General features: G+C 40.8%; 1 protein-coding gene and 1 long non-coding RNA gene across 2 annotated transcripts; one reads left to right on the forward strand and one right to left on the reverse strand.

The window, feature by feature from the left end:
* Nucleotides 1–17,497: 17,497 nt before the first annotated feature.
* Lgsn (lengsin, lens protein with glutamine synthetase domain) lies at nucleotides 17,498–42,125 on the reverse strand. Its single transcript, XM_075979138.1, has 5 exons — nucleotides 42,096–42,125; nucleotides 31,657–31,789; nucleotides 30,793–30,954; nucleotides 24,553–24,719; nucleotides 17,498–18,691 (listed from the first exon to the last, which is right to left on the reverse strand). Exons 1-5 carry the CDS (start codon nucleotides 42,123–42,125, stop codon nucleotides 17,498–17,500), a joined length of 1,686 nt encoding a protein of 561 aa, XP_075835253.1.
* Nucleotides 42,126–64,915: 22,790 nt separating this feature from the next.
* On the forward strand, nucleotides 64,916–65,668 carry LOC142853709 (uncharacterized). Its single transcript, XR_012911241.1, has 2 exons — nucleotides 64,916–65,301; nucleotides 65,443–65,668. It is a non-coding gene; the product is annotated as an uncharacterized LOC142853709 (long non-coding RNA).
* The last annotated feature ends 6,421 nt before the right edge of the window (nucleotides 65,669–72,089 follow it).

Below are 72,089 nucleotides of genomic sequence, written 5' to 3' on the forward strand. Positions count from 1 at the left end.
GGAGGGGGACTGGAGAGATGGCTCAGTAGTTAAGAGCACTGGCTGTTCTTGCAACGGACTTGGGTTTGTTTCCCAGCATCCACATGGCAGCTTATAACTGTCTCTCACTCCAGTTCTAGAGGATTTCCTTCTGACTTCAGCGAGCACCAGGCACATATGTGGTGCACAGACATGGTGTGGGGGGTCCTTCTGTCTATGTGTTGCTTTTATTGGTTAATGAATAAAGAAACTGTCTTGGCCTGTTGGTAGGGCAGAACTTAGGTAGGCAGGGAAGATGGAACTGAATGCTGGGAGAAGGAGGGCGGAGTCAAAGATGCCATGGAGCCACCAGAGTCAGACATGCTGAAATTTTGTCAGTAAGCCACTGCCACATGGCGATACACAGATTAATGGAGATGGGTTAAATTAAGATGTAACAGTTGGCCAATAAGAAGCTAGAGCCAATGGGCCAAGCAGTGTTTTAATGTTTCTGTGTGATTATTTTGGTTTTGGGTAACCAGAACAAAAAAAGTCGCCCCCTGAAACGCAGATATCACATGAATACTAAACAGCCCCCAGCTCTGGTTGTTTATATTTGGGAAGAAAGAATCTTGCATTTTTTATTAGCTTTTAATGACTAAGCCATCTCTCCAGCCCAGAAAGAGAGAATCATAACTGAGAAAATATACCTCCATTGAGATTAGCTTGTAGATCAGAATGTAGGACAATTGCTTGATTCATGATTGATATGGGAGGGCCCCAACCACTGTGTGTGGCCCTATCCATGGGCAGATGATACTGAAGTGTATAAGAAATCAGGCTGTGTGAGCTATGAGGAACACATAGTCAGCAGCAATGCTCCACGGCCTCTGCTTTAGTTCCTGCCTCCAGGTTCTTGCCTCAATCTCTTACTCCAGCTTCTTTCAGTGATGGAGTGGAATCTGAAAGTTGTAAGCTGAGATAAACCTTTTCCTACCCAAGTTGCTGTTGGTCAGGGTGTTCTGTCACAGAAATGCAATCTATAACTAAGAAACTGCTCCCCGATTATGGGCTATTGCTGAGGCAGACCTAACCACAGTGTTGGGGGCAGGCGGGGCAGGCATGTTTGAAACTTAGGGTGGGAAAAGCCAATGAGTGCTCAGAAATCAATAAACTAGTCGGTGGAAGCTTGGAAGATGAGGAAGCTGCCAGAAATGTAGACGGTGCAGGCCTATCTTGTGAGGGTCATTGGAATATAAAGACCAGAGCCAGGTGTGGTGGCTCACATCTTTAATCCCAGCACCCAGGAAGCAGAGACGTGGTGAGTCTCTGACTTTGAGGCCAGGCCTGGTTTACAGTCTGGTTTTCTTGAACAGTCAGACCTATCTCAAAGAAGAAAAAAGTCCACAACAAAAAAAAATTACAAGTTGTTAGAGTGATATTTTAACTTAAGAACTGTGGTTGTTGTCAGCTGGGACTGAAGAATCTATTGTGGTTAAGAAAAATTCAGCACTGTTTGTCATAGCCAGAACAGGAAAACAACCTAAATGCTCCTCGACTAAAGAATGGATAAGGAAATGTGGTACATTTACACAATGGAGTATTACACAGAAGAAAAAATAATGACATCTTGAATTTTGCAGGCAAATGGATGGAGCTAGAAAGCATCGTTTTGAGTGAGGTAACCCAGACCCAGAAAGACAATTATCATATGTACTCACTCATAAGTGGTTTTTGAACATAAAGCAAAGAAAACCAGCCAACAAATCACAATCCCAGAGAACCTAGACAACAATGAGGACCCTAAGAGAAACATACATAGATCTAATCTACATAGGAAGTATAAAAAAAACAAGATCTCCCAAGTAAATTGGGAGCATGAGGACCTTAGGAGAGGGTTGAAGGGGAGAGGAGAGGCAGGGAGGGGAGCAGAGAAAAATGTAGAGCTCAATAAAAATCAATAAAATTTGAAAAGAAAAGAAAAGAAAAAGTCAGCATAGTTGAGGTAAAAGCTTACAGGAAGTATTTCCTCAGGTCTGGCACACAGAAGCTGTGGTCCAGATAGGGCTAACACTGTATGTACATTATGCTGACAGCCAATATTGGTAATGTGTAAGAGGTTTCCAGGTGGTTCTGGTTTTGAAAGCATGACAGAGTCATAGAGAATAACGGAGGCTTGGAGCCACGTGAGGCCATTGGTTACAACCTCAGTTGCAATAGAAACCCCAAGACTAAGGGAGTAGTGGGGAGAAATTGAGGCTTTGCACCGCGTGGAAAAGCCAAAGTCCCTGAAGTTATTAGTGAAGCTGCAGCCCAGTTGCAAAAGAGACTTCAGAATTCTGGAGATGCCAGTGCTACGCCATGAACACTAAGCACTGCAGCAACTGTGGAGTGGAGCCAGCCTGATGTGCAGTGTGTGTTGTGAACGGCAGGCCTAGAGGTGGAGCTGCTCCAACACCCTGGAGATTGTGAGTACCGCAAGTCTTAGTCTGTGGGACTTTGGCTTTGGTTTGTTCTGATTGTAACTGAACCCCCATGCTTCCTTTTTGAAATAAGTATGTAATTTATATTTTATTTCACAGGAGCCCACAGGTAAGAGTCTTTGGAGTTTTGGAGAGACTTTGAACATTTAGAGACTTTGGATGTTTTAAACAAACTGAACTCTTTTATTTATTTATTTATACTTAAAAATTTCCACCTCCTCCCATTTCCCTCCCCCTTCCCCCATCCCCCTCTCCCTATCCCCTCCCCCCTCCCTCTTCAGTCCAAAGAGCAGTCAGGGCTCCCTGCCCTGTGGGAAGTCCAAGGACCTCCCCCCTCCATCCAGGTCTAGGAAAGTGAGCATCCAAACAGACTAGGCTCCCATAAAGACAGTACATGCAGTAGAATCAAAACCCAGTGCCATTGTCCTTGGCTTCTCAGTCAGCCCTCCTTGTCCAACATGTTCAGAGAGTCCGGTTTGATCATATGCCCCATCAGTCCCAGTCCAGCTTGCTTTGGTGAGCTCCCATTAGATCAGCCCCACCGTCTCAGTGGGTGGGCGCACCCCTCGCAGTCCTGACTTCCTTGCTCATGTTCTCCCTCCTTCTGCTCCTCATTTGGACCTTGGGAGCTCAGTCCAGTGCTCCAATGTGGGTCTCTGTCTCTAGCTTCATCCATCGCCAGATGAAGGTTCTATGGTGATATGCAAGATATACATCAGTATGGCTCTCTCCTATTGAGCTCTACATTTTTTTCTACTCCTCTCCCTGCCTCTCCCCTCCCCTTCAACCCTCTCCCAAGGTCCCCATGAACAGACTGGACTTTTAAAGGGTTTGAATGTGTAAAGTCTCTGGGACTTTTAAAAGCTGGAGGGCCCTTGGAAACCAGTGGTGTCAGATGCCCCTAACCCTAGAGTCAGATGTGGGTCCAAGAGCCGTGCGCACTTTACTGCTGAGCTCTGAGAGTTTCTATTTCTCGCTTACGTAAATGCCATCTACGTAAAAACTCTGAGACAGAGATTTGGAGTTTATGTAATCTTTATTAAAAGTCTTGCTTAATGACTTACTCCTTCCTAAAGCAGTTACCTCGTCTGTAATCTCGGCTGTAGAAGCAGCTGCTCTATGTTTCCGGTTTTAAAGACTGCATGGGCAAGACAGCAAGTCTCCACTTCCAACACTTTGTTTTTTAATTCCTGTATGTCTTTCAGAACAAAATGGATGAAAAGAAAGCAAGGAAGAATTATTAGGAGCCCTAGGCTCCAAATAGCTTTGCCTGTTTTTGTTTGTGTGAAAGAGAGAGACTAGACATACCACAGAAGAAAAATCTCCAGTGTTATTGAAGATTGGAAGTAAAAGTACATGAGCTGGATATGGCCTGTTTACATCGAACTGCGCTGTTACTCCGCTTCCCAAAGGGCATTGTCGGTAGACTGAGGATGATTCGGGATCCTGAGAGAAGAGGGAAAGCCAGCCGCTAGCACTGACAGCAGAAAACATCCGGGTCAGGCAATCTGAGCTAATAAGGTGGTAACAGAATGAAGGGTCCCGTGTTGTCTGTCAGCACGGGCTGGCATCTTTTTTTTTTCTTTCCTGGAACAGGTTTGAATACACTTTCTATCTAAAATCTACCCTCAGTCTTAATTTTTTTTTCCTCTGAATGTGTTTGAATCTGGGCCAAGGTGCTCTCAAATCCTCTCAAGGGTTGAGCTGTTGACCCACGTTTCTGTCACCAGAACATAAAATAGGAAGGCAGCAGTCTGGTGACCAGAGAGCAGAGAAAAATTGAAAATTATCTCCAGCTTATGTCTAAGTCAATTTAAGTCTGAAGGCGGGCTCAAACTGAAGCAGGACAAGCTCACAGTTTTATGAGCCAATTCAAAGTGAGTTTTAAAACAAATTTAGAACCTAAAAGGCAATTTAATTCAAAATTCCTCTAGGCAGAAAACCAATGGGACTGTAAAACAGCAAAATGCAAATAACAGAGCGGAATCGGGGGCAAAAATACTTTTCAAGCTCCAATGACAAGACAAAAATTCTGTTTAAATAGCAGGTAGTGGGAAACCGCTGTTCTGTTGTGTAACATAAATATGGGTGTGTGTATACATATATATTTAATTTTTTAAGCAATGAACTAGGAATTAGCGGATTCTGAGAGAGTTGTAGGTCTGCCAATAACTCATCCCTAGGTAAGACAGTTTATTTCTGTGGAGATATATATATATATATCCTTTAAAAAAAACGTGGTAAGTTGGTCTTTTGGTCACAAAGCAATTGGTTCTATATCTACGCACAGCCTCCAACTCCAGCCTGAAGTGAAAGACCTAAGCATTTCATTATCTCATAAGTAAATTGCTTTAAAATCAAACTTCTTCCTTATAATTTCCTGTTGCTATAACAGATGACAATCAGCCTGAGCTTGCCCTGGAGACCATATTTCACTGGATGTCATGCATTACCGGGTATCAAGCATCACTGGATGTCCTATAGTACTGGGTGGCAGTAATATAGCATGGGAAGGCGACATGTTTCAAAGGGTTGAAAAATGTTTCAAGGTTGGTAAAATATTCCCAATTTGTCTCTTCCTGAAGCCACATTCCTAATACTGTTCTAATTATAGTTTGTGAAACTAAGCAACTATCTCTGGCAAGGAAAAATAATTTTTCTAAGTGATAAATGGGAACATTTGCTAAGTAACGAGCACTCCACATCTGCCCTCCTGCAATGCCCTTATTCTCCCTAACCCATTTCCCACCACCTTGCCTTCTAACTATAGGAGCTCCTCTCTTACCCCTCAGGTTTTTATGCGTTTGTGATTCCTAGGATTTCTTGCCTTCCCAGTGTTGGGAGCAGTGAGACCCCAGATCCTAAATTTCTTGTAAACAACTTGTTTTCCCCTGATCGGAGTGCCAACAGCTGCTCTGAGCACGAGAACCTTCAGGAGTTCCTGATGGCAGGAGAGTGGTTTCTGGTGGGTTTGGCTGGGGCGTGGCTATCTCTATACACCTAAACACCTGCCCCTGAACACAATAAAGGGGGCATTCTTGGGGGCTTTTGGTACCCGTGTTGGAAGGTCTGTGTGTCGGTCTGTCTCTGCGTCTGTATTCTCAACCTCCAGCCCCTTGCCCGAAGCTTGCCTACTGAGTAATAGCGCACCGAGCGCAGACACGGGGGCACAGTGTGCGGCACCCAGTAATTTTTACACCTTTCCTCTAATTGATGCTAATATTTGACTTTCCAGTGACCATTTCAATTATTCGTGAAATGAATTTTGGTAGTGGAACTCAGTCTTATCCGAAATGATATACTTCCAGGTATATTGTCTAACTTCATGACAACTGCCCAGTTTAAAAGAGAATCAAGACTGCTGATTTACCATACAATTCATGGAAGCTAAAAGGTGAATCCCATAGTGAGTCTTCATTGATCTAGAGTAAAACTCAGAGGAGCTTACCGTGTAATTGTGCTGCAAACGCTATTGATTTACTGCATGATCTATAGAGGCTCCTGTGTGGCTCAACTGTGAGACTCTAACTCGCAAGCAACAGCATGAAATAAACCGAGTTACCTGATCTGAAACTCGGGCTTAATATGCATCCCAGTGGATATTATTGTGGACCCAAACTTAAAGTTTTATTAATTCATTGTGATTTTCTTGAGAAACCCTTCCGTAGCATTAGGAAACTGAGCAACTTTATGTGCCCATAGATAAGGGCAAGCTGGTACTAAGAAATCCTGAGAAAGGACCCTTAGACGATCATGTACCAGCTTCTGGTGTGTGTGTTACAGATTTTCCCCTCATCAAAAAAAAAAAAACACTAAAAGACTAATGTTATGAAGGTAAGTATGCTAAATTGGAGGGGAAATAATGCCATGACCATCTGTAGTGTTTATTCATCTTAAAGTAAGATGAATTTTATAAGTACCTTGAGAATGCTTTTGAGGAGTTTGATTTTCCCACATCTTGTTTTCTATTTCAAAAAGTCTAGGCATCACTATTTGATCTAAAAGCCTACATGTGGTAGTAAAAATAAATTCCTATTCTAGAGGTGTTTCATATTCGGTAGGAAATACATATCAACTTTGGCAGGATTTTCAAATCTGAAATTGTGTGGACAAAGCCTTAACATTATAAAATGTCTGAGGTTTCTGGTTCTAAATAACATTATTAACTTCATGTTTTCATTCTAAATTTAATTATAGATACACTTCTTCAGGAGATGTTTTTATTTAAAAGGTTATCATAGTCTATTACGATTAGAAGAAGGTGACTTTACCAGAAATCTAATAAAATAAGTTTTTTAGAAAATGTCTGTCAAACATAATTTTTCTATATGCCACATTTTTGTTCTCTGTATAAATTATTCAACTATGTCTTTTTTTTTAACCTTGCATATTTCTCTTCCAAGATTTCAGCCTTCCCTATTGTTTAGGGAATGCATTGTGATTTAGTATGGTAGTGAGATTCATTTTAACTTTACAGGCAGATGAAACCCTATGCTATGTAAGATTATTCTAGAGGGTTCTACTTGTGAATGCTGGCATCCTCTCTTATATTTGCAGAGCATAATTATAAATAATGATGTTTGAGGAAATACTTAAATCTCATTAATGTTGCATTTTCTCTCAATCAAAGACGAGAGTCATCCAACATACACGATAAGTAATAAATTAACTCTTAAATCGCATGTGCTGGGATGGATGGTTACTGTTAAGATGGACAGCTGATGTTTTGATTCCCACAATCTACTTAGTAGACAGAAAGAACTATAAGGTTTCCTCTGCCCTTCATACATGTGCCATGAAATATATACTCACATATGTGCACACAAGCACACACAAATAAATAATATATGCAAGGAACAAATAGATGTAAAAGTTTAAATAGCCTATACTATAAAAGAACAACTGTTTCTTTATCCAGCCTAAAGTTAACAGTAGCTGTAAGGAGGACAGAAAAGTAGAAGTCTACATGACATAGGATTGAAAGACTACAACTTGTCCTTGCTCTTGCTTTCTGTGCATTTTCCCCACTATGACCATCCACAAGGAAAGTTCTTTTTTAAACCATAATCTGCAACTGGGAAAATCCTAAACTATATAGACAAAGAAAAATTGCACATTGCCCACCTTGTCACAGAAGTAAGTAATTCTGTGGTTCATTTGCAAACAGGTAATACATACTTTATAAATGCCAGGCACTATTCAAGTGGCTTTTCACATCGTGTCTAATCTTACCTGCTATGGCCTTATTATCATCATAAGTCCACTAATGCAGAGACTTAACATCATTTAAAACCCTTCCCAGCATCTCTGAGATAGTAAACTATCGTCCTGGGACTTAAACCAGACAGCTAATTTCAGAACCCATACTCTAGAACCCCCACCCTCAACTGTGCTTCCCCAGTAGACTTAATGACCAAACTCTTTTATTTTGCAAAAAAAAAAAAAAAACTGTGCCTGTGTGTATGAGTTTTATGTAGTGATATAATCTACTATAGACCATATGTACTTTTTCCTCTCTTGAAAGAAAAAGGAGAGAGAGAGAGAGAGAGAGAGAGAGAGAGAAAGAGAGAGAGAGAGAACAGAACAGAACAGAACAGAACAGAACAGAACAGAACAGAGGCTAGAGGACAGAAATCTACTCTCTTTTGATCATGTGGTCTCAGGACAAACACTGCGTCTTTACCCTCTGAGCTGTCTTTTAGCCGCCCCCCCCCCCCACACACACACACATCCTATTCCTAAAAACATTTCAAACTAAGTAATTCAAAAGCTATTCCATCAGAGGCCCTTTTTCATAGTGTCTTTCCAGACGAGAGTTTGTGACAAAGTGAGAACACTCCCATGTCAAGAAGCTTTTAATGCTCCAACTGCAAAGCTGATTAATAGTCAACACGGTGGACCTAATGGCACTGCAGATAACACACTCTTTCAAAGCCTGTAAAAAGCTACCCTCCTACATTAGGATCCTGGCTGTTAGAACAGCTGTTTGACTTCTGCTGCAGTTCAGAATGACAAACAAAAGCCCAGGGGCATAAAACATGGAAACATAGAAAAAGCTCTAGAGCAAGCAGAACCTTTGAGATTGTCTTTCCCTAGAATTTAAGCCTTGTGAAAGCCCCTGTGAACTGCTGGACAGGGCTTATTAGTGCTTCTCGGTCTTAGACAGGCAGAGGTACTGCCTTCGTATACTTGTGAAATTGCACACATCTGGGCCTGAGGTTCTGCCTTTCTTAAGGGTGCAGAGGTGATGCTGCGACTCCTGCAAGGAGACACTTGTTACGTTGCGCAGTGGCATTTTTGCAGTCCCTGTCATCTCTTGCCCTGCCTTGCTTCCTCGGTGTTCGTTTCTTTCTTTCAAACACACGAGGCAGAGAAACAGCTCTGGAAATACAGAACATGCAAAAACAACCTTCTCCTAACCAAAGGGATCAGAAATATTCTCTTAGGTCACTCTGTGCAACACAAGACTTACCCGACACAGGGCTCGAGCATGAAAAATGAAGTGTCCTTGATGCGCGGTGTTTTTAGTCTCATCTCCACAAGGCTCTACTGTGGCAGATAAACTTACCAGCTAAAGCTTTGATTGTTACACGATACTGATAGTATTAAAGACTTAATGCACTATGCATGAGGAATACAGTTCATATACACTGCAGACTTCAGCCAAAAGCTCCTTAGCCTCCACCTACCTTTAAGTTTCCATTAGTCTAATTCAGAGCAAAATTAGATTAAATCGGACTAATATCTAATGTGATGCTTTTAAAGGAATGGCTAAAGTAATGGTTCTCAACCTGTGGGTCACAACCTCTTTAGGGTCAGCTAAGACTATCAGGCTTAATGACCGCAGATGGCCAAAAATTGGACACAGGGAATTCTAAAGAGAGGCCAATGAAAGGAAAGAATAGAAGAGGAGCAATGTGTAAATGTTTTAGCTTGAAAGAGGCCACAAATTACACACTGGATGTGTTGAGGACACAAAGTCTTTGGAATATTCAAGTGGAGGTGTGTTTTTGAGAAACAAACCTAGCAATCATTTGCCTGGCATCATAAACTCAAGATATGGGACTGACCATTGGCACCTCCTGGCTCTTCATCTCATAAGGATTCCTCCTGCCTAGAGTATTCATTATAATGAAGATAGCCTTGTGGAAGAAGAGTGTGAACATTTCCCAAGCTAAACCGAGAAATTTAGAGTATGTGAGTTCAACTTCATACACATGGCATGTAATCATAAAGGATACATATTTGAGCTGCTATTTTTACACACGTTTTTTTTCATTTCTACCTTTTATTACAGAGAATAATTTTTCATTATTTATGTTACTTTACAGCAACTTTGCAATTAACTAACGTAATAGAATGAGCTACATTTTAATGCTAACTTCATCTATCAAGTGAAAATGTAGATCTTCTATGTTTGTATCCGTCATGCTTTCTATTGCCAAGTTCTGAGTCTCCGAGCCTGAGGATGTTAGCACACATTTTCTATCATGCCGAGAAAGCAACAAACAGAACCAACATCTACAAAACAAGAGACAGCATGATAGCAGCATAGAAATGAGCACAGGGAGAAAATTGTGCAGGGTTGCCTACCACGCTTCAGTCCCCGCGGAGGTCCATGTCTTATTCTCCTGCATCTAAAGTCTAGGATCTTTCAAGAACATTTTAAAAAATCCACAAATTTAATCAAGTCTAATTTGGTTTCTAGTCTAACCAAGAGTCTTGAACACTGAAAATTAATGCTATTCATACTTACAAGAACACTTTTTTAAGTAAGAAGAGGACTAAAAGAGGAAGGATCCTAAACAGTAATCAACATTAAGTTTCAGAATAAAGAAAGGAAACAAAGGAAGATGAGAAAGGTAAACCTACACCATAGTAGTTTGCAAATCAAGAGAAAACCATGTCAATAAAGAGGCAGAAAGCAATCATGTGCAATTTTGCTGTCCTACTACTTATGAAACAGAGAAGAGGAGCTGTGGCCGGGGCTAACAGGAGCATGGTCACTATTAGCTTCAGGGGCAGTTGGTTTGCATTGGTAGAGAAAGAGCAAGAATATTTGGAGTCCATGTTGAGAAGCTGTAGGTAGTAATAGAACAGAGAGAACAAGATTGCATTAGCACAAGAGTAAATGTTAAAGAGAGGAAAATGGATACGGTTGCATGAAGCTGTAATAGACATGGATTTGAATGCAGGTGTGGGGGCACTGTGATCCACACATTAGAAAGACGTCAACCTGCTAAACTGTAGGTAGATAAGGATATCAAGAGATGGACTTACCACAGAGCAAGACATCTGATGCACCATTAATAAAAGCTCAGAAACAGATGGTGGCGTTCAACCTAAAGGTCAGAAAAGCAAAGCAGCCAGTCACTGGCTCTTACCTCTACCTCAGTCTGAAATGGTAATGCTGCCTCCAGGAATCTCAGAATGAGACTGAGAATGGGAGCTGTCTCCTCCTGTTTTATAATTCTCTCTAGTTCTGACATTAAAGGTGTGTACCACTACTACCTGGTTTCTCTGGCAAACTAGTATGGCTACTGGGATTAAAGGTATATGTCATTGCTGCCTGGTCTGTAAGGCTGGCCAGTGGGGCTGTTTTACTTTCCCGATTCCCAGGCAAGCTTTATTTATTAAAATACAAATGAAATGCCTCTATGGGCATCTGAGGAGCCAAGAGGGACTTGATGCTGAGTAGACCTGAGGAACGTGGTGAGGCTGAGGGAAGATGGCAGCTCCACGGATGGGAAGGGAGGAAGCAGTTGCCTGGCTGCTACAGCCCTGCTCTTCCATCTTCAAGTCCGCAAGTCATGGGCTTTGGTTGACCCCTGCCATCCAGGAGGAGATATGGTGGAGTCAGGGAAATCTATAACCCAGGAACGGCCTTGATGTCATTTGATGGAAGATGCCTCTACACTGTTTTCTCTACCTTCTAACGTATAAGCTCTGAGCTGTTTCAACATATCGGCTCATAATACAATTCATTTAAATGAAGCTCCAGCTAGGGAAAAGTAATATCCGTGGTTTTCTATGATCCTTTTCCACATCTTAGATGGGAAACATTAAATGATAAAATGTTTTTAGATTGGTAGAGTAAAAATGTTTAGTCCTTTCCGGACCTAGGTGCTCCAGATCCAGTGCAAATCCATCCAGAACTTAAGAAACCTGGGTTAACATCAAAACATCACGTAATTCAACTAGCATTTCTGTGGTTTCTTATTTTTAATATCTCTGGAATATGCCCTGAACCATCTCTGATACCATAGCCTTCAATTGCTACTGTTTCTTTCTCTTGTTGTACGTATTTAATATCTATTAAGCACAATGTATTCAGATGCGAGTCACGTGACTGGAAATTTCTTTCTGGTGTTAGACCACCGAATACATTTTTCCGTTTTCATTCATTAAAGCTTTGCTTGCTTTGTGAGGATTGCTGAGCCGCGGCCCTCAATAGTTGTTTAACAGTGCCTTACTGCCCTCTAGCGGAAGTTTGAAAATTAGCGTGCAACCATTTGTTCAACAGGTTTTCACCCAAGCCTGGTAAATGGATAACCATTGCTTTTTAACTGAATTACAACTTAGCACTTGCATAGAGCTGAATGTTTTGGGTTATGGATTAATGTCTTCTCTAGGTAAAATTAACATGGTCAACTGAAAAATCTAAGAAAAAGAGCACCTCTCCTAGCCTCTTTTTTGAGTGAGTGGCAGCCACCCCCCAACACACACACACAAACTTTAATTAATATGTCCCCCTTTCCTTTAGGCTATGATTGAAATTTTGTGTCCTCTCCTAGCCTTTTGGTTGGGTTGTAGCCCCTCTTCCCCAACTCCTGATTTTAACACACTTTTCCTCTTCAATTAGGATATTATCAAAATTCCGTGAATACTCTTTTTTAATTTTTTTAATTTTTCACTTTTTTTTATTTGCTTGCTTGCTTGCTTGTTTATTTTGGATGAGGACACTGGCACACAAGTCCTGGTTCACATGGAAACCAGAGACTAGCCTAGCAGCTTGTGACAGTCCATTTTCTCGTTCCTCCATGTGGGTTGTAAGGTCAAGCTGATGCTCTCAACCTTGGCAGCAAATGCCTTCACTGGGCCATTTGGTTGGCCCCTTAGCAAATGACCTCATCTGTCACTCCTTAAACAGTCAGACAGAAGATTCGGATCATTTATGCTCTCAATGAGTGCTGGGCATTTACTTAAGATTATTTCTAATGATGAAGACACAATTGAAATTGAATCAAATCAAATCCTAAAAACTTTCAGAAATTTCAGCAAGGTAGTTTTCTGTTCAAACATTTATAAAATTATTTGAGACATGAATTTCTATTCTTTGAGAGATGTCTGAAATGTTTCCATAGCATGTTGTCCCTCTGTGATGGGCAGAGAAGAACTTACTGGGCAGCTCCATTTCTTTTAGAGTCTAGCATATTGGTGAAATCCGGGGAACCCGTGTTTAACTGGAGAGCATATTAATAAGGAGAGGTTCAGTTATTTAATTATCTGCTTGTGGGTGGTGTTTAGAACCTCAAAATTGACATAAAACCCTCAGGATAATTTTTAGTACTGCTTGCACTATATAGTCAATGGCATTTTGGAATACCACGAAGATCAAAAAAGAGACAGAATGAACATGAAAATTTAGTTCCGATGCTTCCAACCTCCCCTGAGCCTTATATTTGGACTTCAAACATATACACATACATTTCTCATAAAACTGTAGGGCCAATGAAGGAGAAAGCACTTAGATGGCAAATATTCTATCCTCAGAACTAATAGACCTTCATTTATTCTGAATCTTGAGTGAGCAATAAATTATTTCTTGTCTTCTGATTAATGAGCATCTTTTGCTTCTTGCAACTCCCTTTAGAAACTATGCTTCAGCATATATATTTAAGATACTTTAAATAGGAAGAGGAACATATTCTTTGAAATATTCAATAATTCAGTCGAATGGTGGTGGCACACGCCTTTAATCCCAGCACTCAGAAGGCTGAGACAGGTGGAGCTCTTAATCCCAGCACTTGGAAGGCAGAGGCAGGTGGTGCTCTGTGAGTTGGAGCCCAGCCTGATCTACCAGAGCTAGTTCCAGGACAGTCAGGACTATTACAAAGAGAAACTCTGTCTCAAAAAAAAATCAATAATTCATAGAACATGAAAGGCCCAGAAATGCAGGTTTGGAAGCTATGTTTGATGTTGCAGAGAGATCCACAGAAACCATCACTGGCCAGTTGCACCACCTGGTGTCAGCACCACAACTCCTTAACACTCTGATGCCTGTCATTCCTCCATCACCCAAGCCTACTAACTGTGGGGTTCACATAGGCTCCATGTCTGCCCATGACATGGCAGTTTCATGCCATGGCTGCAAAAGAAACTAAAGAGGTGGGGTTCTGATGCCTGTTCTGAGAAACAGAATCAACAGGGAGGCATTGCACAAAGTAAGGAAAACATTGAAAGGTTCCTTATGCCCACAATTATGACTATTCCCCTCCAACCATTTAATATAATCTCCATCAAGCTAATCAAATTTAGTTTCCTCTACAGTTTCTAGAAACAGAATGGTTCTAGGGGGAAAAAATCTGTCTCAGGGACAATAAAATCATAAACAGAAGCTTCTCATAGTTGTGTCTGTGGCTGTTTCTTCATTGTCTATGGACATATGAACATGTATACATTGTGTGGTTCCAGGACAGTAATGCGATATGGTTTTCTTCATGCTCTCATTAACTGACATCTCCAAGCCTAGAACTCACTCAAGAAATAAGGTCTAGAAAGACAAATATGGAGAGATGTGTGTTCTTCATCTGATCAGGAAATTCTATGTGAAGTCTGTTTCAAGCAACAGAAGAAGGAATCATTGTTAACATCTGAGATGTTTAGAGACAGATGTTCTAACACCCGGAACAGGAAACCCTCTGCTAATGATTCTGACCAATAACCCTGCATTATAAACATTGCTAATACTGCTCTGGCTACCAAATGGCTGAAGGGACATCATGGAATATAACTGTTATGGGTTGCCAACACATTCAGTATTTACTGTGCGAACTTCAAGTTTTATTCAGACTGAAGTTTAGATCTTTCATTACATTCAAAATCACCATTTCGAGCTTCACTTTTTACTTTGTATTCAGATAATATAAAATGAAATTTTAGATTATAAGATATCTTAGAAAATGTAACTTTTACTATGCTACTAATGTTTTAGGTTTTTACTCTTGAAGCATAGTTTTTAATTTAGATTCTTATGTATACTCATTTAATAACCAACTTTAAATTCAGTAATCACATTTTCCCCTAAGCTTTGATTAGAACAATTATGGTAAATGAAAATAAGAAAGTAATTTCTGTAAAGAGATTCAAAAGGCATCCTTTTCAAGTCATAACGCAGCCATATAAATAGGTTGTGTTGGGTTTTTTTTTTAGCATAGAGCTTATATTTTTTAAAAAAAAAACTGTTCTCTTTTGGACATGTAGATCCCAAACTCTCTCATGGCCCACCTATTTTTTTGCTTGTTTTTTTTTATTTATTTATTAAAGATTTCTGTCTCTTCCCCGCCACCACCTCCCATTTCCCTCCCCCTCCCCCAATCAAGTCTCCCTCCCTCATCAGCCCAAAGAGCAATCAGGGTTCCCTGCCCTGTGGGAAGTCCAAGGACCACCCACCTCCATCCAGGTCTAGTAAGGTGAGCATCCAAACTGCATGGCCCACCTATTATCTTTGTGCTAGTCTCCCCTAGGACTGTAGCCGGCTTATCACACTAAAGGACGGTCAGCACATGCTACTGCATGGATTTCTGGTCTCTCCCTGAAGACCAAGAACATAGAGGCTGCAGCAGAGCATCCCTTGTTCCACACGAGGAAACGTAGGCACAGATCAAAGAAATAGAAAAAGAGTTAGCTAAAAATTTGCGTCTACCTGCCCCAGTTTTTCTTCGTCCTAAGCTGTGTTGGCCAACCCTCACTTTTGACCTTTTTTAATGAACTAAAGAATACAACTCCACACAGCCAGTGTGAGTCTCTAGAGAGGCTGCCATGCCGACACATGCTCTAAAACTGACTTGTAATGTGTTGTTGAATGTTTTCTGCTGACTGACTACCATCCACTTAGACTGATAACTTTCCCAATTACGTAGAGCCTTCACAATGAGACCTTACATACTGTACTTTTTAAATTATGCTGATATTTTTATAAAGACAATGAAATAAAGACTAACTGTGATTAGCTGAGTTTTTATAGCATCTTATAGACACAGTAGTAAAACCAAGAAAAACACCAGACAAGTTTCATTAAGGCCTGTGAACTTATAAAAACATTCTCTACAGCTCTATTAGAGTGACAAATAAAACAATGTTTTGCTTGAGTGGATCCCACTAGTTAACTCAGATCCCCACCCCCAACCTCAGAAACGAAAAGTTTTCAGAAACTATCTTTCATTAGACCTTTTACCTTTATCCCCCAGTCCTTAACACCCACCCAAACACACACACACACACACACACACACACACACACACTCATATATATGTACGAACAAGGAACATGGTACCTTGTAAATTTTTCAACACTCTACATTCTAGAAGAGATTGGCTAGCCTCATCTTCTAGGGGCCAGTCAGGAGAAAGGGTAAAAACAGAAAGGGAAGGCAAGGCACCTGCCGTTGTCCTCCACAGAACTTAGCTCCAGCTTCCATAGACTGCTTTGGCTTAGTCTCTGGCTGAATTTAATAACAGCAACAAATGCAACAGAGAGGAGGCACAAATAACCACGCTGATTTCCACTGTATCTTCCCACCTGACACCTTGAGCTTTAATTACCGAAAAAGGAGCTGTGTTCTGAACCTCACTTCCTTCTCACCGTGTGTTAGTTACCTCCAACCCTTATTCCATCTGTGGATTTTTATTATTTCCAAATACCTCTTCTACTGGGAGAGGAAAATAAGCTAACAGTGAAGGGCACACTGACTTCATTTACTAGATGCTAAGAAAGTTAACAAGAGGACTGGAGCTAAATTCTAGTGTTCTTCCTAAGTGTCTGCCGTCTGAAGTGAGACCACAGTCAGTTTTAATTGAACATAAAATCTCCAATTTGATCCTAAGCGGCAGAAGCGCTTTCATTTGCAAGTAAGTAGATATTGAACCTGCTCCCAAGAGATGCTAAATTTCGGTGATAAGTTGCAATATTATCACAATCAAAGAAAGACCTGGAACATTTTCTGCTCCCTGGAGAAACACCAGCCTCTGTGGCAATGTAATTAGTAATTTAAGTATGCGTTGCAGCTGCAGTCAGAGCCCGAGCTATGCAGGCAGTCATTCTCCCTCTCTGCGGAGCAGAGATGTTTCAAAGGGATGTCTGCTTTGGAAGAGTGGAGTGAAGCTGGCAGAGCAATCCAGGCCCCTTCCATCCTTCCTTCATCACGCGGTGTTTAGAGAAAGGCCTCTACCACCTTCAAGTCTGACCTCAGGGTTACCTGATTCTTTACCCTGTGGTTTGATTCTAGGGAACATTACAGCCTTGGGACCCCTGAGCCTTTAAAAAGGTGATGGAGAAGTGTGAAAAGCAAAGGAAGAACTTCTGGGCTTGTCATGTACTACATTGTGCAACTTGACATCTTTAAAACCCTCATAGTGATGCAAAGCCCACCTCAAGGTGTTTTCATTAATAAGATTTTGCTCACATATCTGTCTCCCAGATAGAAAAAGCCTATGTCTGTACATTATCTTGTTTCTTCCTCTCACCCCAGTCTTCGTAATGTTTACCTCTTTCTTTAATATATGATTATGTGGCAGTCCCCCAAACACCATCCAGGCTAACAACACAAAGGAAATGATAGACTGTCAGGCAGAGTAAGTTTGAGAATGCTGCTTCACCTCAAATTTATTGTTTATGTCTGAGATCAGAATCTCAACAGTCCCATTTCATCTCCCAGTGATTGGGGGGATGGGAAGACAAATGCCTATCTAGTATGGTTAATTACAAAGGCTCAATCTTTTCTTTCTAATAGGTTAGCTACTTGTCACAATGTCATCTCTAAAGCCAAGAGTCCCATCCTATATAAAATACTCCAGGAATTTATTTCCCTCTGCATCTGCTTCTTCATTTTCCAATTCGTACTTCTTCATGGCAACAAAATAGCGAATGAAAGTCTCTCCTAGGGCCTGCTTGAGACACTGGTCTTGCTCCAGGGCTGTGAGGGCATCTTCCATCTTCAAAGGGATCTCAGAAGGTTCTGGTTGATAGAGATCCTGGCTCTCATCGGAACTAGCACTATCACTGCTCTGAAGTCCATCCATGCCTGCAGCCACAGTGGCGGCCAACACCAGGTAAGGGTTGGCGGTGGCTGAACCTAGTTTATTTTCTATCTGGGTGCCTTTTTCACCGTGACACTTAATGTTCAAGGCACAGCTGTTGTCATTGTATCCCCACGTAGTGGGCACACTGTCCTTCAGGTCTCTGCTGTCCTTGCAGTAGCGCTTGCGGCAGCTGACGGCAGGGGCCATCAGGCAGCTGAGAGCAGCGGAATGCTTCAGGAGACCCGCCAACCACTTCTTCCCGGTGAGTGTGAGCCGCTCCACCCCGGAAGCACTGCAGAACATGTTTGTCTTTCCGCCGACATCCCAGACACTGTGAGATAAAATTCCTGAATTGCAGAATCCGGTCTCCATCACAAGGCTCGTTACATAGTTATACCTCCTGGCCACTTCCTTGACACCCGTTCTGAGGGTAAATGCATTATCGGCTGAGCTAATGCCAAATTCAGGGAGAAAACAGATCTCCATCTGCCCAGGTCTGGTAGAAGATGAGAAGCTCTCCACATTGGCCCCGGTGTGATAAAGGCCGTCAACCAGCTCCTGCATGAAGGGCTGATCATGGTTACTCAGTAATGTCGAAGCAGGAAAGGATATGGCCTTAGAATTAATCACTTCGGGCACACCAAAAATACAGAAATCATAGATGAAGGCAGACAGCAGGGAGAAGCCGGCATCCTGCAGCTGGCGCAACTGCCTCTTGGCGATGTACCTGGGGGAAGTCAGCAGAGGCTCGCCCATCACTGTGAAGGTGTCACAGATCACCCGAGCGGTCCTCTCTGCCCACGGCAAGACTCTGAAGGTCGACAGCTCTGGCAGGAGGACGATGTCACTATTGAAGCACGTGGCTCTTATGTGATTCACCTCATTGTCCTTAGGGCTCGGCATCAGTTCCAGATAACCACGGGGCATGAAAACACCGTGGATCACTTTTTCCTGAAGAAGAAAAAGGTAAATGAACTAGGTACTGAAACATGAAGACAAAACAGGGAAGAAAATCTTGGTAATAAGAAACGTAAGCTTAATAACTGTTAGTATTAACTATCAGATAAACTTTTTGGAAGATTCAAAATAAATATCCAAAAATTCAACATTGAAAGAGCTATTATTTCATAAAGACATTTTTACAATTTTTAATATTTTAATACAAGCTTTGATATGCTCTTAAATGTGGGAAATAACAATAATAAATGCTTCACATAGCTGTAAATAAATGCTTTAACGATGAAGAATGGGACAATATAGCAAAAGACAAGGGTTTATAACATTATGGAAATATTTAAAATTATTACAATCAAAAATATTTTTACAATGCATTTTATTTTATAGTACAGTTTCTAAGACTCGGGTAAGGCATTTCTTTGACTTGTTTTACAGGATTTTATTATTTACATATTTTAATTTTACTTTATATTTAAGGCGTATATTGTGATCATCTCATATATGTAAACAATGTTTACTGATCACATGCTTTCCATTGCCTCAGATTGCTGATGATAAGATATATAACAGTCATTATAAACTATGCTCACTACATACACTGTGTCAGAAAATTAAAAGTTGCAACTCCTGTGTTTTCATACTCATTAACTAGTCTTCCTCCATCTCCTCTTCCTTCCACTTTCCCAGCCTCTTGGAATCACCGTCCTATTTAGATCAACATTCTAGCATTCACATGTGAAAGGGAACATGCGGTATTTGTTTCTGTGTCTGACTTACTTAATTTAATATGTATGCTCCAGTTTCATGCATTCTGCAGCAGACTGCTGGGCTAATTCTTTTTATGTCCAAGAAATGCACAGTTTATATTTATTTCTCCACCTTTCATCCATCAGTACTAATCTAGGTTGTTTCTATATCTAATCATTGTGAATAATGCAGTGACAAGTAGATCCACTATGTGATCCTGCTCTCTCGCTTCTAGGTGAATATCAAAAAATTATATCAGTCTATAAGTAAAGCCTCCCTTGTGTTTTATTCTGTTGTAACCTCCAGCTGACTCTCAGAATTCTGCAGAAGGAATCCTACATCTTTGTTGCAGAGAAGGCTTGGGTCAGACTAACAGGTCACAAGACAGCTGTCTCAGACCCTAAGAGCCAGGACTTCTGGGAGATCTACTCATCTCTTCACTTGTACAACCCACATAAGAATTATCCTCTTGATTGTCTCACGGAGCCCTAGAAAAATCTTTCTGGGGTTGTGGACCTCTACCTCCAAAGTTACAGTTTCCAAATGTAGTGTTCAGGTCCGTGGGATCTGGGTGTCAGCAGATCAGATCACTAGTTTCAGCTCTTTTATTAATAGTTAGAATAAGTGAGCAAGTTTCTGGATGATATGAACCAGTATCCATGTCCAGCGATCAACTAGATGATCGCTGAGGCCCTTTCCAGCAATTTATCTCTTAGACCCAACAGACTTAATATTTAACTTGACTATATATCAGGCAACAGAGAAGGCATGAGATTACAAAGTAGAAGAGATGCATTTGAAACAAAATTAGAAATTGTGGAAGAATCTCAATGAGGTTTTACATGAGTGGAGAAAAGCCCCTGACTATCAAAAGTAGTTTTCATAAACTCAGTGAGCATTGTGGTGTTAATACAAACATCCTAACTCTTCACAAGTGACATTAGTTTGTTCACATCATCTGCAGAAACCAAAAAGACAGGTCACTGTCCAGAACCCACAAATCTGCAAGACCGTATGGACCGGCTCCTTCATGACCTGTCACCTTTACATACACTCTCAAGGGCCACTTTGGCCTTACTGATATAAGTCTGTGTTTTTCCCCTACTCTTATTTTTTTTGTTTTCTTTTTTTGTTGTTGGTGATGGTGGTAGTTGAGACAAGATTTCACCCAAGCCCAGGCTTGCCTTAAATGCACTGTGCTAGTCTAGAAATACATAGTTCCATTGCCTCTGCCTCCCGAGTGCTGAGATTACAGGTATTCACCACCATATCCAGCCCCCAAATTTGCTTTTACCAACAATAAAGAAGGGACTCACACACTTTTTTTGTAGTTCTACACGTGAATTTTATGCATATCCAAATGCCTGTGCATACAGGCTCACAACTTCCACCTTGTGAGATTTCTATATGGAATATCTTAATACTAAATTTCACCGAAAAAAATAATGTTATTTCCCTATTTGATTATTATTAGTTCAAAACTCTATACGGTAGTTGTGTGTATCTAAAATGAAGGGTAATATATTTTATTCCTGAAACCTCTGAGAGATCACACAATCCAAATCTGTATTGTGTTCCCTTTGCTGTGAACTGTGGGAAGCAGCTGGTCACCACTGGACTCCAGCAGTCCTTTGCAAACTAGAAGAATAGTAAAAAGTCACGCTTTGTTCTTTAGGCTATTTAATCGTGAGGTTCAGAACACTCTTTTTAATATACATACATTCTCTTTTCTTTTTGCATTTTTGGACATGTATCAGGATTTAAACCATTCTCCATTAGCTGTGGGATATATTTAAACTTCTGTATGAATAGCTTTGTCCAATACAGTAAATTATCTTAAATTATATATATGGTACTGAAGCACTGAAATGGCTACATACTTCAAGATGGATCTCTCTGAACTTGATAGAAATTCTTGCAGATTAAGTTAAAAGCCTATGACAGCTCTTATTTGGAGCACAATGAAGGCTACCTTTTGAAACAACTGACAAATTGGTTATGAGATCTATAGTAATATTTCATATTTATATTAAATCTAGGATAAAACCCACATTATCTACATATAATTTAAACCAAATCAGCCCTTTGATAGATCAAGACTCTGTAAGTTTGTTGAAAGGTTGAAGGTGCTAAGGTCTGTAGGGCATTTTGTTCAGTGTCAGGCACATGGGGACCTTTCTAACCAGTGAAGATGCCCTCGAATCATAGGTTGCCTCTTTGACCTCTTCCAGCGGTATACCAGCCTTTTCCTCAGTTCTCAGAAGATGATCTGGATTTTTGTTTTTATAAAATCAATGCTTGCATTTAAAATAGGAAGAAACACTTAGTTCAGATAAAGGATAACAGGAGGATTAAAGCTGTGCTGGAGGCAGTAGATACAGAAAAAAAATGGCATCCCTGAACTGCTAAGCGATGGGTCCCAGGCTCATGTCTCAGCAACCTCAGGCACTGAGGTTGCCTGGCTGATTTAGTTTGAGAAAAAATTTCTCTATATTATTCCACAAATAAAGACAGATTATGTTGTCGCCGCTAGTCATTCACAGTCTAGCTTAATAATTTCAATTTAGCACTTTATTTACACAAATAAAAATGATTTAAATGTATACTTAAAATCCCAGTGCTGCAAAGGGGATGTGAACATGGGCTCCCATCCCTAACCAAGACGTTATCTGAAATTGACACCCACTTGCAAAGAAAAAATTAGTTTTTTCAATTGCATCTCTCTAAGTATATTACCCATGCGTCAGGGTAGACTCCACCTTAAGCACTATATGCCCAACAAAAAGGAACTCAAGGAGACTTTTGTACATTTTTTTGTCTCCAATTTCTTTATTTGGGAGGGGTTTTTATTCCCTGTCTGACTGGTCTTTTGCTTGTGTTTCTTGGTTTTCATTTTTGGTGTGTGTATGAGAAAGAGAGGGTTTCTTGTTTTCTTAGTTTAGTTTTTTTGCTTATTTATTTTGTTCTTTAAAGAGGGATAGAAAAGGCATGGAGAGGGGAGGGGGATCTGGAAGGTGTTGGGGGAGGAGTGAAGGATTTTCAGAACAGATTATATGAAAAATTTGATAAAAAATTTGTTATTATTTTTATAAAGCCACATATAAGCTATTGATTTCATATTTTTGCCAAAGAAATTTCTCATACATAATTTTATTTATATATGTATAAATTTATATGTGTGTGTTTACATATATATGAAATTATATGTATAGTTCAGATTAACTTGTAGAAATGAACTTATATGTTCACAATAACATATCCAAAATAAATTATCTAGACTTAGATCATTAATATTTGTGATAAAAGTATGCATGGTTTATACCTTCAAAAGTTCCAACATCAATTTAAAGAGTTTTATTTCACAATACATGCTCTATGATTATAAAATTAGAATAAAAGAACAATAAACTAAAGCTATAATAAACAGAATTTGTGAAAATGGAGGCTAAGAATAAGCAAACCAATGAAAAGGAGGTGTGTTGACTTGCATCAAATTCTCAGGGTAAAACAGTTTTTTTCCAAGACAAGGCAGGAAGAAAAAGTCTTTCAATATGTGGAATATTGAAGAAGAAAATTAACGCTTTCAACCGCAGTTTCAAATGCAGACATTTTCTTCTATGTCAATGAAATCAATCTTCAGCAAATGTAAACGGAAGGATCAGCTCTATTTGGGAGAAGGGTGTTTCACGGAAGCACTAGAGTAATGTTCTAAGTGTTTAGTTTCCTAAAATCACTAGTGAAATAGATGATTAGAATTTGGTGAAACCAGAATAGCAAACAGGTTTATGTTCAGGCCAGTGTCTAAAATGCCAATTGTGTTTTATCCCCGGTTAAAGGAAATTCACGTGAATGATTGAATTATCTTCTGATCCTGCCCATAGCAATTTCACACTTTCTTATAAGAATTAACTAACGTGTAGAGTTCTTAATTGAATGTAGAAGAAACACTATAGGCTATTTACAAACAAGATCATTGATTGGTTGATTGATTGATTGATTGATCAGTTGATTGATCATGTGTATATTGTGCAAGCATATGAGTGAAGGGTTGCTCGGAGGACAACCTGTGAGAATCAGTTCTCTACTTCCACCACGCAGTTTTGAAAGATAGAACTAGGGATTTTAGTGGCAAGTACCTTTACCTTTTGACCTGTCTTGCTGACTCCCAAAGAACTTTTGAAGAAAGATATTTAAACTGTTCAAATTTTCAAAAACAACTTTGAAAATAACCAACACCAAGAAAGTATACAATTTGGTACTAAAGCAAAAAGATATGACATATTATAGAAATAACTGTAAAGCCCAGCGGCATGAGTCTGTAATCTAAACTACCTGGAAAGATGAGACAAGCGGATCATGAGGGCTAGATGAGTCAGGACTGTTCAAAAGGATCCTTTATTTGTATATGCATATAAATGTGTGTAAATAAACAAATAAATATAATTCCAGGATGCTTTAATTTTATATTTTCTTAAATATTGGTACCGGCTGATATCCCTTCCTGATAAACTTGATATTTAATAATCCCAACAAATCAGTCACCAGAATAAACACATACTATAAGCTAAACGAAACAATGCTAGAAAAATCCTTAAAGGTATCCACAAATGCAATTTTTCTTGATATCACTATTTTCAAGACCTAATATTCATTAAGTCATCTAAGGACAACTGGGGATTTTCATATCTGAATTACTGCAGAATGGATACGATTCTTATCTAGCAAATCATTTCTACTTAATCATATCTACCTTTCATGTTTGCTCTTGGGTCTTGGGTTGCAATTTCCTCATGTCAAATATAATATAATCTTTATAATTGCAATATGAAAAGAAAAGAGAGTTCTGTAGAGTAAAATTATTCAAGGCAGAAGTGCTGAAATAACCAGCCTTAATTAGTTTCCTATTTCTATTGGATATTAGAATTGCTACTGTGTGCTCATCTCCTTGGGGAGCAGTAATGTGGGGAGGGACAAGGAAAATAGCAAAACAAATTATTGCTTTTCAGCTCAAATTACTGTGTAGATTACAAGAAAATGCAGATGAGTCATAAAGAGTGTTTGCTTGCAAATGGTCATGAAATCACACTCCTCACCACTGGAAAACTCACTTGAAAAAACTGTGCGGGGATGCTCTTTGATCTGGAGACGCCGTGCAAGTCCGTTGCTTCAAAGCGTACAAACTGGAGGTGATTTCTGGCCATTTCTTGTTTAATATGTTTCATTTTCGAAGAAAGTTGAGGCGGGGTCGTGAGCTGAGCACTGTCCCTGGTGTTGTCTGTGGAGTAATAATCTGCAGTCACTAGATCAGGATGGACCGAAACAACAGGATAGATATGGTGCGTAGTCACACAGTTACAAACAAGAGAAACATATGCAGGTCACGTGGATCATAGCTTCACACAGAGATCTCACCTGTCTTTTACCTGCTTTAGAGTAATCCCAAGAGCACTGTCTAAGTGTCTAAGGACTATCAGAAAGTGTTCATCAGTTAGGACGTGTCAGCCTAAGAAGATGAGGATGTCTTAGTGCTTGCTGAAAACAATTGCTCATGGAAAACAGCAAGAAAAGACCGGAAAACAAAACAAAATAAAAAGCAAGCAAACAAACAAAAAAAGCAACCTTTGCTTATGAAGACAATGGACATCCTGACAGCATTGGAGACATATGAGTTGCCTGTAGATGCCTGTCCATTAAAACTCTGGGGCTTCTTGGATTAACCTATAATATCTAAACTGTAAGTCCCCTATGTACTTGGAAGTAAAATCGCATGTTTACTTCCTGATGTGTTGGCTCCTTTTTCCTTTCCTTTACTCTTTTCCTTCTCTTTCCTTTTGTTTTCCAGTAGTTACCTTCTGTCTTTGTAATGGCATGTGAGTCTTGGAGGTGCACCGCTCTGTCAAATTTTACAATTATTTAAACAAAGAAAGATATCAAGAATAGAAAGTGGAGATGAAAACTTGGGACAACATGGTCAATTTTTAAGTCAGAAATACAATAAAATGAATTTAAGATAGTCTGAAAATTCTAAAACTGTAAAGCTAGGAAAGATTTTGGAGACAAAGTTAGTGTAGCCAATCCATCAGCCTGAGTCCCAGAGAGACATACAAAGCCAACTAAGTCTCTCCCCCTTCTCTCTCTCTCCCTCTCTCTCTCTCTCTCTCTCTCTCTCTCTCTCTCTCTCTCTCTCTCTCTCTCTCTCTCTCTCTCTCTCTCTCTCTCTCTCTCTCTCTCTCTCTCACACACACACACACACACACACACATACACACACACACAACACTGTCAATACGGAGGCTAGAATCTAGTTTTCTGAGTTCCCCGTAAGTGTCTTGTTAACAGGGCATGAATGGACGATAGCCCACAGATGGAATGGCTGGGCCCACAGTATGCATTATAAATGCCACCATCAGGATTTTGGGGGAGGGTGACAGAACACAGAGACCCAGCACAAATCAAGACCCCCACATCCTTCCTTTGAGGCCTGGCAACCTTCCCACCCTCTCTGTGTCTCTGCTTCTCCACTGTTAAAATATTACTGACTTTGTGGGCTTGTTATGAGGATTAAACAAGGTATTTAACAGTACTGTGAGACAATAAGCACCATGTAAGTGCTACTTAACCACACAAGGTATGAGCCTAATTACACCAACTCCAGTAAATAGTCCCGTGATCGTGCCCGCATCTGAACACCCATCAATCTGTCACACCACTTACATCAAACAGCTATAATTTTTAAGTGATAACTGGGTATCAGTTTTCAAGATATAATTAGGCTTTAAAATAAGCATAAAGATTGACGGTGGAAAAACACAGATTGAACAGATTTTAAATACACGAAGCATGAGGAAAACAAATTACTGGTTCTGCCTATGCACATCTATTAGATAAAATGTCCTGTCACTGATACAACTGACTACTCTGGGACTCATGAGGGTTTGTAACTGCCTTCCATTTAATACAAACAATTCAGCTGTAGCAATTAGAATGCTATAGGCTTAATTAGCAGTTGGTGTGTTCTCACCTTACTCTGAAACATTGGGTGTTTAGCCAAAGTTGAATAAAGCTGCTTATATAAAACTCATAAGCAATTTGCAATATGAAGGTGTTCAAATAACCAGTATTGCAGACCTCATAAACTCTATATATGCTGTCAACCAGACGCTTCTCTTCTGCAAGAGAAAAGAGGTCATTCTATTGTGGCACCAGTGATGGGATGGCAGGAAGCCTTACTGGCTATTCGCCTTATCTGTATCTTCTATATGTCCTAAAATAACGTATTGCTTTATATGTTTTCCTTGACTTTCGTTTTTAATTTCTAAGCATACAAGCTAACAGGTTTCATTGTGACTTTCTTTCTTTAGACAGGGTTTCTCTATACAGCCCTGGTTATCCTGGAAAGACTGGCCTTGAACTCAGAGATCCAACTGCCTCTACCTCCCAAACACTGGCATTAAAAGTGTAGGCCACCATTGCCTAGCTCATTGTGACATTTTTTTAGTCATACGTGTCATTGTCCTTTGCTCTGTTCACTGACTTCTTCCTCTGTCTGCCTAATCCCCTTCCTTCCCTCTAAACGGTCCCACTTTTTTTTTCGAGACAGGGTTTCTCTGTAGCTTTGGTGCCCGTCCCAGAACTAGCTCTTGTAGACCAGGCTGGCCTCGAACTCCCAGAGATCCGCCTGCCTCTGCCTCACGAGTGCTGAGATTAAAGGCGTGCGCCACCACCGCCCAACCCCACTTTTATTTTACAATGAAAAAATATTCATCCACTTACAGGCAGCCACTCAAGGTAGCTATTTCATCACCACCTACTTCTCAAACTGGTTCTATATCTAAGAAGTAGTCAGAAAGAGCCCTGCCCTCAAAAATACCTTAAATTACAATATGGGGAAACTATAGGCATTAAACATGCCATCAGAGAGAAAGGTGAGGTAGCTCGGTGAGATGAGGAACTGCAAAGACTAACGCATGGTCATCTGGAATAGTCATGAAACATGACCGCACTGTAGACAGGTCAACCCCAGATTCATGGGGAGCCCATCCATGCCGAGCGGAGGCTGAACAATGACCACATGCCTTCATGTTCTAGGGCAGTCATAACTGGTGCTTAAGATGAAGTGGCTTAATAGAAATCTATATCGTTTCACCTGAAGACTAGAAGTCCCAGATCAAAGATAATTGGGGGATGTTTCTTCGGAGGCTTCTCTCTGTGACCTTGAGTTGATTATCGACTTCAAAATCTCCCAGTGATCTTCTCTGTTCGAGTCCCTGCCTTAACATCTCCTTCTGAGTACAGCAGTAACACTGGGTACATTGTACTTCAATTGCCTTTTTAAAGATCCTGACTCCAAATGCAGTCTAAGGTGCTGAGGGTTAGATCTATGAGAATTTTAGAGAGGTATATTCCAGCTAAGTGTATTATCCCCTTTCCATATTCTTTAGCACCCTTCTTGCCATGTTTCAGAGTCACCTGTTTGCTGTCTAGATGTTATTCTTCTGCATATCTCCCACGAGAGCGGGACATAGTTCCGCCTGCTTCCACAGCTTCGGTACCTATAGAGATGTCAGCCACAACAGGCATTGAGTAAATAGTGGCTGAGCATACGCATGAATGAATAAATTAATAAATACATCCTGTATGAGACGACCTTGTATAATTATTAAGTAAAAACTGACATCATATATTTTAGAATGTATAGCGTTAGTAGCAATTTTTTTTTTCATTTAAAAGGTCACTTCTTTCACAAAAGAGGAGAGCCTGATCTAACCTAATTTTATTTTCAAAGCAACAACTCATCTTGCTGCATCCTAGTCTGAATATCTTCCCTTCAAATAAATCACATTTGTTACTTCCAATTAAGCCTTTCGGTCAGTCTTTCTCAGCTGTGTATGATGAATAGCGGGCAGATAATTACCGGTTCAGGGGCTCATTTGTTTTTCTTCCAGTGTGATTTCTGGAAGGTGTTCTCCTATCCTATCCCCTCAGAGGACTAATAAATTACATCAATGCGCTTTTATAGAGGAAGTTTTAGTGCTTTGTTTAGAGGAGAAATAGAAAAAGAAAATTAAAGAAAGGAAACCTCAAAGCTCAAGAGCATCTCGAAGGCCTTGGAGAAGTGTCATCTGCATTCTGAGGTGATGAGGACATAGTCACTTCCCAAGAAAGCTACCGTGGCTTATAAAAGGGCTTCCAGAAATACCAGGTTCCGAGATGGCTCGGCAGGTAAAGGTGCTTGCAGTGCAGCATGATGTTAGGAATTTGATCCCTCTACCCCAGGATGGAAGGAGAGAACTGAATCCCAAAAGCTGTCCTCTGACCTCCACATGTGTTCCATGAACATACCTGAACACACATATCATATAACACACACTAATAGTAACATAGCAAGAAAACTAATTATTATTTATTTAAACAAAACAGAAATACAAATTCAGAAATGGGGACAAATGGGACAAAATGTACTCTGTAACACGGACAGCTTGTTCCTGGGATTCTGCCCACCCTACCTGGAGCCCACGGGCCTTCAGTTACGGGGATACCACGTGCATGACTACCATGAGAATACCTAGTTAGGGTGATGAAGCCCCGTCCTCCAGGCACAGTGGCAGTCGCAAACAGTGCTGCAGAGTCCAGGTAGCACACTAAACAGGTGCAAGCCATAGAAAAGGCGAGGAGATAAGCAGACGGCCAAACAACATGGGAGCGAAGAAGCTAGTCTTTAAAAACTGAGTTATTTTTGGAAAAAATCTCAAAGCAGTTGAAAAAAATGACATCAAAATTGCCTGTACTTATTTGAGGGAATGGTTTTCACATTTATTTTTATGTGCTATACTGGTGGTTTGTTTGGAATTACAGGCTGTAAAAGCTTAATCCATCCTGTTCAATAATGGTGCCCACACTCCTAGTCACAGCCACGTACAGAGAGAGTGAGAAGCACAGAGGGTTTCGGTTTAAGATTCAAATGGCTAAATTCCATCTTTATTTCTCTGTCTGAAACTAGAGCATAAAAATCAAAACATGCAAAAACATATAAATCATGCGTCATATAGGCAACATGGTCAACATGCTTTATTAGTCTTCCCAACAAAAGCAGCCACAGGCAACACGTATTTGCAAAAAGCATCCATTAAGCCGAATCTGGCCAATGAGCTATAATTTGTTGCACACCTCATGTTCTTACTCCAGCCCTCCACTCTGTCATTGGTGTTATCTGTTCCTAGTATGCAAAGATGGCAAAATGAATTTTCTTCGCTCCATAGAGTGCACAAAACAAGGCACAGGGGACATGAGGGGTGAGAATTGCCGTGACAAAGAGTTGTCCTTAAAACGGGGAAGTATATTTAGCACTATCAAGGCAAGCTGTTAGAAGCTTGAGAACTTTCTCCAGCTGGAGGTAAATTAGATGGTAAATTGGACGTGGGAACAAAGGGAAACTCAGACCAATTCCAAACAGAAGAAGCATCCAGGCCATTGCTGCTCCCTCAGATGTAAAACCAGAGAAACTCTTCTGAGAGGAAGGAACCCCATTTTACAGGGAAGCAACCTAACAAGGACCTGGGTTCTTTCCACATCTTAAATGAAATTGGATGTGAATCTGTGGTTTTGACTGAACTGGCCTTGCCCTGTAGTCAGACTGATGAATATCTTAAGTATCACCATAGAACCTTCATACAGCAACTGATAGAAACAGAGGCACTGTACTGAGCTCCTGAAGTCCAATTGAAGAGTGGGAGGAATGAAAATATGAGCCAAACAGTCAAGACCATGATGGGTACACCCACTGAAACAGTCTACCTGAGCTAATGGGAGCTGAGCTAATGTCCAACTTCAGCTGGACAGGGAAGGAAACAGTATAGGTCCAAACTAGTTCCTCTGAATGTGGGTGACAGTTGTACAGCTGGGGCAGACTGTGGGTCTACTGGTAGTGGCACCAGGATTTATCCCTACTGCTTGTACTGGCTCTTTTGGAACCTGTTCTTTTTGGATGGATACCTTGCTCTGCCTAGATATAGTAGGGAGGGCTTGGAATCTTTAGGGAAGAAATGTTCCTTATCCTCTCTAAGGAGTGGATGGAGGGGTCAGGTGGGGAGGTAAGTGGAGAGACTGGGAGGAGGGGAGGAAGTGAGAACTGGGATTGGTGTGTAAAATGAAAAAAAAAGATAGTTTGTTTTCTTTTAAAAAATAAAAATAAATAAAATAAAACTTTAAAAAAAGAAATCCTCTTTTCCTGACTCTGGGGCTGGCATTTTCACCATCAACACATCATCTTAACTGCAAAGGTAGACTTGGAAACAGTGGCTAGAAACCCTTCCCTGTTCCCTCCAGAATCCTTCCAGGTAATGGCTTACCAGCATTGGAGTTGAACTCGGCATCAGGAACACTGGCTGGGGTGCTGGCAAGTGATGATTTTACCACTGGCATCTGATCCGGGGCATCTTTGTCATTGTGGGAGGGACAAGACTCAGAAGAGCCAGGTTTGCTGAGATCTGATGTTTGGTTTCCAGACCTTTCTATGGTGATAATGGGAAATGTCAAAACATGTTAGAATTGTTTTCAACTGTCTTTAACACGGCTTGGAAAGAAATGTTAGAAAAAATGCCATTTCCTACACAGTGACATGCCAAACAAGGACACTAGGTGTGGTCTGTCCTAGATGCAGGCTGTAAGGAAGTACATGGTCTGAAATTTAAAAAAAATTAAAACAATAATAAAACCTGTTAAAGTCTGCTTTTTATTGTTACCATGAGCTAATAATTCCTTTTGCCTCTTCTTTGAAACACCAGGAGTTACCTTGTTTATACTGACCTCCATTTAGCACTATTTCGGATCTAGTAGAGTATTGTTGGAATTTCAGCCTGTAGATAGAAACTCTCCAGACTTTTTCTGTAGATAGAAACTCTCCAGACCTTTCCTGCAGTCTTGCAGGTCCTTAGCTATAATCTTCACATTCCTTCTCAGTGCAGAAGAAAGCTTCTCTTCCACTCTGCTTTGCATCTCCCAACCTACACCCCTCTCTTGGATTCTAAATACTTTGATTGGCTATTTCTATGCAGTTAATATAAGCTACATTTACCATCCTTCATGTAGCAATACTTCGCATCTTGCTGTCCTCTTGCTTCTCCTGAAGACGAGAAATGTTTTATAGAAATGAACATGAAATAGAAACTGGCCACTGGCCACACCACTCATGGAAGGTCACAGTAGACACATACCGTTGAAACTGGCCATGGTGATTTCTCCCCCATCCGCTGGGCAAAAATGTGGCTTGGTGACTCTTTTCCTTGTCCTTCTCAACTTGTTCATCCTGCTGCCTTCAGTTTCATTACCTTCATCTTTTGCTGTGTCCTGTCGTAATTAGTAAATAGAGACCCACATAGCATTCCTTGCAAGCAGCTGAACCGCGTGTGTGTGTGCAGTTGGACAGTCGGGTTTAAATTGAACACAAGCCATTCTTTAGAGGAAGTAAACTGTCACTTCCTTATCCCTTCCAGTGACTCAAAGAGACTGAATTGTCTCTACTGCCTTTGAAAATCGTTAAATTAGGTTCTTGTCTAACTATTCAGTATTTCTTATTTATACTTCAAAATGTTTTCAATTGTTTAGTCCTTAATAACTGATTTAAAAACCTATTTCTTTTTTTTAAGTCTTATATTTATTAACTTTATGTTTTCTAATCTTTTTTTGCCAAAAGAACAGGACCTGAAATCTTTGGATTCTCCTCCTTTCCCTCACCCTCCTTTGCCCTCCCTCATCCTTTCTCATCTTCTCTCATCCTCTTTCACCCTCCCTCACTCTCCCTCACCCTCCTTTGCCCTCCATCACTCTCTCATCCTCCCTCACTCTCCCTCACTCTCCCTCACTCTCCCTCACTCTCCCTCACTCTCCCTCACTCTCCCTCACTCTCCCTCACTCTCCCTCACCCTCCTTTGCCCTCCATCACTCTCTCATCCTCCCTCACTCTCCCTCACTCTCCCTCACCCTCCTTTGCCCTCCATCACTCTCTCATCCTCCCTCACTCTCCCTCACCCTCCTTTGCCCTCCATCACTCTCTCATCCTCCCTCACTCTCCCTCACCCTCCTTTGCCCCCCATCACTCTCTCATCCTCCCTCATCCTCCTTGCATCACTATTTACTTTGATTTAAAAAGGAGTTTCATTCACTTATGCCTTTTTTTTTTTTTTGGTTTTTCGAGACAGGGTTTCTCTGTGGTTTTGGAGCCTGTCCTGGAACTAGCTCTTGTAGACCAGGCTGGCCTCGAACTCACAAAGATCCGCCTGCCTCTGCCTCCCGAGTGCTGGGACTAAAGGCGTGCGCCACCACCGCCCGGCTTTATGCCTTTTTTGAAACTTGACTTTTTAAACATTTTTCATTAGCGCATGAAAGTGAGCTTCACCATGACATTCTCATACATGTACTAATACACCTTGTCCAGGTGCCACCGTGACATTCTCATACATGTACTAATACACCTTGTCCAGGTGCCACCGTGACATTCTCATACATGTACTAATACACCTTGTCCAGGTGCCACCGTGACATTCTCATACATGTACTAATACAGCTTGTCCAGGTGCCACCATGACATTCTCATACATGTACTAATACACCTTGTCCAGGTGCCACCGTGACATTCTCATACATGTACTAATATAGCTTGTCCAGGTGCCACCATGACATTCTCATACATGTACTAATACACCTTGTCCAGGTGCCACCGTGACATTCTCATACATGTACTAATACACCTTGTCCAGGTGCCACCGTGACATTCTCATACATGTACTAATACAGCTTGTCCAGGTGCCACCATGACATTCTCATACATGTACTAATACACCTTGTCCAGGTGCCACCGTGACATTCTCATACATGTACACAATACACCTTGTCCAGGTGCCACCGTGACATTCTCATACATGTACTAATACACCTTGTCCAGGTGCCACCATGACATTCTCATACATGTACTAATACACCTTGTCCAGGTGCCACCATGACATTCTCATACATGTACTAATACAGTTTGTCCAGGTGCCACCGTGACATTCTCATACATGTACACAATACACCTTGTCCAGGTGCCACCGTGACATTCTCATACATGTACTAATACACCTTGTCCAGGTGCCACCGTGACATTCTCATACATGTACTAATACACCTTGTCCAGGTGCACCCCCCTTTTACCCCTCTTGGCTCTATTCCTCTGCTCTTGGGATTGATTTTAAATTTATTAGAAAGTCTCACTCAAATTACTTCAAAGCTGGATAAAAATCTAAAATACATAAAAAGGAAAATAGCCAAAAATAATCTACTTATAACTGTTAACAAGAATTTTCAGGCAGGGAGTTAGACAGTGAGCAAGGTTGGGGAGTGCACGCCATTGCTGGCAGTAGAAACAATCACCCCCTTCAAGCATGGGATACAAAAGCAGTCACTGAAAAAGAAATTTTAATCTAGTGTTTTGTTTTAGGGTGTGTGTGTGTTTGCACACTTCAAATTTTTGCTTGAAGGGCGAGGAAAGTGACAAAGTCAAAGCAAAGGCTATTCTAAATGTTTTGAGCCGTTGTCTCTTTAGAGAGCAGGCTTGGAAGGGCTCATGTCTGGGGGAAAGTCGTATGAATATGTATCCAGAGCAGTTGCAGGCAGAGCTGTGCCAATTCATCATAAAACCAATTCAGTCTCTGAAAACAAAAGAGGAGTTTTCTCTGGCGGAATGTAACTGTGATGCATTGTGATTATTGTTATCGGGTTAGATATACTTCATGAAACAGTCTTTTTACTTTATTAATTTTCAGGTCAGCATACAAAGAAACGAGTTTGATAGATTATGTTTTCTTGTAATTATATAACATCAGAAAACTATAGTCTTTTCACTTCAGATTGTCTTATATTTGATTGTATAGGACTTATTAGGATAATTTATTTTTCCTAATACTTTAGGATGTTATTCAAATATTTACATAAATTTCCCAGTATGTTTTTGATAAGATCAAACAGTAATATTGGACATGCACTTATTTCCAAAATTGGGTAACTAGAGATTCTGGTTTTGAATGTCTTCACATGGACATATCTCAGATATTTACAGAAATGCTGTTTCTAAAAGTACGCATGTATCACTGGATTTTTACCTGGCTGACATTTGTCTTAGTCTGAGCTTCTCAGGAATTCTTTCAATTTATAGATTGAAGGAATTATGCAAAACGAAGGTTAAAACACCTCCAGCTCCAAACAATGATGTTAACTGAATAAACACAAGTGTCACAGCATGCTAGGTTATACATATTGTCACACAAATTTCCGGGCATAACCCTTGAGATAAGGATTCTTCGGTTTAAAAATGAACAAGGCCACAATAGTCCAAGGAAGGTGACGTTCTCATAAAAGTATTCTTGTTTTTCCAGATTCCCTTCTTCTTCAAAACCAAAGGATCCAGTCAATTCTCTGCCCTTGCATGAGCCAACCAAGAGGGAAGTTCTTGTGACAAAAGCAGGAATAATTAATGAGGTACCAACTTGAGAAATCCAGCAGTAAGAGTCCCAAACACTGAAGTGCAGGCATCATACTTAAGAAGCTTCTTTTTTTTAAAGGGGAGGAGTTGGTCCTAATAAAAAATACACTTTGTTCTCTCTTTTTTATATATATTTTATTTTTTTTAAATTTATTTATTGAAGATTTCTGTCTCCTCCCCGCCACCACCTCCCATTTCCCTCCCCCTCCCCCGATCAAGTCCCCCTCCCTCATCAGCTCAAAGAGCAATCAGGGTTCCCTGACCTGTGGAAAGTCCAAGGACTACCCACTTCCATCCAGGTCTAGTAAGGTGAGCATCCAAACTGCCTAGGCTTCCCCAAAGCCAGTACGTGCAGTAGGATCAAAAACCCCATTGCCATTTGAGTTTTCTCTTCTACTGTAAGTAGATTGACCATTGCCATAATAACTGAAACAAATGTACTAGGCCTCCTGGCTGTCCCACTATAGTACAATATTTTTATTCTTAATCTTGGATTTGTACCCCGCTACAGTATGAATGATGACTTGATGAAAAAAAAAACCTACCAAAACATAGTCATTACAATATGACCAGGAGAACATCAGTTATTATATTTATCACAAGAACACAAGGATTAGGTGATTTTTCTCAAGGTCATTGTAATAGACAAGTAAGAATTCAAACCTAAGCCACTCTATTTGGGGTGCTTTCCTCAATGTCACAGTCAATCATATGACCTAAATCAAATTCCATTCCTATTATATAATATTACCTATTGAATTCATTAAAAAATGCTTTATTTGTTTATTATCTATTCTCTTCCAGTAATATTTTAAAGTACTTTTTCCTTTGAAATGGTTGAAATCTCCTTATTAATTCTTGTCACTAGAAACTCGGAAGAGCAGCGACTCAGCCTGCCATGAATAAGGCAAAATCAAAGATGTAAAAATGAAACATTATTCACAAAGACTCTTGCAGTGCAGTTCAGGCATTAAAATGTTTTCATAGAGCAGCTGAAGTCATTTATAATATGTATAATGAGGTAGTCTTAGGTCACCATAGGTCAGGGACAGCAAACTCTAACGCCATGATAACAGACAGAACCAGTGGACCGGGACTGAACAAAAGCAGATGCTCCCTCTAGGAAGGAGCTGACACTGGCTCTGTCTGCCCAATGCCTGTCAAAGTATTGTCCCAGAACTGTCAATCCTACACATTGCCAAAGCATTCCAAAGACAAGAGTTCAGTTAGTATTTTTATCTAGTATAGAAAACACTCAGTTTTGTCCTGATGTTTTAATGTATATATAGCTTTGTACTGTGCTCATCATATTCAACCCTACTTCCTTCCCCATCTCTCCTGCCCCATCTTGCAGAAAAACATGGATTTCTTTCCATTATACTTTACATGATTTCTAAATGTTGGGAATTAATTTAACATAAAAGACAAGGGATGAAGAAAAGTTTCTCAACTCTCTCACAACTGGAAAATGTGTGACTGACTCTACTGGGCTTCTGGGTACAACTGAACAGTGGTACCTCTGTCTGTCTGTCTGTCTGTCTGTCTGTCTGTCTCTCTCTCTCTCTCTCTCTCTCTCTCTCCCAGAAGCTTTACTTGGTGTGACACTGAAGGACAACAAGACTCAAATACCTCATAAACGCACAAATGATAACAGTTTAGGAACACATTACAGGGCTGGAGGAGATGGTTCAGCAATTAAGAGAACTCAAAAAGACTAGACATCAAAAAAATCCAATGAAAAATGGAGTACATATCTGAACAGATATTTCTCAATAAAATAATCTCAAATGGCAGAGAAACACATAAAGAAATGTTTACCCTCCTTAGCCATCAGGAAAACGCAAATCAAAACAACTCTGAGATTCCATCTTACACCTGTCAAAATGGCTAAAATCAAAACACAAAATAATAACTTCTGCTGGGAAGGATGTAGAGGAAGAAGAAACACTCCTTCATTGCTGACGGGAGTGTAAACTTATACAGTCACTTTGTAAATAAATATGGAGGTTTCCCAGAAAACTGGGAATCATTAGACCACAAGACCCAGCTATACCATTCTTGGGTATGTACGCAAAGGATGCTCAATCATACCACAAGGACATTTGCTCAACTATGTTCATAGCAGCATTATTCAAAATAGCCAGAGCCTGGAAACAACCTATATGCCCCTCAGTTGAAGAATGCATAAAGAAAATGTGGTATATTTTCACAATGTAGTATTATTCAGCTGTTAAAAACAATGACATCAGAATGGGAAAAGATCTTCACCAACCCCACATCAGAGGACTGATCTCCAAAATATACAAAGAATTCAAGAAATTGTTCATCAGAAGAACAAATAATCCAGTAAAAAAAAAATGAAGTACAAACCTAAACAGAGAACTCTCAACAGAGGAATCTAAAATGGCTGAAAGACACTTAAGGAAATGTTCAACATCCTTACTCATCAGAGAAATGCAAATCAAAACAACTCTGAGATTCCATCTTACACCTGAAAGAATGGCCAAGATCAAAAACACTGATGACAACTTATGCTGGAGAGTTTGTGGGGAAAAAGGAACACTTCTGCATTGCTTGTGGGAGTGCAAGCTGGTATAGCCCCTTTGGATATCATTATGGCAGTTTCTCAGAAAATTAGGAAACAACCCTCCTCATGACCCAGCAATACCACTTTTAGGCATATACCCAAAGGATGTTCAATCATGCCACAAGGACTTGTGCCCAGCTATGTTCATAGTAACATTGTTTGTCATAGCCAGAACCTGGAAACAACCTAAATGTCCCTCAACTGAAGAATGGATAAGAAAAATGTAGTACATTTACACAATGGAGTACTACACAGCAGAAAAATATAATGACATCTTGAAACTTTCAGGAAAATGGATGGATCTAGAAAACATCATATTGAATGAGGTAACCCAGACACAGAAAGACAATTATCATATGTACTCACCATAAGTGGTTTTTAAACATAAAACAAAGAAAACCAGCCCTCAAATCACAATTCCAGAGAACCTAGACAACAATGAGACCCATAAGAGAGACATATATGGATCTAATCTACATTGGAAGTAGAAAAAGACAATCTCTTGAATAAATTGAGAGCATGGGAAGCTTAAGAGAGGGTTGAAGGGGAGGAGAGAGGCAAGTAGGGGAGCAGAGAAAAATGTAGAGCTCAATAAAATCAATTTAAAAAATTTTTAATGGAAAATTAGAAAGTACTGGATAGAAGTAGAAAAATAATCATCCTGAGTGAGGTAACCCAGACCCAGAAAGACAAACATGGTATGTACACACTCATAAGTGGATATTAGCTATAAAGTAAAGGATACCATGCTATAATCCACAGACCAGAGAGGGTAGGAAATAAGGAGGGCCCAAAGGGAGACAAATGGACCTCCCTGCGATGGGGATATAGAAGAGATCTCCTGGGTGGACTGGGAGCATGTGGACATGGGAATTTGAGGGATCTGATTGGGAGATGGATGTGAAGGAAGAGAATTGAAAGGAATGGGGGGATATTCAGCGTCAGGTAGAAAACATATGTGAAGGATCCTCCCATATATCTACAAGAATGACCTCAGCCAAGACTCCTAGCAATTGTGGATTCCTATCCTGAACTGCCATCTTCTGTGATCATATTGGTAACCATCCCAATTGTCATCAAAGAGCCTTCATCCAAATACTGATGGAAATAGGCACAGACACTCAGCTAATTAGACTGAGTGCAGGAAATCATGCTGAAAAGAGGGAGGAAGAATTGTAGGATCCAGAGAGGTCAAAGACATCACAAGAAAACCCACAGAAATAACTAACCTGGCTCATAGGAACTCACAAAATTTGAACCATCATACCAAAGAGCTTGCATGGGACTAACCAAAGCCCTCTACATGTATGTGACAGTTGTGTGGCTCGGTCTATTTATGGGACTCCTAACGATGGGATCACGAACTGTCCCTAATGCTTTGAAAGGCTCTTGGGAACCTATTTCTCATACTGGGTTGCCTTGCCCAGCCTAAATACAAAGGAAGGTGCTTAGTCTTATAGCAACTTGATACAACATGCTTTGCTGATACCCATAATAGGCCTGCCCCTGTCTAAACAAAACAGAAAAGGAGGAGTGGATTGAGGGGGAAGAAGGGAGATGGGGGGAGAGAACAGAAGAATAAAGAAAGGGAAATGCAGTTGGGGTATAAAAATAATTAGTTAATTGATTGATTTTTAAAAGAGAAACAGAAAGAAAAGAGTGTATGCTGTTCTTTAAGAGGACTTGAGTTCGATTTTTAGTACCCACTTCAGGTGGCTCACAATCACATGTATCTCCAGTTTCAACTAATTTGACACCCACTTCTGCTCTGCACAGGCATCAAAACACGCATGTGTGCACACATACACACATATATTTTATACGCATACATCTAAATAAAAATAAAATCTTTAAAAAGGAAGAACATATACCAACTATATGCCAGTTCAGAGAAAGATAAGATTAGCCCCAAGTCTCTTACCTTTTAAATGTTGATACCAAGATGTCGACCCAACTAGTAGAATGCAGGGTATCAAATATTTAACTGAAAGTAAATGAACTCTGTTCATGAGAACACGAATCGTCACTGTGGGAGTCCAGGATGCTGAGAAGCTGAAACTAGATACTAGAGAGTCTTCTACAAAGTTACTCTAGTTAATGAGTGATTGGGAGTTCCCCAAAGCCCCAGGGGACCAGAAGAACAATTGAGAAAGATTTTCAACTTTGCTTTATTTTCCTAAGAGAAGAGCCATCTCAGCTGTTCTCAGCCCAGTCCATTTAGAAGTATGTTCCTCTTATCAAGTATTTAACTACATAGTTTTCATTGATTGTGCCATTGTGTTAGACAATCAGTGACCGGTGTACATTAACTGTTGAAGAGAGGGTGGCCATGGTTATCATTACCCAGATACTCTGTGTCTCCAAGGCTCTTCCTTAGGAAAGTGCTTCATTCTGTGTTACCTCAGGGGCCAACCTCAGGATGGCCTTCAGTGTCCTATCTGAGCATCTCCAGGTTCTCAACACAATAAGCTAACAGACCCTCCCAGGAAGGTGAGGGCATTAAAAGCAGTGTTAGGATTCTCAGAGGGATTAACATGGCCAGCAGACTCTTGTATGGACTCTAAAGTAGTTTTGTCTTTAGTTAATGGGGACTATGGTAGAACATTTTTTTCAATCATAAAAAAAAGGCCCTAGGTTCCATCTCTATCATCAAAACATGAAATGAGTGGATATACTATTTTATTAGTTCAGTCATTACACAGCAAGAGAACCTAGACTAAGCTTATATAAAACTAAGCTCATTTGCGCTGACAATAAAGTATGAGGAAAACCAGATTGCAATGGCTGAGCATAAGCACAGGAATGCAATTGTGTTGATTAATTGGCACAAATAGACAATTCTAATTCGTCTAAATTCAGATAGTCTCAAAATTCCACAACAACAGGTTGATCTGATCTGGGACATTTCCAAAAGAGCAGCCTTTCCCACCTCTGAAGTCTCTCTGATCTGGTCGTCAGTCATTTCCTAATCCCCAACATCCATGAGGAACACTCTGTATCACAAGTCATTCATGTGGGGCCTTATTTTACTCATCACTGTGTCCCTTTTGAACCTCATTCTTGTGGCTTAATATAAGTCTGTCATTGTGAATTTCAGCTTGCTGCCTTGATCAAATTACAGAGCCTTAACCTAAAGAAATTCTGTCAAGCATTAAATTCAAACCCTAATTGAACTTAAAAGTTTCCTTTCCAATATAGTAACCGGTGTTATTTAGGGTCTAAATATCACTGGTTTTATTCATCGACTTTTAATTTTCTTTAATGGTTACATTTTTAATGCCAATCCTCTAAAAATCCTTCTTTAAGTCCCCTGTGTAACCATCCATGGTTTGAGATAAAAATCATCAATTTACCAAGCACTCTAATTATACTGATGGGAAGTTCATGAAAAGAAAATCAAGTTTAAAAAAAAGTGACTGTCAGCAAGTTGTAACCTCTGCTACAAATACTGGACTCAAAAATCTATAGTCATCAAAGTTATAAGAATATATCACAGAGAAAAGAAAAAGATATGCCTCTAGTCACCTTAAAATGTGTTACTCAAGGAAAAGGAAAGGAAAATAGTGAAAATATTGACTGAAGACATATTGGCAGGAACACACCATAAACTTACATCAGATGATCTAAATGTGTGTTATTGGCCCAAGGTTTCTACTCTACTGACTTGGTCTAATAACCTCCCCATGGAGAGTAAGTGAGTCCAGTGACAGTCTACCAGTGGAATCTTGAGAGCAGCCTAGAGCAAAACACAGTTACTGTATCATGGAGATTCTTTTCAGTGAGTTCACTATTTAGAAACAAATGCTTCTGCTGGACTTGGTGGTGGTATGTGCCTTTCATCCCAGCACTGGGGAGGCAGAGGTGGGTGAAACTCTAGTGAACTGAAAGGTAGCCTGGTCTACATAGTGAATTCCAGGTCAGCCTAGACTGCTTAGTGAGACCCCATCAGTAGTAGTAGTAGTAGTAGTAATAGTAGTAGTAGTAGTAGTAGTAGTAGTAGTAGTAATATAGCAAAATTACTAAAGAAAAAGTGTTCCTGTTACTCATCCTTTGTCACCTTGAGGCCCCACAGTCTCTCCTCCCTGTCCCTGCAGCCAGCATTGCCTTCTCCTATGACTGCTACCTCCATAAATCACAATGATAATCACATTCCTGCTTTGCTGAGGCTTCATCCATCATTCTCTATCATCTCCATCATTTTTAGAAAAGTTCAGATTACTGTTCTCTGAGGCCTGGGACAATCCAGCTTCAGCCATTTTTCCAGCTTCCACATTGGGTCCTTTCCTATGCAAACCCCATCTCCATCTATTCCACTAGCTTTATCCTTCCTTATGTCCATATTTCCTTCTTCCCTAGGACACTGTTGGCTACCCAGCTACCCCCATTGAGGAATGTGAACTGTTCTGGCCACATCTAAACACTAATACTGTAGGTGGATTGCTATGGCTCCTCTCTGAGGTAGTTAGAACTGATCAGCTTGAAATACTTTACTTTCTGTGTATCTCCCTTTCTCTGACACCAGCCCTGATTGTCAGCCTGCTTGCCCTTACCCCAAGTGTCTCAGTTTCGCTGATCTCCATTCTCCCTATGTGCCTGCCCACAGGCTGTATTTCTTTTAAAAAAATTTTTATTTATTATTATATATACAATATTCTGTCTGTGTGTATGCCTGCAGGCCAGAAGAGGGCACCAGACTACATTATAGATGGTTGTGAGCCACCATGTGGTTGCTGGGAATTGAACTTAGGACCCTTGGAAGAACAGGCAATGCTCTTAATTTCTGAGCCATCTCTCCAGCCCCACAGGCTGTATTTCTAAGCTTTCTTAACCTCTAACTCAGAAAAAAAAAATCACCCTTTTTGCTCCTTTCAGCCATCTCCCCACCCCTGGTATACCTCCACCTGACTGTTCATTGTTCTCTCTGTTATTTTCACTCAGACTCCAATAAAATTTGTGCCCAAGTCTCCTTCTGAGTCTGCTTTTCAATTAAAATAATTGAATTATTAAAAGTAAATTATCTATAAGACTAAGGACCTGTATTCCCTGGTGACAACACTACTCGAGGATTATTAATGTGTTTATTTGGAAGGAAGGCATTACAAAAGATTGTTTTCATGTCTTCTTATGAATCTTTATTTAACATAACAAGTAAAATTGTATGTTGTCACCATCTACAACATAATCCTTTGATATATGCACACATTGGAAAATGACTAAATCAAGCCATTTAACACAGTATTATCCAATATATACTTTGTTTTTAGACCACTTAAAAATCTACTCTGTTATTAGTCTTCAAACATGCAATTATTTTTATTAACTATAGCCATCACAGTGTTCAATAGGCCTCTTGAACTTATCCCTCTTGTCTGTCTGAGTAGTTGTGTCTTCTGATGGGTGTTTCTGAGTTCCTTTACATCCCAAACTCTAGTATCTACCATTTCAATCCCCATTCATGTAATTTCAAAAATTTAACCTCACATATAAATGCCATTTGTCTTTCTGTACTTGACTTCTTACGTTTACTATAATATCCTGCAGGTTTATCTTTGTTGTAACAAGTGACATGATTTCCTTTTCTTTAAGGCTAAGTGGTATTTCATATGTGTGTGTGCATGTGTGTACATTTTATTTATAGTCACATATATACATATGTGTGTATAAATACATTATCCATGTGTGTGTTATATGTGTATATATATACATTTTCTTTGTACACTTACTCATTGATAAGTCTTAGATTGATTCCATATTTTGGCATTGATTAACATACTGCATTGTGAGTCATATGAAAAATAATAATAATACCACTGTGGTAGTCTGTATGAGAATGGCCCCCATAGGCTCATATACTTAGATGTCTGGACCACATTTGGTGAAACTGTTTGGGAAGGATTGGGAGGTGTGGTCTTTGCTGGAGGAAGTGTGTCACTGAGGTGAGCTTTGAGGTTTCAAAAGAACAGGCCAAATCTGTTAGCGTTCTCTCTCTCTCTCTCTCTCTCTCTCTCTCTCTCTCTCTCTCTCTCTCCCTTTCATTCTTTCTGCCTTGTGTCTACTGATCAGGATGCAAGCTCTCAGCTACTGCTCCAACATATTGCCTGCCTGCCTGTTGTCATGCTCCCAACTGTGGTGGTCATGGAATCTAACAGTCTAGAGTCATGAGACCCCAAATTAAACACTTTCTCTTTTAAGTTGTCTTGGTGACAGTTTTTGTTGTGGCAACAGAAAGGTAACTAAGATAGCCATGATGCGCACAGGATTGTGCTCATCCCTTCTACACAGATGCCATATGTTTGATTGTAAAACCCAGTAGTGGAATCACTCACTATATTATTTAAGGAGCCCTATTTGAACAGGAGGTTACCATCTATTATTCACTTTGTGACCTACTCATAAAACTCACAACTGCTAATTTCTTCATTTCAACTGATAAACCATGTAATACCCCCTTTGGAATTCTTACCCAAGTTTATTTACTAATTCTCAATATCATTAAAGCAGCTCTCTTCAATCTACATGTTGGTCTACCCAAACTTAACGGCCATGATTAGTTCTGCCAAGAAGCTGGTGATCAGACCATGGCATCTCTGAGAATAAAGCAAATAAAATCTCCAACAGAAAATTCTGTGCCAGGACCCTGCACCTAAATATCAACTTCAACAAAGGAAAAGAAGAATTTCTAAAAGTCTGGACACTCTTCTGATTTCTTATAATATGAAGGCAAATGGCAAAGGAAGGAAAGTAATAATGACAGCAAGGAATTCAACTAATTCCCTATACCTTTGCTGTTTTTAAAATGGTATAAGTGAAACTTACCAAAGAAATCAAGATTTCTATAACTATGACTATATATAGTCATATATATATATATATATTATATATATATAATGAAAGGTAAGTGAAGTAAAGGTTTTATGGATGAACAAAAGACAGCATATAATTTTCCACCAAACATGTTTCAAAAAGCAAGAAAAGGGATCTGGAGAGAGTGCTGAGTGATTAAGAGCCCTGACTGCTGTTCCAGAGGGCAGGTTTGATTCTCAGCCCCCACAGGGTGACTCACAATCATCTGCAAATCCAGTTATAGGGACCTCTTCTGGTTTCCTAGGACACCAGGCACATATATGGTATACAAACATATGTGCAGGTGAAAGTTAAGAAATAATGTATAGCCAGTTGTGTTGGAGCACGCTGATAGGATTTGCTGAAGGAGGCAGAGGCAGGAGGATCACCAGTTCGAGGCCAGCCTGGGCTACACATTTTTAAAAGAAAAAGAAATAAATAATGTATAAAATGTAAATATGTGTGCAGTGTGTGATACATATGTATGATACTGGATTCTGTAAGGGAGGTTGAAGAAAGAGAGAAGACTGTAATACAATGTGGGGGAGATATCAGATAACAAGCTATTGCAATTATAAACATGGGGCCTAATCAACAGAAACGTTAAAAATGTTACAAGAGAAGACACTCTGGTCTATAAAATAAAAGCATACTACGTACATAACTGAATTATTGTCTTTAATGGTTAAAAATAGACACGTGTTTATGCAAAGGTATGAACACACAAAGAAATGAAAATGTGTTTTTGGTATTTTTTCCTGGTAATGATGCTGAGAATTTGGTGGATACGTGGCTTCCTGGCATCAAAACTAAGACTATTGGCAATTTAAGTCACTGAAGATCCTGGCAGAATGTGTTGAGGACAAAGAAGGACCCACCCTTGGGGTTTTCTTAGCTCTCCCCATCTGCCCATCCGAACTGGTGGAGCCTTTGTTCAGTGATTGGTACCCAGAGCCCAGGTCGGGCAGAGAAAGCTTCCAAGCTAAGTGGGGCTCCCGCTCACTATGCCTGTGCCTAGGCTTCGTGCTCTGGACGCTTTGGGGTTTCTCTCCTGTCTCTTTTTTCACTAGTCTCAGCGGCCCACATAGGGTAGAGACTCCTGAAGTACTGGAGGTGGGGGAAGAAGTATTTGGAGGGCACAGTGCTGAATTCCTCGCCCTCAGAGTCCTTTTCCTTTTTCTCCTTGAGGGTGGGGGGCGGGGCGGGTGTAGAATGCCACAGAGTATGAGGTTTGAGAATTGCAGAGACCATTTCTTCAGCAGTAACCAAAATTTGAATAAAACCTTACAGCATTCTTATTCGTCTAAAGCCTAGTGCCTGACAAAGTCATTTCAAGTGATTGCTCAAACCAAGCAAAACTGGCTGGGTGAAAATTCCGAGCTGTTCAGCGATTAGAAACTGTGAAACAGAAGAGAGCTATTTCGCAAACTTCTCGAAAGCAGGCCTACAGCACGCCACAGTGCCCTCATCCCCAGCCGTGCGAAATTCACAACGTCATCAAACCCTCGCTATCAATATTTTGGCAAATAATGTTTTGATTATTAGCGTCCTACCTCCTGTGGAAGGTCCCCTTCATCCTTCATGTCACACTTTTTGGGTAAATCGGCTGTGGAAATCGCGCTCCCTTCAGCGATGGCTTAGGAGGACGTTTATATGTATAGCTCCAACAAAGGCAGCACATGACAATCCCGCGGAGATTCTTTCCAGGGGGATCCAGCAGGTAATAAAAGATAAACATCCCAGTGTGTGGAAAATGCTCTGGAATCGCCTGATGGCAAAGGCTCACAGATGCCTGAATCCCTGCAAACAAAGGGACACAAAGCTTAAAATCGTGCTGGTTGACTTTTGTGCCCGTTCCAACCCAGTGGATTGTGTTATACAACAGTTGTATTCTGGGATGAAATCCATTGTTATAATCAGACGGTGAAACATTTTTTAGACAGCTATGGTATCAAAGCCCAGACAAAAATTCACATGGAAAAACGCGGCTGTAAGTGACCTAGATTCGTACCAAAGGCAAAGACGGTCTCCTTTGTATTTCACGCACTGGTTTTTCCATTGTGGGAACCTTCCTGCCTCCAGCTTATGCTGGCTCTTCATTCTGCCTCCACAGCTATCTTTCTTTCGCCTTTCTGACATACCCCAGGCCATCCTCGTGTCCCCACCTGCCCCACGGAACCCTGGAAGCAACCCTAACTCCAGCAGAATTAATGAGGAGTGCTTTCTCTGTAGGACTCAAGAGGATAGTACTTCCTTCCATCTGTATTTCCAACTGCAAATATAGGTGTGACTTGCTAGGGCGAACACAGGACGTGTCTTCTGAATCAAACCAAATGCACTAAGGCACATACAGTCTCCTTGGCTGAGCACTGCTGTCCAGGTCTTCTGAGCTTGGCAAAGCCCCGGTCATTCAGCCCATCTAGAATATGACTTAAAAGCCCCCTTTCATGAGAACAAGAACCACTGTTCTTGCTTGCTCTGCATGGCCCTGCTCTTGCCTGCTGGCAATGCCTTTGTTCTGGGCTGGCAGCTTTGCACTTGGTTTTGCTTTAGGTCTAGCTTTGATACCCGAACCAGTGTCCTGTCCTGAACGTCCTCCCCTAACACATCTCCCCAGGAAAAGCACTCCCACCTCCTATGCTATGTTTGACTTGCTTGATTTGCCTTTCTCTCTTCCTCACCCGGAGGGTTTAATTTTCACCCAGGCTTCTTGTCAATTCTCTCCTCTTAGAACTATTCTCCCAAGACCCAAAGCAGACTACATTATTCCATGGGAAAATGTCTGTGAAATTTCTACAATGCTTCTTTATGTCAGAGAAAACAGCTGGTGAAGGGGGTTACATATTAGGGCAATCTTTTTAATATTTATCTGCTTGCTTCTGGGGATACTCATGGCTCAGGGCACATGTGGTGTTCGGAGACCACTCTGCAGGTCCCAGGGATTGAACTCAGGACCCCCCGGACTTGGTGGCTTTATTCACTGAGCCATCTCACAAGCTCATATCTCCTTATGAGGATACTTGAGGGCCCAAGCCTTTCTTTATAGCTGTGTGCTATTTCTCCAGGGAGTTTGTTATCTTTTTGCCATCTTTATCATATTTTAGTAATCCTATCTCTCCAGTGTGGATTTATGAGGTTTTTTTTTCCTAGCCTTTCCTGAGCTCTTAATTTTAAATCAATTGCCTAATATCATTTATGTCCATTTTTCAAAACTTAAATCCTAGTTTAAACAAGTTTGCATGTGATATTTTATGGAGACCCAGAACTGGATTTGCGTTTGACAACATTTCCTTATAATTGTGCAGTCATTATTTTATTTTCCTAATATCAACTCTGCTTTTCTCTTATTTCTTTGTCTTTCCATTAGCTTATCAATGTCTTTATTGTCAATGCTATGAAGTTCTGTATCTTCTCGTTTTACCAGCTGTCTTCTTTCCCTGTCCCTTTCCAGTGCTGTGTCTCCAATCAAACAGTAAGGGCCAATGAGATGGCCCCGTGACAAAGGCACTTGCCACCAAGCAAGAGTTTGAACCCTGGGACCCACATGGTGGAAGGGGAGAACTGACTCCCACAGGTTGTCCTCTGACCTCCACAAGAATGTTGTGACACAGGCAAACACACACATACACACAATGGAAATGTAATAAAAATTTTAGTTCAACAATAACTTAAAATTTAAACATACAGTTTATAATAGATCTATTCTTATCTTCAAAATTAGATATTGGGAAAGTTTTTTTGTGTTTTTTTCATAAAGTTTAAAGAACTAAGTCATGCTTGTTTACTCACTGGCTTGCATTTTTTCATATTTCATTTAAATTCTAATAGTTATTCTCTTTATAAATTTTATTTTTTGGCATTATATTCACGTGTGTGTTCACACAGGTACAAATGTGTGTTAGAGCATATATGAGAGTCAGGAGGAAGCTTGAGAAAGTTTGTTTTCTTACCATATGAATCCTGGGGATAAAACATAGAGCAGTAGCCTTGGCAGCAAGTGCCTTTATCCACTCTCTGTCCAGCCTTCCTATTAGATTTTAATAACTTACTTAGTGTAGAGAATTGAGATGAAATAAAAATTCATATGCAATGCTACTAGATGTTTATTTAAATTAAAATTATTTAAAGCACCGCAGTCTAAATGTCTCTACTTCTATTCATAACCAGATCTTTTTCTTTAATCCTCCAAACAATATTCTAGTTTGGAATTTCTAGACTTTATATAAGACACCGAGCTTATGTACTCTAGCCAATAAAGCACGTAAGCACGGAGTTTGCTACATTGCTTCTTTATTCCTTACAAGAACTTTCAGGCCACACGCAGAGAGCACTTGTCACTGCACACATGACTCCACAATCACACATCACAAGTTAGAGAGGTCTTAGCTCAGCAGTTCCCACGGCCAGTTGCAGCATCCTCCCTGGTCAGGCAGGCTTCATCACTTCTATCCACCTGCTGTTTTCAGTCTACTGCTGGTTATACGCAGACCTGCCCTTCACTCTGCATGGCAGATTATTTTAATAGCAAGCCCCTCCATGTTCACTCCATGTCCATTTCCACTAGATAAGCCGTATAACTCCTAAAAGCAAATTGTCTTTTTCAAAATTATTGATCTCAATTGCAGCAGTTATTCTAATGGGCAGTCAAATGAAAACTTTTTGTGGCAATGCACTATGGTAAAAATATTTATTGCATTCTGAGGAACTGGAACTTTTTTTTTTTGGTTTTTCGAGACAGGGTTTCTCTGTAGCTTTGGAGCCTGTCCTGGAACACCCTTTGTAGACCAGGCTGGCCTCGAACTCACAGAGATCCGCCTGCCTCTGGGATTAAAGGCGTGTGCCACCACCGCCCGGCTGGAACTGGAACTTTTGCTGGACTCTCATAACCAGAGTTAATAATATGCCCTGAAGTCACATGAGACTAAAGACTGCATCCTAGTATGTACTCAGCTATTTGTTTAACATGCCTTTAAGAGAATAATCTGACAACTAGTTGTACTTACCTTGGACTTCCCAAGCTTTTGCAGCATGAGCTAATCCATGTTGTAATCTTAAGGGATTAAGATTACATGCCCCTGAGCCAGGCTAACACAGTCCTCTTATAATAATTATTTACTGAAAACAGCAAAAATAGAGATTGAAATCAGTAACCTAATATTAATACCCACATAAATATTGCACACAACATTTGGGTATCAGTATTATCATTTGTAGTATTGTTTATTGTCTAGGTCAGTCAGAATTGGTGATTCAATGCCTTTTAAAACTCTATTAAAGATTTCTGTAAAGTATCCCATTCCTTCCTCGTGGGATGCTTTCTGTGATGTTCAATAAGGCAAATCCCAGAGCCCTTTGTTAGGGACAGACACATGTAAGGACAGAGTCACAAGACAGCCTTCAGACAGGCACAGTTTCAGACTCATACACCTGACAGACAGAGGATGGAAGATGCAGGGACCAACCATTAAGCCACAAATTCAAGTCTGGACTCACTCTTGGTTGTTGGGAGCAGTGAGACCCCAGATCCTGAATTTCTTGTAATCCCCTGATCTGAGTGCCTACAGCTGCTCTGAGCACGAGACCTTCAGGAGTTCCTGATGGCAGGAGAGTGGTTTCTGGTGGGTTTGACGGGGGCGTGGCTATCTCTATATAATCTGCCCCTGAACACAATGAAAGGGGGCATTCTTGGGGAATTCAAGGATGACCCATGTCGCTGTCTCTCTGTCTGTCTGTGTATTTTAACCTCCAGCCCCCTTGCCCGAAGCTCGCAAACTGGGTGCCAGCGCAGAGAGCGCAGACAAAGGGGCGCGGTGCGCATCACTTGGTTACATGACACCAAGGGGAAAATATTTTGATTTAATTCCTTAATTTGACACATTATTGTTGCCTCAGAGTTAATCACGAATGTGCTTAATCCACACATTTTTTTCAAGTGATATTATTTCTTCGAAACTAAGCTCAGTGTCTTAGAAGAGCTGAAAATTGTACATGCCTAATATTCTTTGTAATATAATTTGGATGAGGCTACTATGAAGAACTACGAAAAGTTATTAAAAAGTTATTAAAACAGGATTATCTTAAAATAATCTTTAAGAAAAAAATAATAATCTTTAAGATCCTGTTTCAAAAAAAAGGTGACTTTTAGTGCACTATAGTAGTAGATTTTACAACAAAGACAACTGGGATTCAGGTCAGTGGGTGTGGGGGTTTCTGCAAACACCACAGTGTCAATTGAGATGAAACAAGAAGGTATCCCGAGGTATCCCAGTCCAGAGGACTCGGTAACCAATGTTGATTCAAACTTCAAGAGTCTGACATGGAGTAGCCATTTATTTCAGGCGTATTTAAGCGCAGCACAGTTGAGGGGGGCGGTTCTTGGTGATAATTAATTCAGTCCATGTGCACAGCAAAGGTCAACACATGATTACATGGAAATTCTTATAAAGCACAATGATACAGAGGTCACCAAGCTATTAACCACATTCATTCCCACCCTTCTGGGCAGAAAACAGGCCATACATCTCTCCCTTTGAAGAGACGTCTCTGAATGTTTAACATTCCTGGTTTCCCGGGTGCTTATCTGTGAGCACAAGAACTTCCGTGCCTCCTACAAGTGGGTGTACGTGAATCAGCCAATTGCCTTCTAACCACTAGGTAAGGTAAGAAGGAATTCAGGTTTTAAAATTCAAAACACAAAGACCAAATCTTCTTGGCTGTGACTGCTAAAGAAATCACATAATGGCAGTCCTGATAAGACAAAGGGGATAGTTGCTTCACAGGACAAATCTACAGAAGAGAATAGTTTTACCCTCAGTTACAAAACCGTGTTTAGTCCATCATACGGCTATAACAACAGTGAGAGGACCTCAACCTGATCTTTCTCCAGGTCTATTTACAATCACAATTAACTTAGCATTGTAGGGGACTTGTGCATATTCATAGGTATTGTTGCATTTATTACAAATGTGCATAATGTAACTGAAGTCTGCTATGCATATAGAAACATGACCTTCTTAATTCTAAGGCATATCATGAACTTACAACCAAATATAATTACTTTAAAATTATTTTAAATTTTTTAAGTATTTAAAAAAAAATTCAAGCTATTTTAGAAAACAAAAATGCCACCAAAACCCTTTTTCAGATGCCTTTTTATAATGCTTAATTTAATAAGACCATCATGTGGAAGGAAAAAAGTAACTCTGACATATAGGTACTTCAACATATGTTTATCCACTGCCCCCAACACACACCGAGCACATCCACTGATCAATCAATCTATGCAGAAGATGAGAAAGAAGAAGAGAGAGACATATGTCTCTGGTCAACTGTCTTCCATTTGTTCAGTCCAGGACGCCAGCAACAGGCTGAAGGTATGTCTTTGCATCTCAATTAACCTAATCTAGATACTCCCTCACAGACATTCTCTGAGGCTTACCTAGCCTGTGTAATCCTTCACAGGCACACCCAGAGGCTTGTCTCTCAAATGATTCCAGGTCCTGTCAAGCTGACAGTACTAACCATTGAACAGACCCTCAAATAAGCCTAACACTAAGTCAACATCCTGAAAACAGCATAGTCATTTGAAACCAAAAGAAAAAGTAAATAACAATCAGATGTCTTGGAATACAATGAATGACTCTGCACAAGGATCCAGGTAACTGGTGCTGGGAAGAGAAGCAGAGGCAAGAGGTTCCTGGGAGCTCACTGGCTAGCCAACCTAGCCAAACTGATTAACACTGCCAGGAGCCATCCCCCATGGTGGACAGATCCCAGCAGAGGATGTAAGGAGTTGACAAGGGAGGGGGGAGCCAGGCCATGGTGGTCCAGAGAATCTTTCAGCCTGACTGACTGGCAGCCAGAGGTCATTTTTTTCTTACAGTTTTTTCTAAAAGCCCAACCCCAAATCAAAACTTCAACTTTGGCCATAAAAGAGGAGAATCCAGAAAATTAATAACAATCTCTGTGTGGTAGAACTTTTTTTATGTGTAAGTGACTATGTGGAGATGGCCCTGTGTATTTGTGGAGGTCTGAGAACAACTTTGTGGGGTTGGTTCTTGCCTTCCACCTTTATGTGTGTTTCAGAAATAAAACTAAGATCCTTAGGCCGCACAGAAAGACCGTCACCTGCTGAGTCATCCTCAGAAATGGAATTATGAAATAATAAATAGGTATGATTTGGTTTGCTAAATTACTGGCAAATTTCTTTCTTTCTTTCATTTCTTTGTTTTTGTTTTGTTTGTTTGTCGAGACAGGGTTTTTCTGTAGCTTTGGAGCCTGTCCTGGAACTCACTCTGTAGACCAAGCTGGTCTTGAACTCACAGAGATCTGCTTATCTCTGTCTCCCGAACTCTGGCAAATTTCTTATTCCAACATAGAAAACAAATATAATTCTAAAGGATTATAAATGCAATGCCAAAGTGACTTGAACATCTCAGCAGTAAAACTAAAATCTAGAAGGAAAGCAATGTCAAATCCAAAACCACCTCCTGCAACTATCAAGCAAGAATGAAGCTATAGTGATAGCCCAGAGACCCAGCAGCCTGTTGATCTGAAATTAGTCACATAGCCACTTAGCTGCAAGAAATGCTGGGAAGTAATTGTCTCCATTGTGGTCAACTGTACATCTTACCGAAAGTCATGGGCTCCAAAACTAAAGAAGAATCAATGATGAGTCTGAGTAGCAATCTCAGGCACAATAATTTTCCCTGAACAGGTTTCCCTATTTACTGAAAGAAGATGCTTCCGTAAACTAAGTTTACGAAGCGAAAGTTTTTTTTTCTGAAATCCATATTCCATTTCCTCGATCCATTTGTTGATTATTATGCTAGCTCTCATTCTACTGCTGCTATTTTAAGCATATTTAATGACACTGCAACTTAACCAGAAATACATATTTATTTTCTGCCTGGCCTTGAAACAGAGTTCCTCACACCCTAGCAATGTTCTGAGCAACAAGTGTGCTAGAGGAACATTTGGTCCTCTCATTTGACTTTGACTCCAGTTGTCGATGGAGCACCCAGGTCCTTAGAGTTTCCTGGTTGATGGGATTGTCTTCATTGTTGCCTCAGTGATGTGGGAGTTCATCACCAGAAAGACCAACTCACAATGACATGTTCAGAGTTCTTAATCAGCACCTCCTACAGCAGGGAGAAGCTAGAAGGTGAGCTAATAATTGATAGAGTCCCTATTGCATGAGCAGATTGTGCAGGCAGGTCACCATTGCAGACCAGAGGGTTTGTAGATGGGCTGTTGTTTACCTTTCTCCTCTGGTAGCGTGCAGAGTACATTCCAGTACCATGAACGGTAGCAGTGAAAGTTCTAGATAGATACAGTCTACTTCTGCATATTTAATAAAATAGGTAGCTGTTGTCTTCAGCAGTGGGGCTTTAGCATCAGTTTGTGGCAAAAGCTTGAGTTGTTTGGGATTTCCATGGGGTCTTCTTTGGTCAACAATTCAATTAGATGTAACTCGTTCCTGGAACTGGTAGTTTCAGTTGCTGGGGAAAGATGTCTACTTGTGGCATTGTCTCTCCATTATATTCTATTTTTCTGGTCTTTGCTTATTTATTGTGGTTTTCAATTTTGTATTTTTATTGTATTGTGTGTGTATGCACGCATGTGTATGTGTGTGTGTGTGTGTTTCTTGTGCTTTTTCATTCTTTCTTTATTCTGGTTTTTTGTCTTTTTTTTTTTAATTTGCCTGTTTGATTTTTAGAGAAAGAGAAAGAAATCCTGTATTGGATGGGTGGGTAGGTGGGAGACTCTTAGAGTCAATGCAGGAGGGTAAACTATGATCAGAATATATTAAATGAATGTTTAATGAATTTATATAATAATTGATAGAGACTACCAGAAGACTGTGAGCTGCATTTCCTGAACACAGAGGACATGGAGGTAATATATTGGTGTACACTCCAGATAGGTCATGGAGAAGGCTCCAAAACCCTTCTTGTAACTTACTTTATGCTCATTTGTACCCTCTGCTACATCCTTTCTAATAAACTGCTAAGCCTGAGTAAAAGGTCCTCCAAGATCTAGGAGTCACTCTGGCAGATGGCAGAGCACAGGCAGTCAACATTGATGTGTTGGGAGAAAAAAGTCTAACATCTGGTGTCTACGTAAGGAATTCAGAGTGCAGACAGAGTATAAAGAAAAAGGCCTTTAATAAAAACAAAACTGCTTTCATTGTCCCCTTTCAAAACTCCCTAATACAGGAATTTTGAACGTAGTATCTTTAAAACAAATACGCCATAAAACCATGCTGTCATTCTGAATTTGCATCAATCTGCAGGCTACCTGGGGGGAATTAGCTTCTTTACAATTTGTAGTGGTATTATAATGATATTGTTCTCCATTTATTTGTGTTTTCTGTGTTCCTTAGTTAAGCTGAATGGTTTTATTTGTTGATCAGATATACAATTTTAAGGCTGTTTCTAGAGCTGGTGAGCTGGCTCAGCTGGTGAAAGTGCCTGCCACACAACCCCAACAACTTTGATTTGATTTATAGCACTAATGGAAAATAGCCAGATGCCGTGCTTCCTGCTTCTAATCCCAGCCCTTTTACTCATACGGTAAGATGGGAAAGAGAAACAAGAAAATGGTCCAGAAGCAATAGCAAGAGTAACCTGCTCCAAAACCAAGGTAGGAGGGGAAGAGAACCAACTCTTGAAAAGTTGCCCTCTGACCTCTAGGTGTGTGTCTGCCAACAGCCTTGGCACACACACCTGCACACCCACCTCCCCACCTCACCCCCTACACCCACTAAATAAAAATAAATCTTAAAGCCATCTTTTTCTGCTTCCATTTCATCTCCATTCCTTCATCCCAGGCTCATGTCCTCCTTCCTTCATTCATTTTTTCCTGGATGGATTTTTCCAATGGGATATGAAGTCTAGGAAAGTCTCTAGATAAAAAGATGTTTTCCACAGTTGATGGCACGTGATTTATGACAGTAAGTGAGATAACTGATGCTCAAGTTCTTTGAAAATTTGGAAAGTTACAAAGTAAATTTGTGTTTGCATGTTCAATTAGTCACGAGCTGAAAACGGGCAAGCTGCGTGACTAACGGTGTTTGGGAAGCCTCTTCAATCAATGGTAACTCATTAAAAATCTGAAATACTTGCCGAGTCATAAGTGACTCACATAGCATGGCCCATTACTCAGGAGTGACTTGGGCAGAGCTATTCCTAGTATTAGAAAAATGTTAACTATGGAAATGAAAAATAAGATGGAAGACTCAGCCTCTAGTCCTTGACACCTCCAAAAACCAAAGCAGAACCCTTCTTCTTCAGCTACCAAAAATCAAACAAAGCCATTCATTCATAATAGAAGATAATAAATGACTCGATCGTTCAGTATGAGGCAAGAGCCAAGGAATTTAATCAAACTTAAAGATTTAGGAGAATGATGAGCTTGAAAAACAGTGGCCACATAAGAAAGAAGAAAGACTGCCAGCCAGATGCAAACATGAGGGACTGTCCATAAACTCTTGGCTTATAGAACATTCTGATTTGTTTTCTTTTTTAGTTAATAAAGAAATCTCACTGGGCTGTGGTGGCACACGCCTTTATCCCCAGCACTTAGGAGGCAGAGGCAGGTTGATCTCAATGAGTTTGAGACTTAGCTTGGTTTTTGAGTTCAAGGACAGTCGGGACTGTTACACAAAGAAACCCTGTCTCAAAAAAAAAAAAAAGGAAGGAAGAAAGAAAGAAAGAAAGAAAGAAAGAGAAAAAACAAAAGAAGAGAAAGAGGAGGAGGAGGAAGAAGAGGAGAAGGAGGAAGAGGAGAAGGAAGGAAGGAAGGAAGGAAGGAAGGAAGGAAGGAAGGAAGGAAGGAAGGAAGGAAGGAAAATCTAGAAAACGTCATATCTTTAAGACACCCCCAGGCTTGTAGAGGGACAAAGATAAACTATGCAATTCTAAGAAGATGAATGAACTCCTTGGGTGGAGTAGCGAAGCCTCTTTGAGGACTAATGACAATAGAAGCATAGATTCAAAAAGAAAAAAAAAGGCTTTCAAAGGGTAGAGGTTAATGCAAAGCTCCTTGGGGGCGTGGCTTACATCGGTTTGGGGCCTCGAAACAAATGCTGTTTGTATTCCTGGAGATAATGCCCTGCCAGAAAAGCCAAAGCTCTGAGCTAACAAGGGGAGCACTCAAGGGTGCATTAAGGAAGGCAAAGAGCAGGAGAGGTTCAAGCCGTTCCCAAGACCTTATTACCTGCCAGGAAGGCCTTCTATCCGTGGATTGTTACTGAGGTAGGGGAGATTTTTAATTTAATTAGAACTGCACTTTAGAAAGATGCCTTGAGGAGCCCCACTGGAATGTGAAATGGGAGCGTTAAGGGGAAAACTGGGAAATGGGGCCGAATTACAGAAGGCTTGCAACGCAGACGAGACACCAGCAACATTCTACAAAGACCCTAGATTTCCAGGCTACAGACACCTTTTTTTATATGCATGTATTGGGGTGGTGTGCAAGCGCCATGCTGGGTGTATGGAGGTTTAACGACCTCTTCTTTTTTTGGAGGGTTGGGGGGTGGGGGTGGGGATGGAGTTCCAGGCTTGCTCTCAGTTTGATAGGTTTTTCCTTTTTTTAAAATTGATTTTTATTGAGCTCTACATTTTTCTCTCTGCTCCCCTCAGCAAGGGCGTTTTTTAACCTGTTGAGTGGTCTCACCAACCCTGTACATCCTGTTTGTTATTCAATCACACACTACCTGAAACTCTCCTATGGACTTTATGGTGCGCTTCAGGTCTTACGTCCGTAAAGGTGAAAAACTACCCGGAAGAGCCTGCCCTCATCGTGAGTCCCAAACTCTGTCTAGAGGCGCACAACAGAAGCCAGAGAGAGCCTAAGCATGAAAGGAATGCCACACCTCCGGGGAGTTTGCCTCCGGCTCAGTGAAAGTGGCCTCTGAAATTTGAGCCGCGGGAGCGGAAAGCCAGCGAAGGACTTCGAAGGACTTCAGTCACACTTTAGACTACGTCCTCCTGGGCTTTCACAGCTCCAGCAGGTCTGATGTCCAGGTGTGACACGGTTAAATTCTGGGCTTAACATGGAGACCTGTGAAGGCCAGTCTCGCATGGAGACTCCGTGGAACGTTGTACTTACAAACACATCCAGGAAGTGAAAGTAGAAAAAGAATGAGTACCTAACACACAAATTAATTACGCTAACTCATAACTTTGGAGTTAAGGAAACGAAATGCACCTGGCAGTGGTGGCATAGACCTTTAATCCCAGCGCTCAGGAGGCAGAGGTCTCCTCTGGGAGTTTTAAGGCCAGTTTGCTCTACATAGTGAGTTCCAAAATACCCAGAGCTGTTACGCAGAGAAACCTTGTCTCGAAAAACCACAAGAAAGAAACAAACAAGAGAACCAAATAACAAGGTTATTTTGGGTAGATGAGGGACATTTATGCGTCAACACAAGTACTTCAATTTCTGTGTCCAACTTCCCATATCTGTAATATAAAAACAGTTACTTCACGAATTACCTACGAGTCTACTAAGATATTCAAAGTGTTGCTGACTATAAAATATTTTATATATTTTACTTAACCCTAGCACTAGTCCGGTCATAACCATCCATCTATAAGCCAGGTATTATCTCTGAGCATTTATAGTAACCTGAAATAAAGCTGGAAATTTCTGGACGTTTACTGTATTTCTGGATTTAAGGGATGATATACTAAAAACTGTGCTTGACGCATATTGCAGAATCATCAAGACAATTCAGAAATTAATTAGCAATTAAAGAAATTGGTTTCCAGCCTAATAAAAGATAATAACTAATCAGTCACTGCCATCCAATGTGTTTTCCAGTACCAAGGCCTAAGAGTGTTTGTGCCTCCAGTTCTGCCCCATGAACCCGGCAATCAAATCCTAACCTCCAGATTGTTAGGCATTTGCCTTTGAAAACTGGATCCTGAGGGCATCTAGCTACAGAACAAGATGAGGGTCAGGGATCACTGGTCCCTCTCCCAATGAGGCGGGTATGAGTAGACTCAGATCCCGAGTCCTACGTCAGTTCTGTCTGGTTCTCCTCCTCCTACAGGACGGAGATAAATATGTCCACTCTTAGAGCCCACGTGAGTAAGGATACTTTGTTATAACAGCCTGAAGAGTCTAAGACGAAAAAAAAAGTAAAATCATTTTCCACAGAATAAAACTAAGTGGCAACCCAGTAATTCAGCTGGAAAAAGGGTATATTTTTCAATAAGATTTCAGTTACATAAAGTGTGGCCTGTTCAAACCTGAAACAGGTTTTGTTTGTTTCAACATACGAAAGAAGATCTCGGGAAAATTAGAGCTTTACGTCAGGATTTCCCAATCTACATATACAAAATCTTACAGGGAACAAGTAGGTACAGTACTTAAAAGAAAGTTAGTGAAAGCGTAAATAATTTTAAAAGAGAGCGTGATCGAGGCAAGGAGGATCTCTGGTAAAAGAAATAAAGTTTGGGGGAAGCGTGTTTGTTACATAAGGGCGTTGTACCACCAGCAAACAGCAGGTGGCAGCATCTGCACAGCCTCTGTGGCCGTCGCCGTAGCCGTGAGCTAATGATTCACCGAGTGTGGGACTTTCCAGAAATCACTTATCAGAAGCGCTATTTGTGCATGAGTACATTCTTTGATTGTAGTCTTTTATTTTAGGACAGCATGCTTGTGCCTTGTCAGAAGGGCTCCGCTAGAGTCGTTAATCTTTAAAATGTTCCAGATGAGTCATGTTAGATGGTTCATCTAATTCTGACAGGAAGACACGGAAAATCTTCCTTCGTGTGGGCTGGACAGATGAGGCAATCGAATTAGATGGGGTTCAGAATTCACAGAATCAAGGGTACAGGAGTTTTTAAAAACCTAAAATAATCGTTCAATTCATCAAGAAATGAACTCATTAATTCTCTGGCTGATATGTTTGCGTACTTGGGAGCCCTGGGGATTATTTTCTTCAACCAAAACTTGCCCTGGTATAAATGAACAAGTGGAGTTTGGAGAGGCGGATTAGCGGCTAAGCGTGAATTCAGCTTGCTGATTCCCAGCGCCCAGAACTTACAGGTAAAAGGGGGGAGGACTTCAAAGTGGGGAGTTTTAGCGTGGAGAATGAGGGAGCATTAAGAAAAACAAAGCAGCCACAGAATAGCCCCGACTACCATATTTTACACTGAGAGGAGGTACCGCTGGAGACACAGGCTGTTTCGCCTTTAAACACAGCAGCCCACTCTGTTCTCTGAAAGCCTGAGAACTAAGGCAGTGTGTGAGCCCACACAGTTATCAAAGGTGAGTTTCCAGACCTAAGAGGCCTCTGAGGAAGTAAAAGGCCAAGTCCCTGTGGCCTTGGAGTCTGTTCTTTCCACTCGCAGAGGCCCGCAGGAGCACTTTTAGGACAGCAGAGGTCAGTAACATAAAGATGAGGGACAAAGGAATCTGCAGGAAGGCAGTCTCTCTGTACTCCACTGTCAACAGGAAAGAAACGGGTGGCACACATTTCCAGCACACACAGCACACACACACATATGCACAGTACCGCATGCATACTATACACACACCATACACATACACACGCTGTACACAGACCACACCACACATATACACATACATTATATCTACCACATACACACTATACATAGACCACACATAAACACCCACAGACACACAATCACACCCACAAATACATACAATACACCCTGCATACAAAAAGTGACTTGGCTCTCAGCACTCAGCAGAGCCTCTAGACCACGTGGGTCTGGCCCCGGCAGCAATGCCTTCACGGTGTGGTCAGAGACACATTAAGACTCTTCTGACCAAGGAGTTCCAATTATGAAACATTTTTCAAGGAACCGTAATAGATTGTAAGGTAACAAATAATTATAAGGCAAAAATACATTCTTATGTTACTGAAATTGTGTTCCCATTACAGTGATAACTAGACTGTTATTTTTCTTTCAAAAGGGAACAAATTATTTTTTAAATGGAATATTAAAATATTTACCTTTGCAGTATTTGACAACTATCCACTGAGTGCCATTACAGGGCTCTGAGTACTGAGGGGGGGGGTGTGAACAAAGATTTTCATGCCCCTCCCCTTATAAAGCTTAGAGTCTATAATGGCAGACAGAAATAGAATCAGTAAACAAGCTAAACCTAATGTATTCATACCAGGTGATAGGTCCCAAAACACCAAAGTGAAGTGCCGCAATTGAGGGACTTAAAATAACCAAAATGTCTTGTTTTGCAGTGTTGAGGGCTTGAATTACCAAGGGAGTTGGCCAAGCACAGGGATCTGAACGAGAATCAGCCTTTCTCTGGAGCCCAGTGTTTGCTCAGAGTGGCCAGCCCTGCCTGGCTTGAGAGGCGTCACTCCCGTCCTCCCGCTTCACACAGAGCTCTTTCTGTCTCTCCGCGTCTTCATCCGTCTTTGCTTGGCTGTGTCCACACATTTTCATTTTCCATAGGATACCAGCCATACTGGACTCTGGCCCAATCTGATAATCAAATCCAGATCTCCACCCCGAGGACCTCGTTTACAAATTCACCGCCTGAACTATTGAACATGAGGATTTCAAGAAACTGTTTGGAGAGGACACACACAATTCCACTCATAACACACACAATGAAAAAGTGACCTAAAAAGAACCAAGGAGGGATCAGAGGCCAGGGACAGGGACACATGTCTATCATTGTAGTAGTGAGGGAGAGGTGAGGTAGGAGGAGTTCAAAACCCACCTAGGCTCCATGGTGTTTCTGTCTCTAGAATGAGAGAGAAAGAGTGCATATTGGGGGGGGGGGGGTGCTTGAGGTTCATCTCAGTAGAGTGCTAGTCTATTAAGCATGTATGAGATGCACATGAGGATCTGGGCTGAGTTCCCAGTAGAGTGAATGGGGGAGGGCTGCACCGGAAGAGAAAGAAGCTTGTCTAGGTAAACATGGAAGGGACGGACATTTAAAGAGAGGTGAGACGATTTGAGGAAATAAAGCGTAATTAATTGGGCTATGCATGCAACTTAGTAAGCCTTTTCCACAAAAGTAGGGGTTTTGTTTGGTTGGTTGGTTGGTTGGTTGGTTGGTTGGTTGGTTGGTTGGTTGGCTGGTGGGTTGACTGGTTGGTTGTTGGGTTGGCTGGTTGGTTGTTGGGCTGGTTAGTCGGTTGGTTGGTTGTTTTTTGTTTTTTAAAGATGGGGTTTCACTGTTGTAGCCCTGGCTGTGCTGGAACTCTGTAGACCAGGCTGGCCCCAAACACACTGAGATCTGCCTGCCTCTGTTTCCCAAGAGATGGGATTAAAGATGTGTGCCACCGCTGCCCAGCCAAAAGTAAGATTTTAAGTGCTCAAACTATACTATAGTCATTTTTTCACTATCTAAAATACTTCTATGATTAGAAAACCCTATAAAAGCCAGGGGGGGTGGCGCACGCCTTTAATCCCAGCACTTGGGAGGCAGAGGCAGGCGGATCTCTGTGAGTTCGAGACCAGCCTGGTCCATAAGAGCTAGTTCCAGGACAGGCTCCAAAAATCACAGAGAAACTCTGTCTCGAAAAACCAAAAAAAACCAAAAAAAAACCCTATAAGTAATGACAGCCACAAATCATTCCTCTTAAGTATGAAAAAAGAGACAGTTCTCATTTCCAGCGAAAACAGAGAAATGCTATCTGTATTCCAGGGACACTGCTTTTTCAGATATGTTTTAGTTTAAGGTCTGGATGTGCATCCGTACACACACACAAGCATATTCGAGCATGTCCACATGTAAATGTGGTGCTGGAGGAGGCCTAATAGAGAACTGTTAAGGCCTTATAACAGTAAGACGACATTAATTTGTATGGCATCTATTTTAGCAGTTCAGTTAGCAGCCCTCCAACCTCGCTGTCATGAAGCCAACTTTCCCAGAACGGCCTTACTTAACCCTAACAAGCTCCCAGAGGTCTCGTGTTTAAAAATGTAGCCAAATTACATGTCCACGGTCCAGATACTTTGCAACGAGCAAACTGTTCAATATCAAAATCATAACTCTCTTCTCCCTTCTAGAATTCTCTCACCCTCCTTCTCTCCATTTGAAAATACAATTCTGCCATGAGTTTTAGGAAACATTGGTCTGTTTGACTGTTGCTTATGTTCTACAGACAAACTAAGTTGCCAGGCGGTGGTGGTGCATGCCTTTAATCCCAGCACTCAGGAGGCAGAGGCAGGCAGATCTCTGTGAGTTCGAGGCCAGACTGGTCTATAAGAGGTAGTTCCAGAACAGACTTTAAAACTACAGTGAAGCCCTGTCAAGAAAAAGAAAGAAAGAAAGAAAGAAAGAAAGAAAGAAAGAAAGAAAGAAAGAAAGAGACTAAGTTTCACAAAGCCCACACATAGGGGATGCTCTCTGTTGCCGCTAACGCATATGAAGAGAATATTTCTGAATTAGCATGGCAGTGTTCGCACAGGCATGCAGCCAAGGTGGGTTGTCACCACGGCAGTTAAAGTCACGGTCTCGCCATCCTACAATCAAACAGCACCAGCAGACAGGTGAACCACGAGACCCACTCTGTAAAGCAAAGTGGGAGGCATTCCCCGGTGCATCTGTTCTGGAAGTTATTTGAAACTCGGGCCACCTTCAGATTGTCTTCCAGAAATGGGCCATAAATTTAAAACTGAGCATCATCTCCTCGAGAGCCATCTGGTGCTGATTTTCCCACCACACCTCCTGAGAACTCAAAAGAGCCAAGAAAGGAAGGAAATAATAATTCTTTTCTTTGCAGCTGCTGAAGTGGTCATCAAAGTTTGTTTTTTATTTTACCTACAAATGAGACCCAACATTCGGAGCAGGGCAGGCGTTATTAAAGCAAGGGCTTAGCGGCCAAAAGGGAATGACTTACTAGACTATATTCAATCCTGATGGCTTTGGGTCATCTTAGCTCCCTAGAATCAGACGATGGGACTTTTCAGGTCCTGGACAATGATGGGAGAAATACAGCCCCAGAGCAGATCTGTTACAGAATGGCTTTCTTTCCAAGAGCCAGGACATTGTTTTCCTCTGTTCTTTCCTTTACAGACTTTCCTCTCTCATGGACCACTACTGTTTTCAGCTACGCTTATTGTCACCAATGTCAACACCCTCTCTAATCCGAATCTTTCTTAAGCTGTTGACTTTAAGAATTGCATGCTTGTAACTCGTGAAGGTAGATGTAAATTTTGGTGAATATATAACCAATTTTACTTATGCTACAAAAGAGATAGAATTAATTTAACAATGCCCCCCCACCCACTGGGTCCTTGAGACACTGGGTAGGCAGCTTTGCCCCAGGCACAGCAGTCAATTGACTGGGTGATAAGATGGGAAAGCTTTACCCACACCTTTGAACTTAACACTCAAGAACCCAAGTGGTGAGAATGCTCAGTGAAACGTGGCTTCTTAGATCAAACTGACCTAGAGTCCTGTCCCTCCCCAAAACCCAAATAAGCCAAAAAAAAAAAAAAAAAGGTTGGAGGATAGTTGGTAACTCACTGTTGGTAAGTTGATTCAACATTTTTTTTTCTCAAGAGTATCTTTATCCTTGGTGTGGGTGAGAAAGGAATAGGAAGAGAGACAAAATTGTAGTTAGTAGTCACAAGGGGATTTTCTAAATTCAGGCTGCAAACAGAATAACTAGCTCTATGTCGTGGTTTCGTGTGGGCTCCTCGGGCTGATGATGATGTACAAACTCTTTTCACGGTGTTTCTTTTAAGAGCTACAAATGCAATTTAGAGAAGAGGGCTGATGATTAGCCTTATTGCAGCACAGCACTGTTTTCCTCTGCCCATCCATACATCAGTGACAGCCCATTTCATAAAATATCTCTCTGCCCAGAACCACCGCCACCAGCACGAGCCTCTGCGCTGACATAGGCTATGGAGAGCCGGCTGGCACTCTTTGCCGTCTCCCATTCCTTCTCACCACAGCCATTTTGTTTGTACAGTTTGACAACGCTCTACCTAGAAATTATGATGAGAAGAATAACATACAAATGAACACAAAGCTTATTCCCACATTATATGTCTTTGAGGGGGGTAGTAACTGGAGTAGATTAATCTCGTAATCACGTCAGTGAACACCAGTAATAAGAGAACTGTGGGAGGTGGCTCCTGATAGTTGTGTGAGGTGCCACAATGAGAAGAAGAAGCTCTTACATTTTGATCCCGTCCTCAAAAATGTAATATGACTTGTGTTTGCTTTTCTTGTTTAGTTTTTAAAGCCTGTGTGTGTATAATATGTGTATGCAGCATATATGTAAGCGCCACAGCATGCATGTGAAGGTCAGAGGATAAACTCAGCTATGGTCTTTGCCTTCTGCCTTGCTGGAGGGAGGGTCTCTGGCTTGAGTCACAGTCTAGCTGACCTGCAAGCTTCTGGAGCCTTTCCTGTCTCCCTGCTATCTCATCATAGCTGCTCTGGGACTACGGAAGGCAACTGCAGTATCTGGATTGTAAACGCTTCCTGGGATCTAAACTGCAGTCAGGTTTGCACAGCAAGTCCTCTTCCACTGAGCCATCTCCTCGGCCCCTTAGTCTTTGCTAATAATCCTAAACCTGACTGCCGTTCAGCTACACTTAGAAGATCAGGAAAACGCAGAGCCCAAGGAGCTGCAGGGAGAGTACAAATCTGTGATCAGACGTGATGAGGTCACTTCCTCCCTACGGAAGGAGCAGTGCTGCGATTGGATGCGCAGTCAAATGCTTCGCCACTGTCAACAGTCTACATTGTTAATTTTCTCAGTCTTGTAGTTCCTGGCCCTAAAGCACCTGGTGGCTTCCATGATGCTCCTGCCTTCTTCCACCTCAGAACCCACACAACCTGCCATCCCACCTCTCACTACAGGGGAAAAAAAACGGAGAAGCAACATGCTGGGTCCAATGTTTGCCGTGGGCAATATACAGAAGGACTACACGTGCCAAGGTGAAATGTTATCAAGTTTCTCCCCATATATGGACTTGCCACCATGGCCATTATGACATGTGACGTTACCACCCTGACACATGAAACCTGGAATAAGTCTATAAAAGAAGCAACCGTGACAACCAAATCCTTTCTCTGCAGTGCTCAGAACATAGAAGCTTTGTGCTGGCTCTGGAACTTTCCTACAAACAGCTGGAAGGGGGCAGTGCTCAGGAGCTCTGGAGATGCCAGAGAGCACAGGGAGGCTGATCACGCCTGACAACAAGCCACTACAGGGAACAGCCATGCCTGCAAAGACTGTATTCTATTGTAAGAACATAGCAGAACCAACCTAAGTTACTTTTAAAAATATTTTATTTATTCTTTTGTGTGCACATTTGTCTGTGTGGGGCTGTCAGATCCCCTGGAACTGGAGTTATAGACAGTTGTGAGCTGCCATGTGTGTGCTATGAATTGAACTAAGGTCGTCTGGAAGAGCAGCCAGTGCTCCTATCCGCTGAGTCATCTCTCCAGCCCGTCTAAATTACATTTTATTTCACAACATTTTTAGCCAGTAGAACTAAAAAATAAGAACTACTTAATTAAAGAAGATTAAAGAGACAGTGGTGAGGTACTTCATTTTGAAGCCTGTACCAGATGATGGCATAAGGAAACCCAAAGACAGAGGAGTGTCTTTAAAATACTTTATCAATTTAAAGGTGACCCTTCTGGCTAGTTTTGGTGTGAGTCTATTTCTTCAGCTGTTAGAATAGCCATGCCTACTTGCTTCTTAGTTCCATTTGTTCATGGTTTCTCTTTCTATCTTTTTACATTGAGGTGGTGTCTATCTTCGATGATGAAACAACAAAAAGACGGATCCTGTTTCTAATCCAGTGTTAGTCTGTGCTTCTCTTTCTTGGAAAATTGATATCATTAATATTCAAAGTTATTAATGAAAGATGTATATTATTTCCTGTCAGTTGTTTTGAGATGCTTTCTTAGTCCTCTTTTTATGAACAGTTATGGAACTGTTAATTCCTTATGCCTTTTCTCCAGACCAAAGGATTTTTTCCAGTATTCTCTATAGAGCCAGTTTGGTAGCCTTAAATTCCCTTAGTATGCTTCTATCATGCAAAATTTTTCTTTTTTCCTTCTGTTATGACTGGTAGGCTTTTTTTGTTACAGCAGTCTAGGCTAGCATCTGTGGTCTTTCAGTATGAACAGAACGTTATTTGAAGTCCTCCTGGCTCTGAAAATCTCCATTGACAAATCAGCTGTTAGTCTCACAGTCTTGTCTATATGTGACTTGGTTTTGCTCTCCTGTAGCTGTTAATAGCTTTTCTTTTTTTCTATAAACTAAGCGTTAGTGTTTTACCTATTACCTGATGTGGTTATTTCTTTTGGTCCTGTCTGTTTGGTGTTCTGTATGCCTTTTATACTTCCATAGGTAACTCTATCTTTAGATTAAGGAACTTTTTTTTCTATTGTTTTGTCAAAAATATATTCTGTGCTGTTGGAAAGAGGTCACTTGTTTGTTCTTGGCCGCTTTGCCCTGAAATAATCACACAAAAACTGTATTAATTAAATTACTGCTTGGCCTATTAGCTCTAGCTTCTTATTGGCTAACTCTTACATCTTAATTTAACCCATCTCCATTAATCTGTGTATCACCACAAGGTTGTGGCCTACCAGCAAAGTTTCAGAATGTCTATCTCCACCAGGGGCTCCATGGCATTTCTCTGACTCCACCCTAGATTTCCCTGCCTAAGTTCTGCCTTGCTATAGGTCCAAAGACGTTTCTTTATTCATTAATGGTAATCACAGCACACAGAGGGAACTCCCACATCACTGTGCCTTTGATTTGTGTTTACTCTACTTTTCCTATACCTATTATTTCTGAATTTTTGTCTTTTATAGTGTTCCAAAGTTCCTGCATGCTCCATTCATAAGTATTTTTATATTTAACATTTTCTTTCAGTGAGTGACCCTCTTTGTCTACCTTGTCATCAGCCTTGGTATTCTCTGTTACATTTGATCCATTCTATTGATGGCTTTCCATTGGCCTTTTGTTTAATTCACTTAATTTCTCACTTAGAGTTAAACTCAATTCAACTTTTCCTCAGGAATTCTTTGTTAAATTCTATTTTCATATCTAAAATTGTTTCCTTTATGTAATTGATCTGATTGTGTGTTGTGGCGTTCATTCTGGCATTTATTCATATTGTCTTTGAGGTCCTTGAACATATTTGTACCTGCTATTTTGAAACCATTGTCTTGAACATCATAAAAGATTATTTTCTAGGGAACATTCCTATGGGAGTAGTAAGTTTGGGTGATGTCTAACTTAGGGTTTCTGTTGCTTCAATGAAACACCATGTACAAAAAGCTTGCTGGGGAGAAAAAAGATTATTTGACTTACCACTTCCTATGGTGATTGAAAGAAAATGGGCCCCAAAGGGAGCAGCACTATTAGGAAGTGTGGTCTTCTCACTGTGAAGGTGGGCTTTGGGGTCTCATATATGCTCAAGATACTTTTCAATGTCTCAGACCACTTCCTGTTGCCTACAAATCAAGATGTAGGACTCTCAGCTATTTCCCCAGCATCGTGTCTGCATGTATGCCACCATGTCACACTATGATGATAATTAACGAAACCTCTGAAAATGTAAGCCACCCCAATTAAATGTTTTCCTTTATAAGAGTTGCCATGATCACAATGTCTGTTCATAGCAATAAAAATGCTAACTAAGGCACTTCCATACTGTTGCTCATCATTGAAGTTACTTCAGAAAAAAAACCTATCAACTACTCAGAGACAATTTGCAATTATACCAGGCAGGAGCCAACCTTCTGTAGGGTTAGTTCTTGTTGCAGAAGCCCATGTGGAAGACTCACAGGTCTCTATGGGTGTTACTTAGGTGTCAGGAGCTAGGGTTACAGTGGGAGTGGACAGTGTTACCTAAAGGACGTGAACAGGATGCAAGGTCAGCAGGCTTTGGGGATTGAGAGTGTGAGTCACTGCCTCAGGCAAGTGCACAGGATAATAGTACATAGTCTTCAGACAGCCAGGATGGGTGTCTCTATCTGGGAGGTCTATACACACACACACACACACACACACACACACACACACACACACACACACACACATGACGGGGAGGTGATGAGCCTGAGCAACTGGTCTACAATTTTAACTTTTATGAAAGTAAAGCTAATTCTCAACAGAAGAATCTCAAATGGCCAAAATACACTTAAAGAATTGTTCCACATCCTTAATCATCAGGGAAATGCAAGTCAAAATTACTCTGAGATTCCATCTTACACCTGTCAGAAAGGCTAAGAAAAACAAACACTGATGACAACTTATGCTGGAGAGGATATGGTAGGAGGACTAACTTGTACAGCCACCTTGGAAATCAATATGGAGGTTTCTCAGAGTAATGGGAGTCAATCTACCTTAAGACAAAGCTACACCAGTCTTGGGCATATACCCAAAAGATGGTCAATCATACCACAAGGACACATTTTCAACTATGTTCATAACCACATTATTCAAAATACCCAGAATCTGGAAACAACCTAAATGCCCCTCAAGCAAAGAATGGAATGGATAAGGAAAATGTGGTACATTTACACAGTGGAGTAAAATGCAAAAAAAAAAAAAAAAGAAAACAAAAAAAAACACCAAAAACAAAAACAAAAAACCAAAAACAATGATATCAGGAAATTTGAAGGCAAATGTATGGAACTAGAAAAACAGACAAACTCGGGAGGCAGAGGCAGGCAGATCTCTGTGAGTTCGAGGCCAGCCTGGTCTATAAGAGCTAGCTCCAGGACAGGAACCAAAAAAAGCTATGGAGAAACCCTGTCTCGAAAAAATTTAAAAAAAAAAAAGATTTGCCACTCATATTGGTTTAATAAAGGACTGATTGGTTGGTAACCAGGAAGGAAGTATAGGTAGAGCAACCAGACTGGGAAAATTCTGGGAAGAGGAAAGGTAGAGATTTAGTCACCACCCAGACGCAGAGGAAGTGAGACAAGAATTCCTCGTTGAGAGAAGGTACCAAGCCACATGACTAAACATAGATAAGAATTATGGGTTAATTTAAGCTGTAAGACCAAGTTAATAATAAGACTGAGTTAATAGACCAAACAATTTATAATTAATATAAGCCTTTGTGTGTTTCTTTTAGACCAAATAGCTGTAGGACCAGGCGAGACAAAAACTTCCATCTACAGGAGGCAAGGGTGGAAGGATTGGGGGATGGAAACTTGAGGGAGTAGATTGGGCAGGCTGGGTGCAAAAAGCAAGTTGAGGGTGGAACAGAAGGGGAGAATAAGGAAAGAAATGTCTTGATATTTGGGGACCATTTTGGGGTTAGGGAGAAACCTAGTGCCAGGGAAACACCCAGGAATCCACAAGGATGACTCCAGCTAAGACTCCTAGTAATAGGGGAGAGGTAGATAGAACTTGCTATCTACTGTAATCAGATTGATGACTAGCCTAATTGTCATCAGGGAGCCTTTATCCAGTAACCCGATAGCAGATACAGAGATCCACAGCCAAGCACTGGACTGAACTCCAGGAATCCTCCTGAAGAAAGTGGGGAGAGATTGTAGGAGCCAGGGAGGGCAAGGTCATGATGTGGAAACCCAGAGAGACAGCTGTCTGAGCTCATGGGAGCATGTGGACTCTGGACCAACAGATAGGGAGCCAACATGGAACCAATGTCTATATGTGTGTGATAGTTATGTAGCTTGGTTCATTTGTGAGATCACAACCTGTGCCTGGAACTTAGTTGACTTTTAGGAGCCTGTTCCCCAGCTGGATTACAGCGTCTAGCCTTGAAGTAGGGAGAGGAGCTAGGTTCCACCTCAACTTGATGTGCCATGCTTTGTTCAAGCCCATGGGAGACCTGCCCCTTTCTGAACAGAGACAAAGGAGGAGTGGATGGGCATGGGAATAAATGGGAGTCAGGGCAGAAGAGGAGGGAGGGAAAACTGTGGTTGGCATGTAAAATAAATTTTTAAAATATTAATTAAATAAAATTAAAATTTTTAAAAGAAGGTAATGCTAATACATAATGTGAATTGTTTTCTGACAGAGCCTTGTTAGGTAGCTCCAGCCTAGAACTCACTAAGGAGACTAGGCTATCAAACTCACAACCATCCACCTCTTGTCTCTGCCCACATAATGCCAGAATTACAGGCATGTGCAACACGTCAGGCTCTATGAAGTGATCTTTCTAGTAGGTGACACTGAATTCTGCGCCTTAGGTTCTCAAAAGAGTGGGTAGCACCATGGAGCACCCTAGCCACCTGACCAGTAAGATGTGAATCTGATATGTACTCTAGCTTCTATAATATTATGGAGAAGAAAATAAACATGTTGAAATCATAGCCATATTTTAGTCAAAATTTACAAATTTAGAGACAATTCAAGAAATTTATGACTCAACTATGTACCTAATTTAGTATCTAAATAACTTTTCCTATTGCTGTAGCTGCAAATTAGCATAAATTTAGTAGTTTATAGATTATATAAATCTATTATCTTAAGGTTTTGGGATTTGAACATGCAAATTAGATCTACAAGGAAACCCTGCAAAAAAAAAAATATCTGTTGCCTTTTCTGTGCCAACTTATAGAAGCTGTCTGCCTGCCTTGACTTGTGGTCTCCCCTTCCACTTTTCTATTATTGTGTATACCATGCTGTTGCACGGTATGTTCTCTGAATTGCAACATTCCCTTCAAATGGAAATATTTGTCCCAGGAGGGAGGAGAAGCTCATGAGCTTCAGGTAACAAACAGGAGGTAACCAAAAGGTCACAAACCTAGCGGAAGTATAAAAGTTGGCCCTCACCAACAGTACAAAAGGGAGTATGAAGTTGCTGGGGGTGGAGACTCTGACCAGCCAGAGTGGAAAGAAGATGTTTGGATTGTGGAGCTGACTGCAAGCTGTGTCGATTGTTCCAGGGTTGCAGGTTTAGGGAGTGTCCCATGTTGAGGTTGAGTGGCTTTTGAGTCATTCCTGAATTCCCTCTCCCATGCTTCTTTTAGTAACTTCAATAAAACAAACAAATCTCATTGCTTCACCAGTTTGGACATTGGAGCCTTCATTACTCTAGTCTTTTTATTCTGGGGTGAGTAAATGTGTGTTTGTTTCATCTCACCAGGAAAAGTCTGTCACACACACATATACTTACTTGATTACGATGCCTACACATAGCTTAGACATGCCATTCTGTTGTTTAAGGAAATACTGTGCAAAACCTAAATTTCTGTTTGTTTGGGGTTTTTTTTTGAGGGTTTGTTTGTTTGTTTGGGGAGTTGTCTTGGTTTTGGTTTTCTTACTTTTTTGTTTGTTTGTTTTGTTTATTTGCTTTTGCTTTTCAAGACAGGATTTCTCTGTGTAACCTTAACTGTATTAGAACTCACTTGTAGACCAGGCTGGCCTTGAACTCAGCAATCCTCCTACCTCTGCCTCCCTAGTGCTGGAATTTAAAATGTGTATCACCTGTGCCCCACTGAAATTTTTATCATTAAGAAAAGGAAATTGTCACAGCTGTTTCTGACTCCTTTACCAGCTTTTGGGACACTTTTCCTCATCATGGGATGCCTGGCTTGGCCTTAATACGGGGGAGGGGGTGCTTATTCTTACTACAACTTGATAAACCATGTTTTGTTAATATTCATGAACAGAACAGGAGGAGGAGTGGACTGGGGAGGCGTGCAGAGGGGAGGTGGGGGAGAGGGATTGGAAGGAGAAAATAGAGGGGGAAATGTGTCCTGGATGTACAATATGTAAA

This window comes from Microtus pennsylvanicus, chromosome 7 (assembly GCF_037038515.1).
Source record: "Microtus pennsylvanicus isolate mMicPen1 chromosome 7, mMicPen1.hap1, whole genome shotgun sequence".
NCBI classification, from domain to species: Eukaryota; Metazoa; Chordata; class Mammalia; order Rodentia; family Cricetidae; genus Microtus; species Microtus pennsylvanicus.

What these genes read in the sequence shown, in the direction of transcription:
- Lgsn (XM_075979138.1), bottom strand. Translation starts at nt 42,125, where the DNA reads ATGGAGATCAGCGAAACTGAGACACTTGGG. An exon ending in CACCATGGCCAGTTTCAACG is followed by an intron (nt 30,955 to 31,656) that starts GTATGTGTCTAC and finishes TTATCACCATAG; the next exon opens with AAAGGTCTGGAAACCAAACA. An exon ending in CGAGTTCAACTCCAATGCTG is followed by an intron (nt 24,720 to 30,792) that starts GTAAGCCATTAC and finishes ATTACTCCACAG; the next exon opens with ACAACACCAGGGACAGTGCT.